Raw genomic sequence first — 72,089 nt, 5'->3', positions numbered from 1 at the left:
ATTTGGTTAGGGTAACTAGCAGTTTGCTAGATGAGCGGAGTGAGTTCAGATTAGCATATGGGGTTAAGAGGTTAGAAAGTACAGGTGTGTTAAGAGATTGGTAGAAAGCTCTTTGGACAAATGTAAGTTGGGAAAGAAGTAACATGTTTGTCAGTTCAAGCCAGTTCAGTTGCTGCAGATTCAGACAGTGGTGAGTTCTGAAAGGCTTCCCAGTAACAAATCTAGCTATGTTATTGTAGGTAGTAGACAGTTTGGAAAGATTGTTTTCTTGAGGTTAGTATAGATGGGAGAAGCATAGAGAAGAGTGGAAATGAGATGAGAGTGGGCAAGAGTAGCTTTGGCTGGGGAGGTTAAGAAAGTCTTAATTCTATAGAGAGCCAAGTTTCCTGTTTACACATTTAATGGTATTATTGATATGACAGTCAAAGGTAAGATTGTTGTCAATTGTGACACCTAGCAGTTTGGTAGTAGGGTCAGGTGATATAATGGTTCCATTGTTAGATAAGATAGTGAAATCTAAAGCTGGGGATCTGGTAGTAGGCTTAAAGAGTAAGAGTTTGGTTTTTTTTGCGTTTAGGAGTAGGCAACGATTTAATAACCAAGTTTCTACTTTGGAAAATACAGCTTGAGTATTAGTTTGAAGTACGGAAATGGATTTAGCAGAGCAAATTAGTGTGGAGTCATCAGCATATTGTATACAAGTAGCCTGGGGAATAGCTACTTGTAGGTCATTTATAAAGAGGGAGAAAAGAAGAGGTCCAAGAATAGAGCCTTGGGCGACCCCAAGTGAGATTGGGAGAAGAGATGAGAGTTCCTTATTCCAGAGGACGGCCTGTTTCCTGTTAGTGAGATAGGAACTAAACCAGTTGATAGCCTTAGCTTCTAAGGAAAGAGATTCGAGAATTTTTAAGAGGAGAGAGTGGTTGACCATGTCAAAGGCTTTGGACAGGTCAATAAAGAGAGCTGAAGACAGGATGTTATTATTACGATTCTTGTTAATAAAGTCTGTGAAGGAGAGGAGAGCGGTGGTTGTGCTATGAAAAGGCCTAAAGCCATGTTGACAGTTAGTAAGAATGTTGTTTTTTATTAAGTGGTTCATTAACTGATGGTGAACACATTTTTCCATGATCTTTGCAAGTGGGGATAAGAGAGCTATGGGTCTATAATTAGAATAATCATAGGAGATCCCTCCTTTATGTAAGGGTATGATGTGAGAGATTTTCCAGATATCAGGTATGGTTTCTTCATTTACAGTTCTATTAATGAGAATGGATATAGGATAGGCTATTTCAGAGGCTGCTTTTTGAAGGAATTCAGATGGCAGTTGGTCAGCTGAGGGGGAGCATGGTTTGAGTTTGTGGATACATTTCAGAATAAAGGAAGTAGAGATGGGTTGTAGCCTAAAGGTTGGTAGCTTGAAGGATGCAAGGTCAGGGATATTAGTGTTGTCACTAGAGATGAGAGGCCAAGGAATTAATAGTATCAATAAAGAATGAGTTGAAAGTATTGGCCGTATCAAGTGAATTCTTTTCAGACCGGAAGGGGATGGAGTGGTAGTGTGTCCTGGGTGATGAAGTTTATTTAGGGTTGTCCAGAATTTTTGAGGGTTATTATGATTTGCTTGCTGGAGATTACTATAATAACTCCTTTTATCAGAGAAGATAGCTTTTGGTAATGTTTCTTAGGTGCCTAAAGTCTGATGGTCTATTGGAGATTTGCTAGTTCGCCATTTTGTCCAAGATTTGTTTCTAAGTAACATTTTTTGTCTTGTATCTTTAGATAGCCAAGGGGCAGGTTTAGATTTAATTCGGATGGAGCATTTTGGAGCATGATTATCTAGAATTGTTAGGAATGTGGTATTGAAGTATAGGACAGCTTCTTCAAGAGGAAGTGTCTTTAGTGGGTTCCAGTTACAGGCATTTAGTTCACTTTTAAATTGAATAGGGTTGAATCGTTTAAGATCGCGTAGGGTCCTATAGATGGGAGTATTGTTATTTTGACTTATAATATAGGTTAGTTTGTGATCACTAAAGTCATCGGGTAAAGTTCCAGATTGATATTTTAGTAGAGGTTTGTTAACAAGAATCCAATCAAGAATACTTTCTTTGTTGTTAGGTTTGTTTGTCCTAGTAGAGGTGTCTATTGTCTGTGTAAAGCCATGGAGGTTAATATGAGAGGCTGGGTTGTTAGTGTTTAACGAGGACCAGTCAAGGTTAAGGTCTCCAAGTATTATGGTTTCTTGTGGGTAGGTGGAGGTGGCCCAACTGAGGATATTTTCTATGGTAGTAGAGTTATTTCCAGGAGGTAGATAAATACAGATAATATAGATAGATTTTTAGGGTTTAGTTGAAGCTTTGAGATAAGAAGTTCAGTCTTGGTAATGTCCAGGTTCTCATTGGGTACTAATGTTACATTTAGTTCAGTTTTGAATAATATTGCCACTCCTCCTCCTTTTTAGTTTAGTCTTAAGATGTTGTAACCTGGAGGAATAATTTCATTATCTGTAGTAAAGGGTTTTAACCAGGTTTCAGTTAAACAGAGAATATCAAAGGAGTGGTGTTCAAGAAGGGAGTGGAGATGGGTGATTTTGTTATTGACACTTATATTAAGGTGCCCTATGAGTAGAGTATTTGCACTGGAGGTTGGTATTAGTAGGGAAGAGTTTAGTGTAACAGGTATAGCATCAGATGTAGAGGCTAAGGGCCCTGGGTTTGGGTGAATGTCCCCATCTGCCAAGATGGAGTGGTTATATTCGAGGTAAGCTTTGTTAGAGAAGTTCAGTAAGTATTTTAGTTTCCTAAGCAAGAGATTCTGGATTTTAATATGAGACAGCCTATGATATCTGGCTAGAAGGTAGCTAGGGGTAGATGTAATATTTACATGAGTAAAGTTTAGGCTTTGAAATCAAAGGCTGTATGTTTGGGAGAGTAGATAAGGTGGTAGTTAAGGTGTGATTCATAACAGGTCAGGAAGTAGGGTAGTGTGAGAGCAAGAGAAGTACTCAGTAGAAGTGTTAGCTTTAACAGAGTAGTTTCTGTTACAGAGGTCTTAGAAGAAGTTTTGTAAGCTTTGATGGACATGTTGAGGAGAGAAAGAAAGGAAGAAGCAAAGGAATTAGACTCAGATTATAGAATAAGTAAGACAGGTTAGATGAATAAGTTAGAGTAAGTATTTATCTTTGGGTGGGGAGGGAAGATAGGAGGGTAAGAGCGGAAGGTGTAGTTGGTAGGGAGGTGCTAGTACGGTAGGAGGTCTGGATAGGTGTAGATGTAGAGGGGGTGTGGTGTGTGAGGTATAAGGCTAAGTGGGGTGGGTGGGATAAGGGGGTAGGGAGGAGAGGGCCGGGCAGAAACAGTTAGAGAAGAGAGTGAGTCAATCAGCTTAGCAGGAAGCTGAACAGTACTGTTTCATATGCTATGTAGTTTAAGTAGTAAGTTAGGGAGAGTTAGGTAGAGGAAGATGGAAAGGAGAAGGCAAAAAACAAGAATATAACAGGCTCAAGGTATGTGTAGGATGTATACAGTTTGCAGTGGGAACCTGAGAGGGGTAATAGAAAGTAAGTAAGCAGGAATATTAAGATACAGTCATTTGGTGAATTAAAATGTAGGAAAAAGAGAGAAAGGAGTGCAACAGCCAGGGAAGTAGTGTAGAGACAGTGAGAGAACAGGAGAGGCTAGGCAAGCAGGACGTCACAGCTATAGTAAAGCTAGCGGATGAGGGGGACTTCAGGTCAACCAGGGGCAGGAGGGAGAAGCAATAATAGATGAAAGGGGAACTGTTAAACATAAGCATCTCAGAGATGACCAGTCTGATAAATAATTAACACAGTCTTTAACATTGTTATTAATCTGGCACATGCTTTTTTTTTAAATGCTATCAATACTGTTGTCACTGGCATATTGCTTTGTAAGAGAATTACATGTTGAAAGCTTAGATGCAAAAAGTCATTGGGTATAACAGGTGCTAATTTAAGTTTTCATCAAAACCACTATGAAGGAAATGGATCTTTCTTTTTTTTTTAATAATTGGTGGGAAGGAAATATTTATTTGAGTGTGAAAACCACCATTTGTTCGGTATAAAGGGAAAATACTTAGTTGCTAGTAAAAGTAAATGCAACAAGTGTGCTGCCGAGGAAAACCTAACTGGAAAAAAGAGTTAAAGACAGTAGATTCATTATGACAACTTACTAGAGATTGTTTTGAAAAATAATTTTCTGACATTCGACAGTGTTGTTTACCATTAATTCACAGGTTTGCCATGGGGTCTTCCTGTGGTGGTTTATTTACGAATATTGTGATGATACAGTGGAAGAAGAACCATTTACTTACATCCCAGTTCTTTACCTAATGCAAATTTTATACACGGTTCTTGGATGACATCTTTATTTTATGGGATGGAAGAGAAGATTTAATTCCTTCATTCATCCAGTTCATCAATGATTCCATTCCATTCCTTAAATTTACGTATAATTGTAACAGTGAACACATCTCATACCTTGATGCATGGCTTACTAAAGATGACTAAAATGCTATGTTTATCTCTAAAATATATTGAAAGAAAACATACTCTAATACTTTTTTTTTTTTCATTTTGACAGCTCTTACACTATCACAGGGGACAGTTCATGCATGCTGCCAGGATGGTTTTGAGAGGAATACTTCTGGAACAAAAACTTAACTTTAAAATCCATGTTCCTTAAAAGCAGTTATCCAACTCCTTTATATTATATTTTCTAATGCAATGTATGAGGTGATAAATAAAAAACAAATCTGTTTTTCTCCATTTTTACTTCAAAAAAGTGACTCTCATCTCATACTACAAACCAGTCCCTCCAACTCGGGGGGGTAACTGGTGGGGTATCTAATGCAGGTAATGATGTATATTGCTCTTTTATTACTGTTCACCAAAGACAGTCTGTTAATAAAACATATTCTTGAGAAGAATTGGACTATCTTATCAGAGAAGCATCCCTTAAGAGAAAAGCATTGACATCTAGAAATAAAGTCCAAGCTATAAACCAATTTGCTCTTCCTGTCTTAACTTACAGTTTTGGAGTGATTAACTGGCCCCAAAAGCTGTTGAATAGATTAGACAGGAAAAGAAGAAGGATGCTTCATGCTCATCAAATGATTTATAAAAATCAGTGCATACCAAAACTATATATTCCCCATTCTGAAGGAGGTATGGCCTCCTCTAAATTGACTACATGTGTAGATCTACAACAGTGGGACTGCATACATATCTGCTGACCTCAAAAGACACAAACACAGTGAAAGTTTTGAAACATGAGGAGAATAAGTCTAAGATGATTTCCCTGCTTAGTTTAGCAGAAGCATATCGGCATCAAGCGGGAATGGAAATCAAACCAGAAGCAGATAAAAATCAGGTAGCAACTGAATGTACCAAAAAAATAAAAAAAATGAATATAAGGTGAAGGATCAGATGAGAAGGCAAGAAATGTGGAAAATGCATAAATATAGTTGCAAGTATAGGAAACTCTTAGAACAACCTCATCTTGATAAGGATCGGATGCAGGAATTGTTAAGGAAAGGTGAATTTAAACCAAAAGATAAAAAGTTAATATTGACAGCCCAAGACAGTGGACTACATACACATTGGTTTACAAAGCCCATTGAACATGTAGGAGAAACAGACAAATGCAGGTTTTGTAAAACAGAATTGGAAACAGTTGCACATCTTGTTGTTGGTTGTGATATACTAATGGCAGAAGGAGTGTATACTGAAAGGCATAATAATGTAGCAAGATTGTTGTATTGGGGGTTGTGCAAACATTATAATATTGAAATAGTTGAAAAACACTGGAAACATGAACCATAAAGCATCATAGAAAATGATGAAGTTAATATCACATGGAATCATCCACTACCGGCAGTTCACAAAATAGATGCAAGAAAACCAGATATAGTAATCCGTAAAAAGAAGACAAAAGTAGCAAAATTAGCACTGATTATTGAAATCGTTACACCCAGTGACTACAGCATCTTATGTACAGAGAGACACAAAGTCATAAAGTACCAGGATTTGCAGGCAGAAATGGGGGCAATGTGGAAGAAAGATACCCAGACAGTTCCAGTAGTAGTAGGAGCAACAGGTCTTATAAAAAATAATTTACAATCATATTTAGACATATTACTAATACATGTAACTCCATACGAACTGCAGGAGGGGTCATTATGGGGAACATTGTGGGTGCTGTGAAGAACACTTCTGGCTGGCATCAAAGAATGAAACCATATTAATTTCATGAACTTTAATCATACTTTGACTTAGGAATAGGGTCTATTCCCATTATGGTATTAGAAAACCAAAAGACTTGGAGAAATTAAAAAAGGAGAGAAAACATTGGTGAGAAATCCAGGATTACATACTGCAGGGAAGCTAATCTAAAGGCCTTGTTTGAGAAAGAACTGAAACAGACTACTACAAAGGGAATGAAAACATGTGGGGGTTGCAACTATTGTAAGTTTATTACTATCACATAACAACTACAGTTCAACCAGTATTTAATTAACATCAACAGCCTATATACTTGCAGCTCTACAGGGATGGTTATACTGTGCCACCTGTAGTCCATGCCCTTGTTCTATATCGGAAAAAATGAGAGAAAACTCCATGAGAGAATTTATGAACACAGATATGATATCAGAAAAAAGAAATTGATAAGTGCATTAGCTAATCATATCCATGAAAATCCTGCACATGATTTTAAATGTTATATTGTTGAACAAATCCATTCACAAGATAGGCATGGCCCATGGCAACTCCATCTTGAACATTGTGAGTTATACTGGCAGCTTAAGTTAAATTCTAATAAGTGGTGTGGCTATTTTTATGTAATAACTTCTTAAATTACTGCAGTTTTATACATAATTCATACATAATTTTAACATCTTATATTTTAATACAAAGTTGACTACTTGTTCAACTTGGTTTTATGGGGTCTATATTAGATCATCGAAATGGCAGAATTTCGAATGATCTAATATCGAACAAAATATTGTGAATGCTGAAAACAGCGAAGCTGCACAAAACCGAATTCTTTCCTAGGGAAAGAATTCGGTTGGCTGTTGTGGCTTCACTGTTTTCAGCGATGCGGTGGAAATTTACAAGTTGTGTTAAGGTAAGTGTGTGATTGTGCGGACATTCGGGTTAGGGCGCAGGTTGAGTGAGTTAGGGTTAGGGCACGGGTCAGGTAAGTGTGCGATTGTGACAGAATTTGGGGTTGGGGCAGGTTAAGTGAGTTAGGGTTAGGGCGCGGGTGAGGTGAGTGTGCGATAGTGACAAACCTTAGGGTTAGGGTCTGGGTTAAGGTAAGTTGATAGATAGTAGTGTATGTGCAGTGTAGTGTAGGGTTAGATGTAACTTTTAAATGTATGTGTGTGGATTGCTGCTTTTTAGTGTGCTTGTGGTATGTGTGTGTTTCTCGGAACAGCAATTTTTTCCCTGGGAAAAAAATTCGCTGTTTTGAGGTTTCGATATTTTTAGGGTTCGGGTTTTGCAGTTTGACATTATGGCATTCGATAATGAGCCATTTCGATGATCTGATATAGACCCATTTTATGCTTTAGTACTTGGTTTTGTTTTATATCTTAGTGCTTGTTGATTCATCATTTAACATAAGTTACTTTAAAAAATGAGCTGGCTTTGGAATTCATGCTGGGAGCTTGGCTAGCACATGACTGTTTTCAGTAACTCTGACTGGTTTTAGGTTTAAATAAAGGAACCAGGGAATGTTTGTATGTTTATCTGATGAGGTTTCCAATAGGGAAACAAAAGCACTTATGTGTATATCTTTTATATTCATCTTATTCAATAAACAATTGAACCTTGTCTGGAGGAGTTGAAGAGTAGTCAATCACACTGCAATTTCTGAGTTGGTTTGTGCTCTCTTGTTTGTGTTAGCTAAAACGTACATTTTTCATCCAGAAAAAAGGAGGTCATTGTCCCACTGTACTCATCCCTCATTAGACACATTATAGAATACAACACCCCATTTGGTATGTACCTCTCAAGACATCTGCAACAACTGGAAAGGCTGCAGAAATACCTCACTAAAAGACTCACAGGCCTAAAGCAGATGCCCTATGCTGACCACCTTAAAAAACTCCAGCTATACTCTGCTGCATATTGTCTACTTAGAGGCGATCTCTGCTTAACATACAAGGCCATGTCAAACCCAGAGCTGTTGGACATGCTACACTTAAAGAAATCCCAATCCCTCAGAGCCACACGCTACAGGGATCTAAACCCTGTCATCACAATAAACAAAACATGCTGGAGGGATATGTTCCTGACCCAGAGACTACCCAGACTCTGGAATAGACTGCCCATACATGTCAAGCAGAGCACCTCATTGGCCCTCTTCAAAGGGAACCTTGATGATTGGATGGGAGAAAGAAAATTCACCCCGGGGATCACATCAGTTGCCCTGCTAGACAGGGTCCAGGGAAATAAATAGTATGGGAAGAAATAGCCAGGGAATTGTTATGGCTAGGCTTGTATAGGCCCTAGGGCCGATAGCCTAGTACCAACCTATGAACCTATGAAATTTTTACGTAACTTTATGATTAATGTGTCTTGTCATCTGCAACTTTTTAAACTTTTTCTTGCTTCTTGGCTGTGTGACATCACACCAGAAACGTGAACATTTATGGAGAGGTTGAAGTACATTGCTGTTAACTGGATAAGGTTTATTATGTTCTGGAGGAACACCACTGAATGTTGTAGATTTTCTGAAATGGTGCTAGTCTGTTGATGTTCTTTGAGGCTTTTTCTGAAGCAGTGTTTTCAGTGAACACTGGTGCTCTGCAATTTGCCTAACAGCTGCAATTATTGTATGTCATCTGCTCTGGCTGTTTTTGTATGAAGTTTATATCTGGAATATCAGTGGTGTCTTACTGAAAGGTCTGCTCTGTAAGGAGTAACTGTAATGTTGTCGGCAGTGGCCTTATTCTTTATGGAGTTCACAATCTCCCATCTGGAAAAACACTGGTGTGCTGCTGAAAAGTCTGCTATGAAACACTGCTGACGTAGTTACTGATAGACTGGAAAAAAGTGTTGCTGTCAGAGATTGCGTTGACTTGTCCATGAAGTCCGTTTTGCAGAATACATGTAGTCTGACTGCTGATAAGGTTGCTATGGGGTTTTGGGACTTATTCTAAATATTGTCCCCCCCCTCCATCGATGGTAGGTTCACCATTGAAAGAACAGATAAGGCTGTAGTATGCTGGAATGAACTGGAAACAACTGAACTGAGACTGGAATGAATGTCTTTATCTGTTAATTACCCAAACTTGTGCTGAGCAGGCGTCCGTCTTTCCTTTATGGGCCAAGTCTTTTGTACTTTTCACAATGAATTCTGCAGATGCTCTAGTTCGGTTAAAAATGCTTTATTAGATGTTAACAATATCCAAATACTGTCTCCAATAACAGTGCTGATAAACAATAACAGTCTGTAGAAATTCTGGAATGCTGGATAACAGTAACAGTGCTGACAAATATTCAAAGTTTCTGCACATATATTCTGATTCTCTTGAATAATATAAACGGCAAGTGTCTGTACTACAAACACCTTTTGCATATCAGTCCAAAAGCTAACTTAACTGACTCAACTGCTCAACTGACTGTATCTGAAGTATTTCCTAATAATACCAAAACTCTGTAATGTTTTACATGCCTCTTTAGCCTTGATTTTCAAGCCTTGTTTTGCATGAGCCTCACAGTACCTTTCTATTCTTTATCTAGCATCCCATTGCAAGTACACATATATTTCCCTTGAGAAAGGAACTTTATGTAGCTTTATTTCTGCACATCCCATGCTTAGCCAGCAAGACTATATTTTTCTTTCTACTGAATTGTCTTTTCCTGAAACTGAATGCATACATGAAAACAAAAGACTGACTATATTTTCAGGCCTACTATTCTACCTTAATGCACTATAGTGAATTCACCAAGAATAAAGTAAAAACCCTCAGTCTGACAGAGAGAGAAAGACATGAAGAGGACCATTAGGTAGCAGAAATGATGAAGAAAGGTCAGATAACATGGATCAAAACAAAACCAAGGAAAATATAAGCATGGCAAATAACAGGGAAACATTGCATTTTAAAGAGCTCAATAAGTCCATTGTGAGTCAATCACCCAAGGGCATGTCTAAAATTTTAGACTGGGGGAATAAGTATATACTTATTACTGGTGATCCCACGTTGAGAGGAAAGTAAAGTGAAAGATGGGATATGTGTATTGTTTGAAAATGAAAAATGTATGAAAAAGTAATAATAGAAACAAGATTTGGTTATATGAATGTTAAAGTACACTGGACTTTGGAAAGGATGTTAAAGAAATTGTATATTTAAGCAATGACTTAACTTTCCAGCTACTTTCACAGACATCTTTCTCGCCTCTTCTCTGAAGGTATAAGACAAAAGAAAACAATCAATTTTTCCAGCTTTTTAAGGAGATATTGCTTGATAAATGGGATAGGCTATATTAAAACATGGGATCTTAGATAAGAAGAAACTGTTTGAGCATAATAGTGTTCATGTAATCCACAGAGGAAACAAAACTGGTTGGTCATTTACTCTCAAAAGACGTGAAGGCTTTTTTGGAGGGAGACTATAACATATGCGGAAGAACACATTGAAATTATATATGTGCAAAATGGGTCCACTTCATATGACTGAAAGCTCAAAATACTGAAAACTCATTTGACTGAATTTCAGAATACTGAAAGCTTACAATGCTGAATTGTAAAATGCAAAATGAGTGTTTACAGTACTTTAAGGTAAGTAAAGGGCATATGCCCTTTTCGGTTTACTATCATAATATCAACGAACAAAATATTTTGTGACTAAATCAGTGAACCAAAACCATGGAAAAAAAGCCACAAATTACAATGTCAAATCAGCTGAACGAATTCAGCTGATTCAACACTAAAATCAAACACATCAGGTGATATCTGTGTAGGAGCATAAAAACACTAAACTCCTACATCTAACATCACATTTTTGCAGGGGGCTGAGGAAAGGGATGAATTTCCCAAACTGCACTTTACCATGAACTCTGACAGTACTTTCAGTTCATATCAGTGAATGCACAGTGCATTCGCTGATATGAACTTTCCACACAGAGATGTTCAGCAAGATGGGCACTCGAAAATCCAACTTTCAAGTGTTCCATCTGCGGACAATCTTGTTCACAATTTTCATCCTAAACCACCCTTTTCCTCACTATAGTGTGATCCTGGAGTTAGTATATATAGTTTGGAGGGTGTGGGGGCGCAGTCCCCCACCTAGTTTGGTTTTATATCATCTGGTGGCTGTTAATAAGGTAAGTAAGTAGTTTTTAATTTTGGAAATAGTTGTTGGTATTGTAAGTGTGCATTTTTTTCTTTTATAGTTTTCATCTGGTGAGATGAATTGTTGGTGATATTTGAGTTGTTTATTTGGTATTGTGAATCTAGGTTTTGTGAATGTTAATGTTATTTGTAATGAAATGTTTGGTATTCGTGGATCTTTGCATTTTTTGTTATGTTAAGCAATTCACAGGTGAGGGGAAACATGTCATGTCTATGGCTTAACATTTTGTATTTTGCAATTCAGCATTATAAGCTTTCAGTATTCTGAAATTCAGTCAAATGAGTTTTCAGTATTTTGAACATTCGGGATTGTGGACTCAGTCAAATGAATTTCAGCATTTTGAGCTTTCAGTCATGTGAAGTGGACATGTGCAAAACGCATAATTTAAACAACAAACTAGTAGATCCCACTGAGGTTGTCTCAGGAGGTGAATGATGTAATCTTGATTACATAAACTTGGTTTAGTCAGCCCAGACTTCCACTTGTATTGTTAAACTACACTGGTGTGCATAGCTTTAGAAATAATAAACTGAGTGATAGGACACCAGTTCATATTAAAAAAACACATTTTAAGCAGTGGAATGTCCATTAATGAAAAGTGGTGAAATGATTGATCTCAAAGTCAGAGTGCACACAAAACAATATCTAAACATTATACTTTTTTAATAAAACCCCATCACAGGACAAACATTAACACAAAACAGTGTATAAACATGGTACTTTTTGTATAAATGCCCATCACAGGACAAAACAGACTTGTAGAACTTTCTAGATGACTTAGCTTTAGCATTTAATAAATATCCCAGTATATTCACAGGTGACCTTAAACTCCCTGGAATTTGCTGGAAATTTTAAGAACAAGTAATAGGAAGGTTAGGAAACTGCTGGCTCTAGCTAATGAAAAAAAATACATTTGAACTTTTAAAACAGCAAGAGCAACACAATATTATATGTGACATGGGTCAAAAAAGAAGTAAGGAAGACTGAGAGATTATTATTAGGATTGGGAAGGTCAGCAAGAGACAACACAATATTATATGTGATATGGGTCAAAAAAGAACTAAGGAAGACTGAGAGATTAGTATGAGGATTGGGAAGTTCTGCAAGAGACAACACAATATTATATGTGAAATGGGTCAAAAAAGAAGTAAGGAAGACTGAGAGATTAGTATGAGGATTGGGAAGTTCAGCAAGAGACAACACAATATTATATGTGATATGGGTCAAAAAAGAAGTAAGGAAGACTGAGAGATTATTATTAGGATTGGGAAGCTCAGCAAGAGACAACACAATATTATATGTGATATGGGTCAAAAAAGAAGTAAGGAAGACTGAGAGATTATTATGAGGATTGGGAAGCTCAGCAAGAGACAACACAATATTATATGTGATATGGGTCAAAAAAGAAATAAGGAAGACTGAGAGATTATTATGAGGATTGGGAAGTTCAGCAAGAGACAACACAATACTATATGTGATATGGGTTAAAAAAGAAGTAAGGAAGACTGAGAGATTATTATTAGGATTGGGAAGTTCAGACCACAGCAAATTAGAATAGGAAATCCTGCTTCATAAATCTAAACAACAGAGAGGAATGATCCAAAATAAAAATATGTATACAGTAGAGAGTGAATTATCTGAACTAATTGGGACCTAGGGTAGTTTGGATAATTAGACTGTTTGGATAATCAAACATGTAATTGAACTGGATGCAAAACTTCTAAAATCTTTTTTTTTTTATCTGTAAGCAGGAATATACTTTTCAACCATTCAGTGATTCCAATGAACAATAAAGAACATTTTTCACATACGAGCTGTCTACAATCTCAAAATACATGCTCAAGCAAATAAGTATAAAGTTTACATATTCAGATTTTATGATTTTTCCTACCCAAAAACTTTGGACGGGTGGTTCTGATAACTGACGTTTCGGATAATCAAATTTTGGATAATCGACTCTCTACTGTAAGTCAAATTACTAACAAACTACATTAATGCTGGACAACTAGGAGTAGAAAATCAGGACACTTCCAAAACTTGGTAAATTTTATGAATGTACTGACCATGTCATAGAAAGAAAGCTTCATTTCATAAAAAATTAAAAAGGAAAGTAATCAACTAATCTTCTGGACTAAAAAGTTCACTGTTATGGCAACTGGAAGAAGCATCTATAATGAGCAAATACCCTCAAAAGGGTAACTTCATCAGATACCATAGATTAAGGTCATGTTTTAGGAAGGTTCTTAGGAAAGCACAAAGCAAATATGAATGCACATTTGTCAAGCATACCTCTCAACCTCTTAGAGTAAGAAATCTGGACAAGCCATAAAAAAGTGGTACAAATCTGGACAATTTTGAAATATTGCTCTTACAAACTTAGAAAGTTGATAGAATAACAGGTTTTGCATTAGCATGAAATTTCTGAAGGGTATGAAGTCTAAAACGCAAATGTGTGTCATTATTTTCTAAGTTCAGTCTTTAATAAATTGCCACTAATTTACCAGAAAGCCACAATTTTATGAAAATTGGACCAAAAATATAAGACAAAAATCTGGACAGTCTGTGAAAATCTATACAGTTGAGAGGTATATATCTCTACTATGTGCCCAGAATAAGAATGCTTTCTATGAACACATTAGGGCACACATTAAACAAAATCCAGGGACGCCTAATATACTGTCAGATAATGATCAATGTGTGGAAGAAGATACCATGGTTAGCACTCTTTGTAGTTTGTTTTTCTTTAGCCATTGTATGGGGTCATGTGAAATATCATCAGTGATAACCAAAAGTCCTCAAATGGCTGCCCAATCATTTCAGACAAAGAAGTAAAAGAGGCACTACAGAAAATCAGAGCAGTCTCAGCACCAGGCTCATATAACCTGAATGGGTTATTTTTTAGGAGAATTAGAGATAACATAGCTCTACCTCTGACATTTCTGCATAACTAGTACCTTATGAAGGGTATATTCTAGAAGGTCAGAAGGAGGCCATTATTGTGCCAACCTTAAAAATGCTAAGGTAACATCAGTTGAGTATTACTGACCAATTATCCTGAATAAGGCATATAGGCATATGTAATAGTTTTATTTGGAAAATGTTTTGAGGGAGGTCTTTTGAACAATAATATTATACAGCATGGATTCTGAGTTGATACAGCATACATGACAAATCTTCTGTGATTCTAACACAATTTGACTGATGTATCATAACAAGGACTAAATGATGACATCATTCTCTTTGGTCTGTTAAAACCATTTGACTCAGTCCCATATAACTCAATTATGAATCAGTAGGAACTGTAAGTGCTCTGAGAATACTGCTGGTGTGTGTATGCATTGAATTTCTTAATTTTAAGTTTGTATATGGCCACGATTTATTGATTTTTGCTCTTATTCTATTACACTTTGTTTTACTTAGAAAATATTTTTTGCCTTAAACTTTTTTTTTTTTTGAAGAGTTAAAAGTTCTTGGGTAGTGTCAGTTAGAAAAAAATCCTTTTCCATTCACTTATTGTGAAGGAATTAAACCTTATTTAGTTGTGGAAAGAGCTGAGAAGTACAATTTCTTATTTTGGGCAAACAGAACAGGAAACAGTTTAATCATTGTGAGCACAAAGTGCTTTGCTATTACTACTGAAGGTATGTAACTGTACTGGATTTTTCTATCCACCCAGCTAGTCCCTGTTGTGCTTTTAAACTTGGTGGCTTTTGAGATGCCCGTCCTTACTGAAAATTGTGTTTTGGAAGTTCCTCTCAATCTCATCTCATCTACTGATAGTATTGGGCACTAGAAGATCAAAATATAACATATCTGGGACAAGATTACTGATCACTGAATAGCTATCTCGGGAATTAGCTTGGGGTTAGTGCTTCTGATTTTGCTCCTGGTGAGGGTATGACACTGGTACATTAGTTCCTAGCCTTCCAAGAGATTACCAATCACTGGAAAGCCTCAGACTTGCTTCATAGGATCCAGCCTGGGATTAATGTAGCTAACATGTTCCTGGTGACAGAAGGAGAAGAGGGACATTGATTGCTGATGGTCTCTGACTGGGCAGTGTATATGGGATGATTGCTGATTGCCTCTGACTGGGCAGTGTATATGGGATGATTGCTGATTGCCTCTAACTGGGCAGTGTATATGGGATGATTGCTGATTGCCTCTGACTGGACAGTGTATATGGGAGTTCTCTGATTGGTCTGGTTGTAGTTTTGTTGAGAACCCCTTGGAGTATTTGTAGCTTTCCTTTCTGGAATGTTGTGCTGTGCTGCTGTACCTGCTAATCAAAGTATCTAACAAGAGAAGGCTATAGCAAATATACTAAACTCAGCAACATCTAGTACAGCGCTACTTCACAGGAAGCAGCTTGGGATTAGTGCTGCTGTTATCCATCTGGTGAGAGAAGGAGCAAAGGATCTTTGATTCCCAGCTGTGTGGTGCTGTAGTGTGAACATTACTAATACCCAGATAGTAGCCAGTTGGTGAATCACTACCATTCATCATTCTTGGCAGACCTTTTTTCTACTATGTACTGCTAAATTAGCTACCATCTAACCAAACTTGAGAGTATCAAACTAAATACTTAATCCCAACATCTTCAGGTTCTGCAACATCAGTCTCCCTCTACCTTTGAGTACTGTGACAGACTCTAGTCCTCTAATCTCTAGCAATATGGCTCAGCAGTCTGCTTTCACTGCAGCTGTGGCCAGTCAGATCATGTTAGGTGTTCTAAGGCAGCAAAGCTAAAGTCTTATTCTTACCAACTGCTCACTGCATTTACAAGCTGATAGTACAACCCGTGGAAGATACTAACATTTAACAAACCTAGAGGCAATCTGCTCACATCAACCCAGTATAGAGGCAAGCATCATAACTCCACAACACCACATCAATCATAACAGACCATAAGGTCCATAACTTACTCTAAGGTTGTAAGGAAACATTTGCTAAAATGTCTTAAAACACACACTAAATGATCCCACCCTCCACTACACAAGGCAACACCTGCTCTTCCTACACACTCACATATTGCAAATCCCCACTGCTCACCCAGGAGTCACCAGGAAAGCAGATCTAAGCCCATAATGACCATTAAGTCTGTTTCTGCACCGGGAAATGTTTTGGTCATAGGTGACTCTATAGTTAAGCATACAGCTTCCACACTCACCAGGCTGGGCAAGAATCAGATGACTGTAAGCTGTTTGACTAGCAACAGGATCCATGATGTCACAAGAGCCCTTAAACTAGGCAAATATGACTATGGCCTAGGAAGAACCCATGAGGAAGTAAATGACCCAAGGCCCTGTACCCAGAGGGACATGCAGAGAGACGTAATGAAAGTTACTATGCATGTGTTAGTGGCAGGAAAGAAACTAGTCTTGAGAAATATCTTAATTTCTACAAAGATGCTTAGATATCAAGAAAAGACAAAATAATTTGCTTTAAAAATTTCCTAAGTAGTTGAAGTCATTTTCAGGGGATCTAGTATGTGTCAGTTTGGAATGAGATATAATTCCTGCTTCACCAGAGATGGCTTACAGCTCTCATATTGGCTAAAGCCTTTGCTGCCACCCATATTATCTTTTTAGGTAGAGTCTCTTGTTGGGCATTCATACATACAACACTCAAACTTCAATTCAGACAGCACCACCATAGTGACAGTACTCAGTGCTAAGACAGAAAGGTGCCTGAATGTGAGGTGCTCTCTGTGAAGTCACTGAGGCATGATTTCAGTCCACAGACACTACTCCCTCTGTATCAGGGTTTAGTGCATTTCATTCCCTCAGGGCTTTTCATAACATTGGGGAGTATCTGTATTTGTCAGAAATACCATCGCTTCATGTCAAATTACCTATCACCTTAACCTGAAGCTCCTGGAGATCCAAATCACCATTAACAAATCCAATTGTTAATTCATTGCTAGCTACAGATTCCTATCAATGTTTCATGGAAATTACCTTAACAGCATTAAGGAGTTACATATCAAAACAAGCATCTTCTTGCTATGGAATTGTAATTACCCAAGTACTAACTGCCACACTTACACCTCTAGAAACAGATATGTTCAGTATTACCTAAACTTTGTTAATGTCAATGCATGCAAGCAAATTATAAAACTACCCACTACAGACTGTAATACCCTTGATCTGGTCCTTACCAACCTAGCCCCTACGTGTATTCCACCCTGCATCTCCTTATCCATAGTAAATCTGATCATAACTCAGCCATCTTCTCAGTCAGGCCTAATGGTACCACCCCACCACCAAATGAGACCATCTTTAGGGACTTCACCAGGGCAAACCCACTTCAGCTTGTAGAAGACCAATGCAAAATTCAGTAATCCCATATTAATAATTGTATAATAAAAGCAGGAAAATGTTAAAAAGTTGTTAGAAGTCCCAATCTCTTATCACAGGATCACAATGAAAAATGCTAGCAAGGAATGTAAGAGTACTATTAGAAAATGTAAAACAGTGTATGAGCTTAAGGCCCCTACAGACAGTAAAGGAAACTACAAATCTTTCTTCAGTTATGAAAGGAAATTAGGGAATGATGTCCAACAATCACTGATGTCATGTACAATTAAATCACATGTCCAGCAATCACTGATGTCATGTACAATTAAATCACATGTCCAACAATCACTGATGTCATGTACAATGATATCACATGTCCAGCAACCACTGATGTCATGTGCAATAATATCACATGTCCAGCAATCACTGATGTCATGTGCAATGATATCATATGTCCAACAATCACTGTCATGTACAATGATATCACATGTCCAACAATCACTGATGTCATGTGCAATAATATCACATGTCCAACAATCACTGATGTCATGTACAATGATATCACATGTTCAACAGTCATGTATGTCATGTACAATGATATCACATGTCCAACAATCACTGATGTCATGTACAATGATATCACATGTACAACAATCACTGATGTCATGTGCAGTGATATCACATGTCCAACAATCACTGATGTCATGTACAATGATATCACATGTCCAACAATCAATGATGTAATGTACAATGATATCACATGTCCAACAATCACGGATGTCATGTACAATGACATCACATATTTTAGTCAAAAAATCAGTTTTGTTACTGAGGATCACTTGTCTGCGATGAATAAAGTTTGTTGCTTTGGAACACTACCTGTGTTTCAGGATTTTTGGAAATTATTGTGACTGAGTTCATCAATGAAGTTTTAAGACCACATTTTCTCTGTTTTTTATTAACTTAAATAATCTAAATCACAATCAGTTTGGTTTTGTGACAGTCCTGTCTCCTAAACCAAGTAAGCTTCTTTGAAAAGGTTACAGAAGATTACAGAAGCTTTGAACAATGATGGTTGGTTATTTTGATCGAAGCAAGGCTTTTGACACTATCTCCCTTGCTGGTATAGTTAAAAAATTAGGCAAACTTGATGTAAACCCCTGTGTTATCTGCTTCAATTAAATTTGGCAGTCCAACAGATCCCAGGTTATGACTAATGCAAGTACCCTCTCTGACCATAAAATTGTAACTAGTGGGGTGCCACAGGGATCACTGCTGGGCCCTCTTCTGAATGGTATTTATTTTGCAGACATCGAGTTCAGTATCACAGGAGTACAGCTGAAATTTATTGATTTACTGATGATGACTACAAGCTAGGCATTGATATCCTCTCATCCACTGATACTAAACATATCCTGCAAGACTTGGAATATATACAAACTTGGTATACTGAAAATGGTCTCAAGTTAAATGCAAAAAAGTGTAGCATAGTAGCATTCGGTAAAAAAGCTGTTTCCATCACACTCCTCTTCAGACAGACACAGTCACAGCAGACCTGAGTACTTACACATGGGCATCTATCTCTCATTCAGTCATCATGATTTTACCATAGTCTAGAAATCCTATCTGGCCCACTTAACTTCCAAGGGAATGTCTTCAAGACAGAAACAAGTCATCTTGCTACTGTACTCTTCTGTTCTAATACCCTGCATTGAATAGAATGACCCTTTTGGTATGTATAAATCAAAGCATATTGCTCAACTAGAAAAGCCTCTAATATACCTTACCAAGAAAATCAAAGGCCTTCATTCTTTAACTATCCCAGTAGATTAGTACAACTGTCATTATACTCAGTACCCTACAAGCTGCTCCAAGGTAACCTGTAAGTAGACTCCAGGCTGTACCAAGGTGAAATGAGTCTTGTGTTTCAAGGGATGAAAGACCCAATCCTATACGACCTATTTCTTTGCAAAACCAGTGTTCTACAAACACCCACGCTATGAGTCTAAATATAGACCAAAAAAAAAAAAAAACAAGATTCACTGGAGAGATAAGTTCTTAACTCAATGTATTTCCATCCTGTGGAACAAGTTACTATTACAGGTCAAACAAACTGGTTCTTTGACTACCTGTAATGCTAGTTTTGATGACTGGATGGGATATGCACAAAGATTGGCACGTGCAGCCCTGCTCAGTTTAAGAGGCAAGTAATATCAAGTGCTTGAAAAGAGAGGCATAGACTGTTAAGAGTGTCTTGCTAAGGATGCTAATACTACAGCTTCTCATTTAGAGGGGCATGCCTGCAGAATATCCTTCTCATTAGAGATCAGCCATGTGACTAGTATTACACTTTCTAAGGATTTAGTAGATAAACTAGCAGGCAACGAGACATTTGATCAAAGATGTTAGCAGCAGGCTCCTAACTAGCCTTACGTGAGGCTGTGTGGTCCTGTGCACCCCACGATACATTGAAACATTGAATTGCTTAAGCAGCAGCCATGAATTAATGTTCAATGTTTAATGGGAACTGTTGATAATGTACTTGTGAATGTATTGTAGATTTAAGCCATAAGTGATGACAGGAACTAGGTAATATCCTATGATGGAGAGGTGTAACACTGAGGGTAAAGCCAAAAATAGGTGTTTAACATCAAAATGCTTTTAAACAGGCCATTACTCTGTTAACTTCTGTGTGTATTGCCATTATGCATTGTTATTATTTTAATCCTAATATTTGAAATTAGTTTTAATTGAAGTTTGGTTATTCTGTTTTGTGGCTGGGATTCAGCGATACAGCAGAAAAATGAGGGACAAATGGCTCATTATCAGTAAACTAGAGGTTTTTTTTTGATTAAGTGACATGCTCATTGTCACACAGTAGGCAGATGGGGGGGTGGAAGGAATCAAACCCAGTACCATGGACTACAGGAAGCATTTTTTAAAGAAATGTAATACAATAAGATAATATGAATTAATTAGCATGCTTTGAAACTCATGTATCCCACCCTGTTTCTGAGTAATCAAGCTCTACATATGGTTCTCATTTCTGCCAATATTAAATAGCATGCATTTTCTTAAAAAAATGAAGAAAAAGAAAGGTTGCCACTGATTCTCTTTGAAGGAAAATTAGGGATATCCTCAAAAATCAAGAACAAATTAAAAGCATGTTTGTCACTGAGCATTCAAAAAGGCATAAAATTAGTGTATGTATGTACCTCTCAACTGTAGAGTTGTGGACAATGTCCAGATTTTTGCCTCATATTATACTTTTAAAGCAAATCCTTGAGGACTGAAGTCAATAAATAATGACAGGCATGAGAGTTTCATTTATCATATTCTTGAGAAAATGTTAGATGCAAAACCTGTTGCTCTATTAACTGTCTTAAGTTCGTAAGAGCAATATTTAAAATGGGCCCCTGCTTTTGGGCCTTTGTCTCCCGATTATTTTTGTCTTCGTCCAGCAATATTGCATTAAGAGGTTGAGGGGCACGTGCACGCCTGACTTCTATACATAATTAGAGAAGCTTCGTATTCTTTATAAAATGCTTGGCGATACAAATCCACCTTTCCATCAAGTGTCTGGGTTGTTAATACGATGACTGCTTGCCCTGCCGAAGCACAGCAGCTCATGTCGTTCTAATCGGAGCGCATTGCCTTCCCACTGGCCCCCTGGATGGCTTTTGGCCTTGTCCCTGGGGTGTCACCTCACGCACGGAGATATGCGAATAAAAGTGCACGCAGGCACTAGCACTTTCTGGGAACAGTAATTATTAGAAACAGGAGTACTAGCAGTGGTGTTGCCATGCTTCCTTCTCCTCTTCCTGTTTAGAAAAATGTTGATGGCACAAAATGTTTAAGTGCACAAAATATACAAACAATTTACCTTGTACAGTAGAAAGCAAACACGGCTAGATATCTTACAAATTTAGATTAACAGCACCCTGACACTTTAACAGACTGTCCAGAAAGCCCCTGCGAAAGATTCAGCACTTATACAGCAATAAACAATACGTAAGCCCCCACTTCACCTACTCCAATACCTCTCAACTGTCCAGATCTTTGCAGAATGGCTAGATTTTTGTCTCATATTTTTGTTTTATTCCTCATAAAATGTGTGGGTTGCTGGTAAATCACTAAGGATTGAAGTCACTAAATAATGACATACATTTGAGTTTCAGGGTTTATATCCTTCAGAAAATCCATGCTCGCAGAAATAATAGCGTTCAAGCAATCTTCTGCGTTTATAAGAGCAATATTTAATAGCTGTCCCTATTTTAAGCCCCTTGCCCCCATTATTTTACGCTTTGTCTAGATGTATTGCTTTAAGAGGTTGACGGGTATGCGCTTCCCAATTCAAGCAGTTTAAAAAGAGAAAAAAATTAGGATGGTATCCTGGTTTGGGAAGGGGTGTTTTTGTCCATGCACAGACTGTACAATTTACATATACCAAGTAATAACTGCAAACAAAACATGCTAGTGCATTTTTTCTGTCCTACTTCCACATTTCAAAGCATTGGCACAACCTCTACATCCCACGTCTCGCTTCTATAATCACTTGAAAAAAACTAATTTCTGTTAACACTATAGGTATCCAATTGTTTCCAAATGTACCTGTAAAGGCCAAAATTACAAAGGTGCTTTTGTTTTACCCCTGCAAACTCATAGAACAGGTGTGTTCGCGAATTTATTGTAACGCTTGCGTAAGTGGTAACTATTATTCCAACCCATAGGAGACATGAAGACATTTGCTAAATTATACCTACAACAAATTTGCATAACATAAAACTGGGTTTTCTTTCCTTTTCTTCATAATGTTCTTAGTGTATTTATCAAGCGTTTTGGTAAAATAACGTAGACCACTAGCTGACTTTATAGGTAAAACCTTTCAGACCTGCAGCGTTCTATTAAAATAACCATTTTAAATAAATGTGTTAAGTTATAAAGGAATCTGCAATTTTTCTGATTATCAAACAATCAGTGTACAAATGTTTGACTGTCATTTTATAGTATATTACACATTGCGGGTTTGTATTATGTAACAAGTCCAACCAAGGCAAAACTCGGACTTGTATGAGTAACGCAGGGTATGAATACATACACTGAGAATGGAAAATATGGTCTTAATATAATTGCGTTTCTGTATGCGCATTTCTGTACGATTAATAAGAAATGAAAACAAACCACTAACCTTATACTGTACCATGTATCAGTGTCTAAATGTAAATACAGTCTGCGCGCCTGTGTGTGCGTGTGTGTACGCGTGTGTGAGTTGGGGCTAATTTGCTTTTACGGTGGCATTGCAAAACTTTGTTCAACATCTCTTTGAGTTTGCCTGACAGCATGCTTCAGTGAATGATACACATGATACTACCTCCGTGGAAAACAAATTAATAATGTTCGCCAGCCGACTGGTCTATAGCATTTCCAGATGAAAAAAAAGACGCGTTTTCGAAATGCTTATAAGAAATAATTAGTCTCTTCAAAATATATAAAGATGTACAGTATCTGTTATGAAGATCTTGCTGTTTTATATTATTTTGTGTAAACGTAATTACCCCGGTATTACCTTATTATAATATCCACACATAACATTACTAATTTGCGAAGGATGTAAACACTGTGTAATCTAAAGTAATAGCAACCAATAAATATTAAGTTATATCATATCCCTATGGTATTACAAATACGATTCAGTAATCCTTGACCTGTCTGTGCTATTTAAAGTATACCAAAGCTTATAGATATAAACTATTGGTTGTGTTATTTTCCTTCTTAATACCTCTCTTCATCAGTATTACTTCTTAGGTATAATTATATTTCTTTCTCAGAATCATTCATCTTTTGCTTATTCAAGCCACACTTTGGTACATAAACCTGATGCGTATCCCATCATAACGCTCAACCTTCTATCTCCAAAATGTGGAACAAACGGGTAAAATGTGCAACACTTAATGTTATATAAATAAGACATTCCTTGAGGAATTAGTATGATTTAATAGTATTTACCATACCTTCCTCATAAGATGAACCTGGACGACTGGATGGGAAACAGAAAATATACCTCTGGGATCCCATCTGTGTCCCTACTAGACAGGGAAAACAGGTGCTGACTTTGTGGGAGCATGGGTGAAATTCTTAACTAGACTTATAAGGGCATCCGGGCCAATAGCCTAGTATCATCATATGAACCTATAATGAGGTACACTTGACTTGAAAGTTGGGAGGATACTTACTTCCATCTTTCCATGCCTTTCAAGTGTAACCAAGGAAATTGGTATGGTAACGACTGCCACGCTTTTTAGGACAGTCTATACTTACCAGCTGTATCCTGCAAAATCAGACGTGCATACGGATTTAGATGAAAATATTTTTTAACTTTCTAAATGTTTCAAAAATGTGATACAACATTAGGAATATAATTAAAATGATGTAAACAATAGCAATATCTAAAATCATATAACACAGTTTTGATAATGAAGTGAAAACAAGCTGCATGCACTCTTTCATGATGTGATTTGTCCTATACGGAAGAGTGAAATATACGTCGGTGTGTGTCTGTGTACGTGTATATGGAGCAATTAATTTAAACATACAGTTTTGACTGAGTAATAAAATAAATCTGTTCATAGGCTGAGGTGTTGCCATGCATCCAGGACCTTCTGTAAACCCTGCTACTGTTTTCCTGTTCAGAAGTAACTTCACCATCGTTTTTTTTTTCTTTTTTTATACTTGTTTGGTGTTTTTTGCAGTTGCTCTTTCATTGCGAGTGTCAGCCAAATGAAGATAAAATGGTCAAATACAAAAACTGATTTATAGCTGACGAGCGTATATCTGGTAGAACAAATGTCTTAACGGCATTAAATACTGCATTACATAGATTTCAGACGTTCTCTGTTCCTTAATGAATAATTAAAACAAGACCAGACTAATATTATAGCCAGATAACACGTTACACATAACCATAAACGTTTAGGCTGTAATAAATCAGTCGCAGGCTTTCATTTCTGCTTAATTTTCTCAGCTGACGAAAATCCTAAACTATTAAATTATTAAATAAATAAAAAATTAAGTCATCTCAATTTACACAAGTCCCTGGCATTTCATATTAGACATATCACGGCTTGTACGCAGTGAGTCTTTTTTTTAAGAAAGCCAGCTTCATTATGCAAAAACATTTTTAGTAATGACTGGGAAAAAAGGGAAACACAGAAAATCGTAATCGCAACATGTAATTTTTTTTTTGGTAAATGACACAACATTTTCTCACCATTGAACTCAGAACATCTTTAACTAATTGAAAATGGTTAGTTTTCTAACTATGAGAATAGAAATGCCTAATAACAGTATTGTTTAATGTAGAAAAGTACCATGGATATATAGCTTCTGTTATAAATAAAATCTAAACAAACACTTCCAGTGAGGTACAGTAAAAACCCTCAAATGAAGCTTTAACCATTTCCTATTCATTCTTTTGGCTATGTAATACGCAAGAAATGAGACTCTACACATAACAGTTGGCACTAAAAGTCTCTTAAACTCAAGAACTTCTCATATTCGTGCCCGCCTTCCGCACAGTCATACACACGCATAGACGCACGCCCGCACATCCCCGTTTGTCTTCCCTAAGTGTATCTATATGAGAATTTCATGCCAGTACAGATATTTTCGAGGCAGGAATTTTTGTGTCCTTTCTTATGTGTATATTCGAAGACCAAATGGTACTGGTTATCGTTAGAAAATAATTACATACCTCAGTACTGCAGACTGATTTTCCTTAATTAAGAACTAAGCTACCAGTAATAACTTCATACAATATTAATTCTTATATTTTCGACAGTGTGCCACCGATTTTGACCCCCTCTGTCTTATTTTGTGCACTACGGTAACAGTGCACCTAGGTTAGGTTAACAGAGGATACCGTTTGTCCCGTTGTACGAAGAAGGACAGTCCTTATTCTAGTGACTGTATCCTGCAGGGAAGACGAAAAAATGACAAATGTCACTAATAGTTGCACAAAATAATTATTTTGCATCTGAAACACTTTTATACGGAATAATAAAAACTACCAAAAGTCTACTTCTACTAGAGATATATTTTATTTTAACAAAAATTAAGTTCAAGGCTTCGCACTGGTAGTCACTTAACTTGTCCTGCAAAATCTCACATTTCTGTTAAAAATTAAAACGTGGCAGTCCTAGCTAGTAGATGTCACTTGCCCCTCTTTTAACAGGGATAGTCCAAATTTTGGCAGCTGCGCTCTGCGACACGTCAGGAAAACGGGAAATGACATGAAAAGTTTGGGGATTTTTTTCTGTATGTATTGCAAAAACGTTTCACTATTATATATGAATTTCATATGGTGCAAAGTAATAGAAACAGCAATTGCTCTCCAACAGCGATTCTTCATTTTGATAATTACATAAAAATATAACTCCCGCATTTGTTGAAAGTATGATTTTTCAACTGTCTATATTTTTCTGCCTCATATATTTGGTCTGTTGTTTGTAAAGTGCGTGTGTGTGTGTGTGTTTTCTGGCAAATCGTTGAGAATTGAAGTCACTAAATACGTGAAACACGTTTGAGTTTCAGATTTCATATCCTTCAGAAAATACATACTGACGCAAATCCTGTTATTCTAGCAACTTTTATGTTTATACGAACAGTCTGTAAAATCTGACCCTGATTTTTGCCCCCCCCCCCCCCACACACACACACACACACATACACACACACACACAAACATGCACATTATTTTTGGCTTTGTCCAGATTTGTTGTGCTAAGAAGTTAAGATGCATGGATCATGTGAGCTTAGCACGCGTGTGTGTGTCGACGACTTTTGAGATCCTAACAATTTAGTAATTTATTTATGATTCGTCTTGCTTACTCTTCTCCGGACTTGCAGTTGCATTCCACTGTCTAGATATTCCAGCTTTTGCTTCATTCAGTGCAATTTCCTACAAATTTTCTGACAAGAAAATAATCATAACTTTTATTTTAGAATACTATATTTTTATTTACCAAGTAGCAGCTCTAGTCACACCTTTTATTTTCTAAGTGCTTAGTTTTTATTTACCGGACATTTAGCTGGGGCACACCCTTTTTTTCGAGGAAAGTTTGGCTGTTTCATTTTTAATAAAATTACAAGCAGTTTTAAAGTTAAAACAGTTACACCACCAATTGACACAGTTTCCTGAATGCGACTGGGTTTGAATCACCATGTATGCAGTCGCACCAGAAGGTATCGCGTCCAGCAGGAGGGCACCAACTGTGTATGACACACCTCTGGAGTGCTGTGATCAAGGAACAGCAAGGTGATTTCTGTCCTTAGATTTTTGCCCTGTCCTTCTAATTTACTGACTTTTGTCGGATTTTCAATATCCGAATACCTTCATTCTGAAAAAAAGAAAGTGAAGGTGCTCCTCTTTGGGGCCCATTGCTATGCTTTTGAAGGCCAACGATATGATTTTAAAGCTCAGAAGATGAGAAGTATGGTCTACGAAAGAAGCACTTAATTATAGATCAGCTATTTGCCTCAGAGAAGAGGTCACTGCTGGAAAAAGTGAAGATAATATGTAAGAGCCATGGTCTGAGACTAGTAATACTCTTGCACTAACTTCATATATGCGCGAACACAGACAGGCTTCATTAAGATTTTTTTTTGCATTCCACAGCATTTGATGAAATTCCCCAAAATGTGATTCCCTTACCTTCCTGCTTGTTCTGCACCTTTAATACTTTGATGCCAGAGCTCAAGCAACTGTTACTGTTCAAGTTGTGGCTGCAATGAAGGGACCCAAGCGTCAGTCAGACCCTGTTTTCGTAAAACTGTAACTGAATAACATATAATTTATGTTTCATGTTTGATAACGTGTGTGTGCGTCTGTGTGTGATGGGAAATTAAGCAAATAAGTCCAAAATACTCAGTCTGCAACTTAAGTATAAAATGAATCATCACTTAACTGCTTGGTTTATGCTACACCCCCACCCACACAAACGTAGGCAGAAATACTCTCTACATAAATATTGTTTGTTTCATGAACTAAAGGACAAGAAAAACAGTTTGGACCATCGCATCAAGTGACGTTTGATAACACTACCCCCCCCCCCCCCAATTCCCTTCTATCTGTCCCTTACCTCCAGTTTCAGCTAATCTATAGCTTGTTTGAAACTGTTTTATTATTTCAAAGGTTTGAATTGTTCTTCAGCATGTACATTCTGATTCCCACATCGTCCTTCTAATTGTTAGTTTCATTCCAAAACTTTACAGTTTCCCAAATCCCAACTCATTTCCCCAGTCCGTAAATCTCTGTGCTCAGTATACAAGCGGACCCCTGTCATAACCTCCCCTTGACCCACATTCTGTCTTTATCTTTCCTTATTTTGCACCGGATGTCGCGTATTAATGTTTTTTTGCTCTCCAGTTTTCCTACTATATTCCATTTTCACATTTATTTTCTTTAGGATTATTTTCTGGACTACTCCTTTTCTTTTAGTTTTCCCACTATTTATTTATCTTATTGTTATTGACCTACCACACTGCGTACTCCTTTGAAACATTTTGTTTTTGCAATCAGTGTGCCCCATTTATCACATGCAAATAGTTCTCAGCATAGAGGTATCACCTGTCCCTCTTTGCGACGGACAGTCCCTATTTGGGCAGTTGTGTCCTGCGAAAAAAATTAAAAAATGGCCTGAGATTTTAAGAGAAAAAAAATATTTTTCCCAAGTTTTCTTTAATAGTTGCATACAAGTTATTATGTATCTGAAACACCTATATGTTATATGAAATAGCATAATCAACTCAAATGCTATAAGCATAACATTTTATATTGGCAAAAAAGTGAAGTTCTGTCCATTGCACTGGCTATGGGTATGTTTTGTCCTGAAAAATCTCATGTTTCTACAAAAAATGTCTCACTTTGGGCACTTGAAAAGGTGGAAACTTATCTCAGCCTATTGCCCCCAGAATCAAGGGCTAACCAGGGACCCTTAGAATAATACTCCAGAAGCTGGCAGAATAAGAGATAATCAAGTATACTTTTTGAAATATTAGTATAATTAACTTGAAAAGTTGACAATTTTCTGAAATAAAGTAATTCCATAACACTAATTATTTGCATTATTTATTATGTGTAATTCACTACAATTTCTCCCAAAATCACCAGTTTTAGAGGGATTAGGACCTACAGACCACAAATTTGAGCCCAAGTCTGGGATAATTAAGAGATATGACACACATGCACACACTAGCACCATTTTTCTAGTGTCAGTTATGCCTCAATGTATTTATTCACTCTTTTAACAGCACATTTGTTTCATTCCCGCTTCTTTGTCATTCCCTTATCATATTAACAACCTTTATCCAGACTCCACAGTCCCTTCTTTTTCTTCTCAACTCTTGATTCAAATAAGTATTTCGTCTTGTCTGGTTTCATTATCCTTTTGTCTGTCATTTGAGTTATATGTGTTCTATTAGCATATCCTATACCTGTATCTTCTGTTTTACCAACAACTATCCGCATTACCTTTTTCAAGCTTTGTTTTTGTGCTGCTGCTGTTTGCATTCCAACTTTCCGATGACATCTCTCTGAATGATTTATGCATGATTTCTCTAATCTCTTTTCTTGCTCATTCGATATACCAATTACCACTGCATTTTTCATCCCTATTGTCTATCTTCCATTATTATTTTTCCACTGGTTTCCCATTTTGCAGTAAATATTATCCATTTAATCGGTATCCATTTCCCTATTTGTTTTCTGCCAAGGTCCTGCAGTCACAGCTGAGAATATAATGTTTGTCCAAAGTCTTGAGCCATTCTGTTGCTGTTGCACCCCATTCAGCCACATGCAAAGGGTATTGTTTCCTTTCAAGTTCCACTGGACATTCAGCTACTCCAGACCCAGTGATTTCAAGTTTGTGGTATTTTCTTGAAGGACAGAATCCCTGAATCACAAAACACTAACCAAAACACATGAAAAGACATTAAAAGAAGTTCTATATAGGGGAAAAGCTGCAGTATGTAGATGATGTGACACTACAATCAGACTCTGAACAGGAGCTTCAGCAAATTACAGGAGACAAATTTAAAACTTAAGACATATGAGATAAAACTGAGTACAAAGAGAAGACAGTGGTCGTGGCAGCAAATAAGGGAAATCAGAAGAATATGAAAACTGATACAGAAAGGAAAATAGTGTAGACAGGTTAACAGTTTCAAGTATCTGGAAGGAGTGACAGAGAAGGGAAGTCTGAATGACGAGGGCAGCACTAGAATCATAGGTTCTGCTGTATCAGAGATAGCATCTGACAGAAGAATGCCAAAGAAAGTGAAAGTTAAGGTGTTCTAAATGGTGCTGTGACCAGTGCTTTTGTATGGTACAGAAACCGTGGTAGCAAAGGGACAGCAGCTGAGGAAGCTTGAGATGATGGAGATGAAGTGCCTGAGATGGCCGAGATGTGCAATATGATGCTCACTGTGTGGAGCAGGCATAGAAATTGCAACATCAGAGCAGAAGCCAAAGTAGCCATAACTACAGCAAAGATCACAGGTGTAGGGAAGCAGTAAATTATCTGATAAAGCCACTTTAGGAGATAGAGAAAGAAGGCAAAAGAAGAGGAAGAGATATTCAGCCATGAGATGAATGGATTGAATATGAAAGGACCTGCAAGAGTTGAGCAGGACTGTCAAAGAAAGTAGGAGGGTTTTTCTGAATGAGAGAGGTGGTGATGGTTAACATGACACCCAGGCCCCAAATAAAAACTGCCTCACAGCACCTCATTCTCCAGTGTAATTCTTGGCTAAGGCACCTTCTGTGCAGATTTTGCATCTCCTTCCTATATTTTGGGTTGCCTTGCTTTTGTGGGGTGATCTGGTTCCTTCTCCCATTCCAAACACAAGCTGTAAATGAAATGACAGTCCTCTTAATTCACCACAGGTGTGTGCTCGTATCCTGTGATATTTTGCAGTACCATACATAATTAGTTCCTCTGTCTTGCCCCAACTTTAGACCAGCATAGGCTGCTGCTGCACTGCTATCCTGAGTTGGATAAATGGATATCAGAGAATGAATAAAGATGCAAATATAGCATTGCTACTGCTCAGTAAACTATTCTACCTATGAAGAAGTTTGCTTCTTGTCCTGCTATCTAAACTAGCAAATCTTAATCTATCTTCTTCCTCCCTTGCCTCGTTCTCCAGTTACTTATCCTGTAGACAGCAATCCGTCAAATGGCTCTCCTCCTCTTCCCCAATTATACTTGTCCCAGCTATAGTACCACAAGGTTCCATCCTGGGTCCTCTCCTGTTCAATGTCTTTACCAGTGATCTGTACACATCTTGTAAACAATCCTCCCTCATCCAATATGCTGATGACTCAACTCTCATCTCCATCTCTGACAATATCTTTGAACCCCATACTCTAACTGAAGAAGCCTTCCTTTCCACAGAACAGTGGTTATCCAATAACCTTCTTATCCTAAACCCTAAAAAGACCAAACTCGTACTCTTTCTGCCCAAATCTCTCACTCACTACAAATCCACCTTTTGTATTACATCCTCTAACAACACTACAATCCTACCCGAAGATCACACAAAACTCATGAGCGTTATCATTGATGATGAACTCAAATTTAACCTTCACATGTTCCAATGTCTAAAAAAGACACACCAGAAACTTGGCTTACTGTATCGCAACAAAAGATTTCTATCCGCTAATGCCAGACTCTCCCTTGCACAAGCTCTACTCCTCCACTCCTTTCTATATGCTGCCCCAGTGCTTACCAACATCCAAACTACAACCTTGAACAAACTCTGACAAACTTACCATAAGATAACTAGATTTATCACAAACTCTCCATACAATTATCATCACTGTCTTGCCCTAAACTCTCTCCAGTGGCTTGAATTCCCCAACTACTACTGCTATCTCAACTTCAAGTGTTACACATTATTCTCCATAAACCTTCTTCATGTCCTGCTCTCTCTTCCTTCATATCTATCTATACTAAACCTCGGACTCTGTGTACCTCTAATCAGCAACTACTGGACATCTACCAACCCCCCCAAAAAAAAACAGTAGGTAAACTACTATATAAATACACAGATGCCCATGCTTGGAACAAACTTCCATTTGATATACATTCCATCATCCACCCAGCATACTTCAAAGAAAAACTCAAACTTCATTTTCCTAACTCCAAAAATTGCACCTGCCATACCCCAACTTAACCTCCCCTCTCCTCTCTTACATACCTTCACCAATCCCTCCCCTTTCACTCAAGTATGCCATCAGGCCAGTACTTACTAAACTCTATTCAAACCATTACTACTGAAAAAAAAAAACAATGTATATATGTATATATACATTGTTACTCTGTAAAAACATGATATGTACAGCCCTTGTGCATTCATTACTGCTTTGTATATGTAACTTTTTGTCTAACTGATTTTTTGTCATACTTTTGAGTTAAATGTTTTAATTTCTGTAGACTGTTTCTGTATTGGAGCTTTTATCCTCAGGTCTGTAAGGAAAATGGGCCACAAGCCCAGCTGGACCAACCCGGTTAAGAAATGTCAATAAGTAAATAAATAAATACATAAATAAAGAAAGAATCTGCAAATGGGATATTATTCCAGGTTCTCTCTCTTGGACACTGCTGGATCAGAAATTATTTTGCCTCACATGTTCAGTCTCTATTCATAATTGTCATGGGCTCCACAAACTTCACTGTGATAAGAATGGTGCATTTATGGTTCTCTAAGCCCTTCGTATCTGGACAGGACTCCCTTATATCTACTTCTGTGCGCTAAATCTGCTGGACAGTGAACCTCTAAGGTTCACTAGAGGTCTCAGTGTATCTGACCCTATTTGCTCTACTACATCTGTGAAATACCTAACTGCCACATTTTATCTATCTATTTATCTATCTATCTATCTATCTATCTATCTATCTATCTATCTATCTATCTATCTATCTATCTCCCCCTTTTGACTGGGTTGGTCCCATTAGGCTAGTGGTCTCTTTATAACAAAGGCTTAAAGTAGTAGTTATGCTGACTATGGGATGTTTGGCCGGGATACTGGGACATTGGGGAACATCTCCTACTCTGTGCATGTCTCCTGTTTTCTAGCACAATGGCAGCTGGCAGGAGTGGCACATGTGTCAGTATGGAGCAAAAGAAAAGGAAAGTGACTCTGAGAGATGTGGATTCTGAGACACTATCTCTGCAGAGGTTGTTCAGAGTAGGGAAGATACTTGATGTAATGGAGTTAGTTACACAAGGAGAGGAGAGGAGATCAGCAGTACCACCCTGCATTCAAGAGAGTTGCAGATGGAGTACCACATTAAATAATCCAAGAAGAAGAACCATCTGGAGGTTTAGTTCCTTCCTGGCTTGAGAAAATGGAGCAGTGCAAGAAGCTGGTGAAGATGGATAGGTGAGTGAGTTGGGACTGGGAGAAAGATAAAGACAAAGGAGATATTATGCCAGAAAGAAAGACATACAGTGGTGTAGTAGCAAAAATAGCAGCAGTGGAAAAAAGCAAAAGAGATGGAGAAAAATGTAAAACAAGAAATGAGATATATGGTAAAATAAAACTGAAACTGAATAAACACTAGATAGATATGATATATGGGATAATGTCATTTCACCACTTGGAAATGCCCCAGATATGACAGCCTTTACACTACCAGGCAAATATATTTTTTATGATGCAATTTTTTGAAACTGAATGGAATACAAACATTCTTAAAGGCTTGGTTTACCCATGTAAATAGTTACGTGTATGGTGTAGCAGAGAAAGAGACCACACTCTTAAAAACTCTGTACCAGAGAAAATGCTATAACTGAAAAAAAAGTCTTTTGGATGGACTTTGGGGAAAAAGAAGGAAAGAAAAAGGTTTTAAATGTACATGAACATAGTTTGCATGAAAATTAAGTATGTAATCAGAATGTCTTCTTCTTCTTCTTTTTCTTCTTCATTCGGCTTTTCCTGGTTAGGGGTCGCCACAACAGATCACCTGTCCGCTCATGATTGGCAGTGTTGAGTTGCCAGCCTGGCACCCAACCTTCCACAGAAGGAACACACATGCACGCAATCACGCCTAGGGCCAATTTAGAGTGTCCAATTCACCTAGAGGATGTCTTTGGGAGGAAAACGAAGCACCTGGAGGAAACCCACGCAACCACAGGGAGGACATGCAGACTCCGCATAGAAGGTACCCTAGCCAAGGATAGAACCAGAGAACCTCTTGATGTGAGGCAGAAACGCTAACCGCTGCACCACCGTGACTGCCCATTATGTAATGATAATGTAGTAAAAGAAAATGAAATTAATGATGAAACCACAGAAGAAGAAGATGTATGAGAAAGGGGTCAATAAAGAGAAAAGAAGGGAGGGAAAGAGGAAAAAGTGGACAAGATTTGAAGATTGCTCTTTTGCAAACTAGATATATAAGACATAGCAAATTAAAGAGCGTGATGAAGAGGATAATATAAGATGGTAACTGGTAAAAGGAAGAAACTCAATTGGGGAAAAGGGTTAAAGATAGAAAAATAAAGTTTGAAAGAAAGAACAAAAGCAATGGATAGTCTATTTATAGCATTCATTAATGTAAATGTTATTGTAAATGATGCAAAACATTTAATGGCTTATCAGTGGTGTACAATGAAAGGCTTATGTGATTTATTTATTGAATACAAGATTTAAAAATAAGAAAATGAAGCAGCTAGAAATCTTATGGGACAAAACATACTGTGTAATTTTGTGGTTGAATAATGATCAGCAATAGCTGTATTATTTAAGCAGAATTGTATTGAGGTGTTAATCATGTGACTGTAAAATCAGGGCAATTGCCAATAGTGGACATTACGAATAAAGTACAGCAATTAGAATCACACTAATACACACATAAACAGATGTCAAAAAAGAATATTTATGTGAGCAAATGAAATTGTCATTACAGTGAATATGGATATAATTGTTAAATGAGACTTTTATTGTAATATTAAAAACAACAATAACAGGTAAAAGATGTTAAGAAAACAAAGGGAGTAATTAAAGCTGAAAAGCTGATAACAGGAAAAGAGTTTAGTTTTACTTATGTACAAATAAATGAAAATCAAAAATAGATTATGCAATGCTCTCTGAAACTTTAAGAGAAAAACAAAAAGGAAAAGTGAGAGCATAATTTTTTGACCATGATGACATTTCAGCTATAACCGGATCTAATATGATTAAACAAGGGAAAGGATTACAGAAACTGAATAGATTATATGTAGAAGTAAACAGTTTGAAGTAGAGGCAGATGTGTTGTGGTAGGATCATAAAACTGTAAGGTTTATGTATAAAACTTTAAGAGAATGATGAACAATATATGAAGAAAGGTATAATAAATTATATATTGAAATGGAAAGAAATTACATAAAGGATAAAAAAGAGAAATACATGATGATATCCGAAAAATATGGATATGATGGAAATAAATAATAAGAATTATTAAAAAGATAGAAATTAAACAAAGAAAATAAAAACAGACTGCAAGGATTATTAAGGAGACTGCAGTATTTATTTCAAAGAACTAAGGAAGAGGTTTCTCCATTCTTAGCAAAAATAAATGTGAAAAGGCAGAACCTGGTGTTAGAAGAGGTATTCGCACAATAAGGTGATATACTCAGAAATCAGGAAGAAATAGAACAAGAAGCAATTAGATACTTAACAAAAATATGGGGAAAGTAGGACATGTAAGAAAAATGCCTAGTATTGAGAAAATTAATTTCAGTAGGAGAAAGTGACTGTATGCTAACAAAAGGAGAGGAGAGATTGGCACTCGTACCCAATAGGCCAAATTATAAATTTTATACAAAACAAGGGAAAAGAATAAAAGGAAATGTTGCTGAAAATATTACACACTTAGAATGAAAACTGGATTATGGGTGAGAGAGTGTCTGTTGATAAGGAAGAAAATATAGATAATTTAAATAATTTGAGGTCAATTATATTAATGAACATTGACTATAACATTTTCATGAGAATTTTGAAGAGAATATTGGACAAAGCAGCAGTTTGCATTAATAAAAATGCAGTTTTGAAAAATGTGCAAATGAAGGCTTGAAATAAAGGATATATATATATATATATATATATATATATATATATATATATATATATATATATATATATAGTGTGTGTGTGTATGCCATTACTAATGTACTATGCATATGAAACAATAATCATGGCCAAAACATAGGATGGTTAGAAAGATTTATAAAAAATGGAAATTTGGCTAGGCTGTATTGCCTTGACAGTTAATCAAGAAAAAAGCAAGGTATTTGGGGAAGTTGTTAGTAAGAGTTTTTAATAAAAGAGAATTTTAAGTATCAGGTAGTATGTTTTGAAATTATTTGAGAGTAAAATAGCAATGGCTGGAATTACTGGAAAAAATACAAGGAGCAAGCAAAATATTGACTATATTTAGACTGAGCCTTAGAAAAAAATGTATATTTGTCAAATACTGTAATTCCAGGAAATATGAAATATTTTAGGGTATTTTGGAAAAAATGAAAAGTTCTAAAAGGCAGATAAAAAAAGAGAGTGAAAAGTAATAGAATGGAGAAGGTAGTTAGGTTACAAAAATAGGAAGTAAACATGTATGAGACTGAACAAAAAAGATGTGTTTGGCATGAAAAAAAATTAGAACATTATTATACTAACCCATGGATATAACTGAAGCAGAAGTTAAACATGTTATTAAAAAGAGAAAGCAAATGTTTATCTACTAGCATGAATGTGTTAGATTTCATATGGTATTTAATTACAAAAAAATTGTGAAAGGTTTTCTGTTGTATAAAGCAATGAATGAAATAACACGTGACCAGGATCACAGGGAGCTGAAATCCAAAACAGCAAGCAAGAGTCATAAAGCACAGAACTAGTCCATAACAGTAGCAGTGCAGCCAGGAGTTTTGGAATTGTGTACCAACTTCCAAAATGAATTCTGCCCCTGTCACTGCATGCTTCTAGAAAGAATACTTTTCAACAACTCCTAAAACAAATCCTGAAATGACCATTAAAAATTAACCAAACATATGAAAAACAAGTCATTTAACAAAATCTATGTTCAATCAAATAAAAATATAAATATGCCAAGGAATTTTAATTTAAATTGTATCACTTCACAAGGCAGAAAGTAGATTATTTAAAAATATGTCATACATGGTGTAAACAATTGTTACTTGGGAGGCACACAAAACATCCACCAAAACATGTCAACCATTCACTATATCAAAAACCAAAAACTACACTCTGTACATCAGAAAGGGAAACAAATTTCCTTTTCTGGTTCACTACCCATAACCCGACCACATTCAGCTCAAATTTGTTGAATAGTGGTAGTGTTATGGGAAGGGCTTTGTTTAAGCTACTATGCATGTTAGGGGTAGGGGCAGGGGCATGATTGGGACTGATATGTATTATTAAGATAGGCAGGAGATCACCACATCACATCAATGGCAATGGGATATGACTTTTTTTTGTAAAATGCAAAATTTCCTTTACAGGTATATGTTGCTTACAATACAAATTGGTTTTGGATGCTAAACCTTCTTAGGTATTAGTTTCTTTCACAAAACAAGGAGATCTTTATTCATATGGAAAGAATGAAACCCCTTTTTGATTTATGTCGATCTATGAGTTAACTTATTTAACAGATTTAATGAAAGCTTCTCACAGAACACTTGACAATGATTGTTAAAAAATAACTCTGATATAAGTGTAAACTGCATGATTTTACCACTTTCAAATTTAGGGATACATAGAATATATGTCAATCTGCCTGTTTCATGGATTTAACTACAATTGATACGCATAGTTCAAGAAAACAAATTTAATTTCATACAGAACAGAATATACTTTAAGCTACACCCTTATTCTTTCATCCACACTCCTTCACCCACTGTGTGAACATGATTAATGCATGTCGCTTCATTACTGCTTTGCAGGCCTTATACTGAACTCATATTTATTGTCTCCAGATTGAAGAGACATCTGACTTTTTTCTGGTCATCCTTTCTTAACTTCCTGAAAAGGATGACACTGAATCATAGACAGAGGATAATTTTCCTAGATGACTGAGGATTAAGGCTGTGTTGATTAAAAAGACTAGTATGGATTTTCAATCTCCTTCTTGGCTAGCTCACTTTCAGAAAGCTAAGAATGTGACAAAAATGATACTGCTTCAGAGTAAACGGACAAATTCAGCATGCCAGATACAATAACTCACTCCTTGAAAGCAATTAATCTGTTACTTCAGCCTGATAGGGTAGTGCATCTTATCTATTATCCTGTATTACTTCCTACAAAAATAGGCATAACATGTAGCATATTCTTTCATAATGCAGCATTAGGACTTCTTAAAAGATTTCCTGCAGTATTGCTTTCTACTCAAGTTATGCATTTTCCATTAAGTCAATCCAGTTCCAAAAGATTTCTAAACTTGTAGGAAAGCATAAAACCCAGTACTTAACAGCAGCTGAAAATTTCCTTCCAGAATATCTTCATCAGACAGTATTTTCAATCAACAGACAACTCACAGCACTGATCAATCTTTTTGTTGGAAATTACTATGTGGCATACCTCTGAAAATCAGTCACTATGGGAACTGCACATAAATGGTCTTTGTGATGAAGGCAATAATTTACATCCACTTCATTTGCTGTGTCATATATCCAAAGTCCTGGAATATATATTTATTCCTAAATGATTCATCTTCTTTACACTGATGACCTTCTTTCTAAACCACAGCATGGTTTTAGATCAGATCATGTTAATGATCCCTTCATCCCTAAAATTACTAAATGTATTCATACTAAACCAAACAAGGATAGTGTTATAGATGTGTTTTTCCTTGATCTCTCCAAGGCTTTTAACAACACAGCTTTTATAACATGTAATAATAATTTGGGCCTTTTTCTGAACAGTGTAAAGATCCAATGTCTATTGTCTTCATAAGCTTCCTCCACTGCAATCAATAATTTAGCTATCACAGTAATTGACAATACTTCATTTTAACAGAGTTCTTTCAGCTAACTAATTAGACTCCTATTTTACAAAGAATCACATATGATATAAAAACAATGACTCCAATGAGAAAGATAAGTTACAAGCTCTTAGCGGACCAAGCCCTTCATAAGTAGTCTATAACAGTAGCTGGAGCCCTCTTGCTGGCTACCCACCTTTTTTCTTCTGACATCTACACAAAAATAAATGTGGCAAGACTGCAGCCACTATGTCATGCATATACAGATATGCATTTGGTCTACAATCTTGAGTTCATGACTGTAAAGTACTGAACTTCACTAACTGGTTAGCACTATGATCCTACCTTTTCCCGGTGTTGCATTTCTGCTGGTCACAGGCTACAGAAGTGACTTCATTCACTTAAATGGTCTGCGTTAAACAATGTCATAGCTTAGTATAAGCAACATACCAGAATCATAATCCATCTAGCAAAAGGAACACTACCCATCACAATACATGAGACACAAACATATTAACCCTACATGCTGTCAATAAACATACAATACTATATTTCACTCTTCATATTACTGCCACTGTTATTCCCGTATCTCCTGTGACTACAGTAATTTATTCCTAACTGCATTACTATAATCATTATTTCTGGGGCCTGATTTCTTTAACAAAGTGACTTATCAGCTAATAAAAAGCAGTATCAGAAAGTCCAAAGAGTTTCTGAAAAGATAACACTAAGATCATTAATATAAAATGTCCTGCATTAGAGAAATGAATTTGTCAGTTAATCATATTTTCATATTTATGTTCATATTTTTGAAAACTATACTTCCTAGGCAAAAGTGTTGTTACAACATTTTGTTAAATAGGCATAAGGTTTCTCGTAACAACAAGAAATTCCTCTGTGAATAAGTTTATTGAGATATTTACAGAAGTATGAAAACATATGCTTAACTGTATAATTAGCAATAAAATAACACTGAATATCTCTAAAGATTTGCAACTTAAAGTACAAATATCAAGCATAGATTTCTTCTAGAACATCTAAGGATGGGGTGTTCATTATTAACTGTCAAGTGAGTGAACTTTAAAATCTCATTTTCAGCATTCTGAGGTAGACTAATTTTGTACCGATAAGGGAGAAAAATCAGTAATTCATATTCTAATCTTGGAATTAGCACATTAATAGCAATTGCATTTCTGGTTTCTAAAGTTAGTATATTTGAAATTTTTCAAGCAACTTTAAGTTGTTGTAAAACCTTAGTTGATAAAATTTTAGAATGGATTTGGAGTTATACTGCCATGTCAAGTAATACTAAATGTTGTGTTATGTCATGGAATGTAGGGAATTATCAATGGAATTTCTGATGGAAAGATATTTTACTTAGCTATCTATTTAGTTGTACCAAAGATCACAGACACCGATTACTGATAATTTATACAAAAAGTGTTTAACATTGCATCAGTTCCATATTGATTCAAATGCTTTTGTATTGTTGACTGAGGCTGGTAAATGACTGGTGTTCCCTTACAAGAACAATGTCGTCAGCATATAATGTGATATTTGAGTGAGGAAGAAGGGTGGCCATGGTAGTGCAGCAATTAGTGTTGTTGTCTCACAGCAAGAGGTTCTCCAGTTCGATTCTTGGCTGGGGTGTCTTCTGTGTGGAGTCTGCATGTCCTTCCTGCAGTCACATACATTTCCCCTGGGTGCTCCAGTTTCCTCCCACATTCCAAAGATGTGCAACTGGTGGATTGGACACTCTAAATTGGCTGTAGGTGAGAGTGTGTGTGCGAGTGAGTGGTACAAATGAACTACTATGGCAGGGCTAACCACCTGGTGGTGTAAACCTTGGCTTGAGATGACTGTCACTGCTGAAGTGACACCCTGACCCCATGTGCAAAATGGGAAAAGGGGGTGTGGATGGATGGATTTGAGTGAGGAAGATTCCAAGAAAGATAACTGCTATAAAATTAAAATAGTAAAGGTCCTAAAGTGGCCCCTTGTAAAACTTCTGTTTAAAAAAAAAAAAATCCAGTATCCAAAAGTGAGTTCTGTCCCAATACTGTAAAGGCTCTATTTGAGAGAGTGTTTTTAAACCATGTAACTATTTCATTTGAGCAACCAAAATTAGTGTGGTTTGGCAAGCAAAAGAGCATGATCAACTATTTCAAAGGTTTTTTTCAGAATCAGAAAAAATATCTGCTTTTAATAATCCCTTGTTCATGTGTGTGTATGTTTAGTTGATTAATGTAAACAATGCAGCTAGTGTGCTGTCTTGGTTAAAAGCTGTGTTGTTTGTCAGATAGTAGATCACATTTTGAGCAAACTCAAGAGTTTAAACATATATGATTTTCTCAAGTATGTTTGCCAAGGTGCAAATATTAGCTATAGGTCTGTACTTAGTGGAAGTTTGGGAGTAGGAACAATAAGAGCATGCTTAAAATGTTGCAGTTCAGCCTAAATAGTTAGAGAAATATTGACGATAAATGTTAAGGTTTCAGAGAAAAGAGTGCAACCTACGCCCAGGGCCTTAGGGAGAGATAGCAGAAATGAGGGTTGTATTTATAGTCTACATTCTGTAAAGATTCTTCCATTATTTTCTGTTAATTTTTCTCAGTAAATATCTGGGTACTGAACAGGTTTGTGTACATTTATTTCTAGATTTTTGAGAATGGACTAGTGTAGATTATATTTAATGTAATTGGCATGGAAGCTACACAAAGCTTTATAGTGTTAAGAAATGTCATTGTTTAATTTGGGATCATAGTGAAATGTCTGCTCTTGTAATGTCACGTACCAGCACATCTAAAAAAATCACAACACAAAATACTGGGAAAGAATTATTACAAAACATTGCTCTTCTCTCCTTTACATTTATTTTGCAGGGGGAGAAGCACCCACACCCCCAGACCTTATCTAAACCAAGTCTGAGATTGACATATTTCAGAGAAAGGGGAATATTCAGAGAAATGACCATCTTGGACTTATATATGGAAGTCCATTTTGGCCACTCAGTCTCAGCATTACAGGGCTCACTAAAATGGCTCCTGACATTTGAAATGGTTACCATTTTATTTACTAGCTGCCTCTTTTTAGGGATGTTTTCTCAATATTAATAGATTGTATGGAATTGTAGAAGGTCTTGGGATTTCACGAATGTTTGCCTTGAAGATTTCTATAGTACTACTCTTGGGCAAAATTTGTTTTCATTCAAATGGTATGATTTAGATGTTGAATTTTTCAAATATAGTACTGTCTTTAGATTCATTTTCCATTTCTGCCGTGTGCTGTCCTTTCCTGTCATGAGAACTTTTATCTCTGCATTTAACCGTAGCACAGATACAGTTAAGTCTTCTTGTTTCATTTTGACATTAATATATCTCGAACAGAATCAATGTATTATGTGGCTGATGTAGAGGATGGGCTGTTGCAGGACTCCATGTTTACCAATCTATTACTTGTAGTTTAGTTAGTAATAAGGATTCAAAGTGCGTATGCACTGAGTGTGTTAGAATTGTTAATATGTGTTAAATTCCTACATTATAAATTAAAAAGAGGCTAAATTAAAACAACTTCTTTGTTAAAGTATGGAAAATCACCATGCTGACATTCTTCTAGGGAAAGGATTTGTGTTCTTTTCCTATCAAAGTTAATAAGTGTGCTTGTGATTGACAGTCATTCTCAAGGATTGTTTCACCCAGTGTTTGACTTATTTAGGGCCTACAAACAACTTATAATCAACTCCCTAATGAAATGTTGGCACTTGTAATGCTGTGTGCCAACACACCAAAAAAAAAAGAAGATGAAAATACAGTGGAATAGTGAATATCAAACATCACTCTTCTCTTTTAAATTTTTTTTTGCAAGGGAGGCAAGGCCCTCATACTCCCAAACGTGTATATATATATATATATATATATATATATATATATATATATATATCAGCTGTGAGATTGCCATTCCTTGCAGAAAAGGGAATATTCCAAGTAATGCTCATCTCAGACATCATATATGTAAGTCTGCTTTTTTGTCCATTCAGTCTCCATATTACAGAACTCACTAAAGACCTGATATATCAAATGGTTACCCGTATAATTTTGTGGTATTTGATAAAAGTTTGACAAAACCAAGAAATTGTGGTATCTCAGATCTACTTACATAATTAGCTCTAGTTAACAGGCTTATAAATTAGTAATTTTCATTACAGAAGTCAATAAAGCATTAAGAGGAGCAGTCTGGTTAGTATATATTATAAATGTGCTGAACAAAGTTGTGCATCCATCAAGAGTTAAACCAAATGTAATTAAAGGTCAACTTAAAAGGATAGATATGCTCACTCATGATGACTGCTTTTTTGAAAGAGAGTGAAGTTCTTTGTCATAAATTTATTAGTAGAGGTTATCCTACGTGGATTGTGAAAAATAAATATGATGAGGCAGTTAAAGTAAGAAAGGATGGAGTGAGAAGTGTTATGAAAGAAACCAAAAGTAATGTATTTAACATTTATGCAAATAACTAGTAATTTAGATGAACAGATGATTAGAACTGTAATTGTTGATAACTGGAAAATTCTAAGTAGCTTCCCCTGACATTAAAAAAATGTTGTTGGGGATAAGCCCATATTTGTTTATAAAAAGGTCAAGATTTTTAAGAATTATTTTCAATCAAAATTGAGTTTGCCCCCAAGCAAACATAATAGGTTGTGAATGTGTAAATGTTTCAACTGTAACTTTTGCAGTTATGTGCTTATTGATACTAGTGAGGTAAAAGTAAGGAACATGAGTATTACAGTCAAGGGCAGATATTCTTGTAAATCGAAATTTATAGTGTATCTTGTTTTATGTGTTTGTTGTGAAGCATTTTATGTTGGCAGAACCACAAGAGAATTGAATTAGATAATTTATGAACATCAGTATGCCACTGATGTTAAAGATAAGAGAAATTCTCTTTGTAAACACTTCAAAGTAATTGTTCAGGGAATTTTAAAGCTATTGCTTTGGACCAAGTACTTAATTATGAAAATTCTTTTGATGCTGAAGAAAAGCTTGATTTGGAAAGAGTACTTGTGGCATCTTAGATTGGATGCTTGCCATCCCCCTGGGCTGAATGATAAAGAAAATGTTAAGGTCTATTTAAAGAGGAAAACTCTTAGGCACTAATTAAGCTAGTCATGTGACTTTTTTATTGTTTTCTAAGGGTGTATTTTTTAATGGCTGCATTCAGTCTGAAGAAGTCTTGTAGAAGGACTGATGTAGTGCTTACTGAATGTTGTAATAAAGTTTTTATTGCTTTTTTGAGAAGTTTTTTGTTATTAAAGTTGTGAAAACCCTCAATGTATTAGCAATTGCATGGATGAAAGAGAGATGGTGGATGATGTTTTCTGATGAGAGCTGGGACATATATGATATCTGTACTGTTATAGACAATCTTACTTGAAATACAAAAGATTAACAATCATAGAATAAAAAGCAGATGGAGATAATATAAGAAATCTATAGAATATACTTTATACAGAAGTAAGAATTAGCTCTTTCTGTTCATTATTTGAACAGGAAATTTCAAAATGGAGGGGTTGAAATGATAAATGTGTCTTTGGAAATAAGAGACATTATATTTTTTTCTTATATGTAAAAATTGTTGAAAATGTCGGGGCATATTTATTAATATTTCTTTGCTTGTTAGTCTGTTGCTTATCCTTCCTTTGCTTTTTGTGAGTTGTGTTATAACTGTAGTAAGAAAAAACTAATACAGATCATAAGAATGAACAAATTCAAAACACAAACAACAAACTGGGGGAATTTATGGTCAAAGGGTCCGGGAAAGATAATAAAGTTGTCAGAACACTGGATGATTATGTCAATGTGATCTCAGCAATCCAGCACAAGTACAATATGGAGAAAGGTCAGGTTGTTAATCTGAAAGCAAAGCTAATAATGTATAGATCTGTGTAAACTAAGGAAAAGTCAGGACCAGGCGAAAGAACATATTCATGATTGGAATGTCAGAGAAGGAGGAATGGAAGACTAAATATGCATGCATATTTTATCAGAATTAAAAAAAAAACATTATTTTGGGGGGGGGTGCTGGGCCATTAGTCACAGCTAGCAACCTTAGAACATCTGGGGTCAAATTGACACTAGGTATTAGAAGGACCAACTCTTACCTGTGCTCTTGACATAAGAAATGGTTTATAAAATAAGGAGAAATCGGAGTATTTTTTTATACTGGCTTTTCAGTTCAGATGTGAAAAAATACATTCAGTTCATGACAGTCATGCATGAACACTAAGTAAAGAAGTTGAAGTACAGAATTATATATACAGCTCATTTCAAAATATTCTTCCCACAGAGGAGAAAAAAATGTTTGTGTATGTGCAGAAAGTCTTGAACTGTGTACATGTTGTGACACTGCCAGCCCAGCTATCTGGAATTTTGTAAATAATCATATGTCATTTGTGAATATTAATATGATTCATATGCTTGTCTTACAAATGTAAGAGAACGATATGTTATGTATATATTAAACTACTAATGCAGAAGTGTGTGTTGAACAGTATGTTATGTACTGAGCTTTAAGAATGTAAAAACAGTGTACCCTCCTGGAAAAGAACAGAAATGTATATAAACTATATACCTGTGCAAATGTATGTCTTAATAGTAGAAGCTGCAACATAAAGAGTTAACTTCAATACTTCAAGAAAATAAGTTGAAAAGTAAAGTGTTTTATAATTATGTTATCTCTCAGTAAGCAGACACAATGTCTGGAGCTAGAGGTTTTCCTATTGTCTTGAAACAGAAATAATTACTAGGTTTCAAATGTAAAACTGTTTAATTGTTTTACGACTTCCATTTTTGAGAAAACATCCAAGAGATACATATTTTTCACAGAGAAATGTTAAATTTTGTTACGTTTCTGTTAGGCTAGGAACAGAAGGCAGATGACAAAGAGTGATGTCATCCAGGCTAACTCAAAAATAATATGTGATATTAATTTATGAACTCTCTCTCACAGAGGAAGACAGGGCATTTTGTATCTTGCCTTGGTCCTAGAAATATCCATCATCTGTATTTGCCTTGCTCTGTAAGTATGTTATTTAGGGCATAGTACCATTTAGATATAGACAGGAATATAGTAAAGATTAGTTTAGATGCTTTCTGTATTTATTTGAGACTGTCATGCAATGTTGTTTTAAAATATTTCGTGTGATTCTGGACTCTGGAGTTACTGTGTTGATTGAGTATTGTCTTGTTCTTTTATTATTTATTATTAAATATATTTAAACCTATCTTTGTGGCTGGTTTGTTTAGAGATATTTAAGCTCTTAGAGGCCTTGCATATGTATTTGGTGACACTGTGCAGGCCACTCCTAAATAGCCTTGGTCTTGGTCACACTTACCATTTGAATAATAGTAACATTGCACAGTAGGATTGGTCATCCTTTGTAAGGGCCTTTATAGTAGCTGAGATCTTAACCCTATAGCTGTGCCAGTGGGGAGTCTTATTGGGGATATGGACAAAGAGGGAGAATCCAGCCCCCAGACTGACTATGATCTCTGTGTGCTCTTAAGGGAAATTGCACTTTACTGTGTGTGTACTTGTCATCCTCCCAGTGTGTACATCCCTCACTGTTGCCAGTGGTGAGGATTGAGGCTCCTTGATTACTGGGCCAGTGCAGCGACATCAAATGTGTATTTGAAATTGAAACATTGAAATGTGATGTTATCTGGAAGCCTGGGGAATGTGATCTTAAGTTAAAGTACATCAGAGATGATGGGAAGAATTTGCAAAGGTGACAGAGAGATATCAATATAATCAATGGAGTAAATCCAGCCTCCACTTATCAAACAGAGACTGGCAAATACAAAAGATAGTATTAAGAGAGTTCAAGTGCCCTTGGAAACAATAAACTGCTGTTTTTTTCAACCTGAGATTAAATACAGAATATCCATGAATATTGTTTTACTTTCAGGAAGTTTCATTGGTCATAAAGTTTAATCAGTTGCTTTTTATTAGATTTTAAAAGATTATCTACCTGCAAATTGTTGAATATATTGCATGAAAACTGATATGTGCTGTGCTTCTGGTGTACTCTAGTCTAATAGTTATTTATCATATCATGGTCTAAGCAATGTGCATGGAACATATGAAGAAATAACTTATGCTTCTATTTTCTATGTCCTACAGCCTTCACCTGAGTCTACACTTATGACTATAAAGTTACGTATATCCTTTTGAAAGGCAGCTCTGGTACACTGACAGTATGGCATTTATTAAGCAATATGAATGTAACAGAACAATACATATGTGTTTATTTCACAGTGTTGCAATACTATTTTATATACAGCAAGTTGAAAGAAGCAAATAATGCAAAAAGGATATAACTTCCACTTTTCATGACACTGCAGTATCACATAACAGTGCTATATCTTTAGAGTAGAAAAATGATGTATAAGATGGTTGGAGTGTGATGTGGAAGAGAAAAAAAAGAAAAGAATATCCAGGTATTATGAAGACCTCATACAAGGTATACTCAAATGGGTTAGTTAGAAACAGAATATAAGTGCATGTTGAATCTGTGCTAGAATGCTCTGGTAGTCTTGTGTGGCCATCTGAGTTTGTTCACCCTCAGTGATATAAGAGGTACAAGGGGCAGAGAGATGCATGCGTGTGGTGGTGTGGTTACTCAGTAACAGACATGCATGGTTTCACATTCCTGTTATAAAGAACCTTTTGAATCAAAAGTATTGATGAATGTTGTCAAAATGTGTAGTGCAATGGATCCTATCCAAGGCATCTGACAGGGTTCCTGTAAGTGGACCATTTGGTAAATGGGAACAGTGAATGATGCAGAGGGATAGCTGTTCTGAAGCCTATAAGTGCATGAACTGAGGTCTTTATCTGTCTACATAATAAGTTTTTCTTTGGATAACATGGTTTTGTGCAAATGCTGAATGATTGGAGAGGTATGCCCCCTGCAGCATGCAGGAAGCTGAGGAGCAGCAGAAGGAGGTGAAGTCAGATGATTTTCACTTTCAGCAACTGGATAAACATGAGGTGGCACATTTACACTGATGCTGGATCTCCTCCCCACATTTGCATCTATTAGAATTGTAATATGTTTAGGCAACCATCATCATAAGACAAAGGCCAAGGCTGAAAAAGGTGGTGGGTTACCATGCGACTTGAGAGCTAGTCAATGTACTAGTGGTTTGGGGCATCAGTTAAAAGGTACCTCATGTAAATAACATGAGAAATTATAAATAATTTCTTGAGTATTTTCTGCAGTTTGGACCCTATAGAGACTGGGGCAGAGTAGCGTACACTAAAATTGACAGCATTGTTGCTGATTAAGAGGCTTCTCTCAAGAGCACATGCAGGAGCCAAGGTGCTATGTGAATTAAAAACACTGGTGTTTATGCCTATCCTTAGACCTACAGAAAGTGTTATCTTTTTTTTTTTAGAGGAATTCTACCAAGAATTTAGAAGTATTAAAATTATATATGATGGTGTATGATAAGGATTTAAAGACAGGTTCTTACTAAAATATCAAAATTCATCAAAATGACATTTCAATATAGCAAAACAAATCAAAACAGTGAAAAAAATTAAAACAGTGTTTTACAGAGGGCAAGCCCCTATGCACTGCCCACACCCCCACACATTCACTAATTATATATTTGAGATCGCACAACAATGAGGAATAAGAGAAAAACTCCTAAACCCACTATTATTGATCTTGCACCAACTACCAAAAATGAACCTAAATCCTACACTCACGAAAGTGGATACACTCACAGAAACATACATTCACACAAATTCATTCATTTACACACACGCACACACTTATATAAACACATACAAAACACATAAAACACATTCAAACACACATGCAAACAATCAGTTTTAATGTTGTTCTACATACATCAACCAAACAAGCGCAGTGTAATGCAGCACAATGTTACAAGTGAACAAATCAGCCACAGCAAAATGAATCGCATCCTAAAGGTATGATGGGTGTAGGAAGTGTTATATGGTTTCAGTTCATTCAAAGCTACAGGCTGTTTGCAGAGGGTTATGATGTGGGGCACTAATATGACATATTATATAATTTGATATTAGGCAAGGATTAGGTTATCAGCACAATATCAAGTTTCTTTGGACTAAACAGACGTCATTCTCAGAGTATGTAAAGTAAAAGGAATGGAATTCACATGTAGCTTCACTGTAACAACAAAGATCTGACACAGGTCTACCATTTACTGAAGACACCACTATGGTTTTATGAATAATAGTTGGGAGGCAACAAACCAAAGGGAATGTAATGTCTGCCAGTTGTTGCTGGTATTTGAGAATAACAACAGAGGCAAATATATTTATTTTTATGTATTTATTTGACATTTGGTGACCAGGAAAGTCTGACTGGGTCAGAAACACATTTTCAGTGGAGGCCCAGGGAGAAAAGCTCCATTAAAGAAAATAATAACAATATAAGTATAAACCATAACAACATAAAATATGAAAGTAACATTAACATAGAAATAACAAGAAGAGCAAGGCAATAGACTGTATGTACATAGTGGACAGTTAAGGTGTATACGTACATTAATATAAGAGAAATATTATGAGCATTACTAATAAACTGGTATTTTACAAAGAACATCAGAAGTTCTCACAGTATGGTTAACAGAGAGCAGGTATATGGGTGAAGCTAGTAAGCTGTAAACCAACATTTCTGTCGGAGAGACTTATAAATAATTCTAGCATGTAGTTATCATACAAACTGAAAATTGTTTTTGTAGAATTTCTTTACTGAGAAGGTTCTATAGGATAAGACAGATAGTGCATTTATAGTGAGAGACAATAGTTAACTATGATGGAGTCAGCACGTTTAACAGTAGACAGAGAGTAGTGAACGACAGGAAAGGTTAGAGTCAAAGATAACAGTGTTAAGTTGAAAAGGAAGTGTAAAACAGTAAAATGTAGGATTTCACAAGGGAGAAAAGTGGTGTACAAAAGGGAAGTATTTGTTGGCAATGTTGAAATTTAGAAGTGGAGGTGCGGACTGCAAGGAAAGGAGATGATAGAAAGAGTGGCAGTGAGAGCAGGTATCTTTAGGTAAGTTAGTCTGGATGAAGGCTGAAGCACAGAAGGGGGGTAAGGAATGAGGACTGGAGTTAGTCAAGGTGAGGATGGGTGTAAGTAAGTGGAGGGAGGCTAAGGAAGGCAGACTAGGGAAGAGTGGAGTGTTTGTATAAGAGGGGAAGAAGAGGAGTATTTGTAGAGAAAGGTGTTAACTACAGTTACAGGTATGAGAATAGAGGCCTGAGGGGAGAAACAGGGTGAAGTGTGAATGAAGTAGGAGAGGTGGGAAAGGGGGGTATTATATTTGAGATAATGTGGATGCAAAGAGATCTGAGGGGGAGAGTGGGAGAAGGGTAGTGGAAATAGTAAAGGGAAAATATAAAAGGTAGAGAAAAAGAGTGTGTAAGGGGAAAAATGGAGGTGGTAACTAGTTGGTTTTGGAACAAGGGCAGATACAAAAGGTAATTTTTTAGTGTGAGTTTGAATTTCCTGAGGTTAGCTACAACTCTGATATTCACAGGTAAGGCATTCCATACTTTAGCAACAGTATAGGAATATGCACACTGTCCAGCTCTTTTGTTTGGTCTGTATACATCTATTAGTTGCTTATCTTCAGAACGGAGAGCCCAGGTAGGTATGCAGGTTTGGAGAATTGACTATAAGGCAGGACAGCTTTCAGGTTTGTATATCATTTTGTGTACAACTGGTAGTTGCAGATAGTCTAGATGATGTGGGAGTTCGAGCCAGTTAAGTGTAGTAAGAGCTGTGCAGTAGTGTGTGTGGTAAGATGCACCTCTAGCAAATTTAGCAATTTTATTATAGCAGGACTCAAGGTTATTTTTTAGAGACATCTGAAGGTTGGTTAGAATGGGGGCACCATATAATAGAGAGGGGAGTACATAGGTTGTGACTAGTGTTGTATTTATGGCTGTATCAATGAAGGTTTTGTGCCGATAGAGCGCCCCTAATTTGAAGTGCATTTTCTTGACAGCATTGTGTATGTGTTGGTCAAATGTAAGTTTATTGTCTATTGTATTTCCTTATAATGTAGCATTTGTTACAATTTCAATTTCTGCATTGTTCAGCGAGTATATCTTAAAGTCAGATGAGAATGTCTTAGGTGTGAAAAGGAGGAGTTTTGTTTTATTGGGGTTGATTAATAGTTGTGGCCTGTTGAGCCAAGATTCAATGGAGGAGAAGACAGTTTGGGTTATTTGCTGAAGGTGTGATGTGCTATTTGAGGAGGATTGATGGTAGAATCATCGACATATTGGATTAAGGAGCTTTGATGGGAGGCAGTGTATAGATTATTAATGAAGATATTGAAGAGGAGGGGTCCAAGAATGGACCCTTGTGGCACTCTTGTTTTGTTAGTTGGGAATTACAATATTCAGCCTTACCATTTTACACATTGTTGTCTGTCTGATAGATAGCTGGTAAACCATTGTTTGAAGGTAGAGAAGAACATTGCTGTAAAAGTTTGGGGTGTGAGACCATGTTGAAGGCCTTTGAAAGATCTAGAACTATTACTGAGGTTACTTGGCCAGAGTCTCTAGCTTTGTTGATTGTATCCATAAAGGAGATTAGTGCAGTGGTTGTACTATGTGCTGGCCTAAATCCATGTTTGGTGGGTGTAAGTAGATTGTTGTGGATAAGGTGATTAAGTAGTTGCTTATGCACACATTTTTCTAACAGTTTGGATAGAGAAAATAGGACACCAATGGTTTGATAATTAGTTAGTTCATTAGATTTCCCTGCTTGGTGTAGTGGGGTTATGATACATTTCTTCTGAAGGGTTGGGACATGGGATTATATGATGGATCGACTAATTAGAATATTGACAGGGTGCGCAATTGCATGTGTAGCAAGTTTCAAGTATTTGGAAGGGAGGTTGTCAGAGGAAGGAGAACATGGTTTTAGTTTGAGTAGAAGTTTACGTATATAGCTTGTAAGTGCAGGTTGTAGAGAGAGGAAAGGAATTTGAATATCTATAGTAGAAATATTTTGGGGAAGGAAGGAAAGAAGTTGTATGTTTGGAGGATGTTTGAGAGGGAGGTGTGTTAAGATTTTTGTGGAGTTTGAATTTGTGGTATTACTAGAATCAATAACTAAGGGTTGGGAGGGTGGCCTAATGGTTAAGGTGTTTGCCTTACAAACACAAGGTACAGGGTTTGACTCTCACAGGGGATAATTGGCTAGGCTTAAAATGGCTCACAGAGGCAGTTAGCCTAGTACTAACCTATAAACCTATAATTTAAGCATACTTTCTATAAAGTGGATGTTAAACATATCCGCTATTTGGGATCATCTAAGGGTAAAGTTTTTAGTAGGGACCAGTTTAAGGATTTTAATATACTATTAAAAAGTTGTTGATTAAAGTTCAATAAGTTTTTTTTTTTTTTTTTTTGGTAATTGGGAGGTTGTCTTGCAAGTACATGCAGGCAGGTGGTTATTTAAAATGTTTGGGAAAGTACTGGGTCAGAATACTTATAGGGATCTGATACCAAGATCCAGTCCAGGATAGATCCTGGGTTGCTGTTTTTCTGTATTCTAGTAGGTGCTGTAATGAGTTGTGTATATCCATACAGATTTATACTATTAGCTGGGAAGTCAGAGATTAAGTTCTGCCAGTTGACATTGACATCACCCATGAAGATTTTTTTAATTTGATATATTTTGTGACATCCAAGAAATGATGTCTTCATGTTGTGGCCATGGGGAATGCATAATACTGCAATAAATAGTTGTTTGGTTTTGTTACTTTTTAAAGAGGCTATACGAATTTCAGCGTTACAGAATGTGGGTAGGAGCTTGGAGAAAGGAAGTATTGTGTATGAGTTGAGATAAATTAAGGCTACCCCTCCAACTTTTTCTTCCATTCTATAAGCTCTTAATATGTTAAATCCTGGTGGGAGGAGTTCAGTGTCTTGGATGTGTGGCTTTAACCACGTTTCTGTAACTGCAAGTTTGTCTGGGGAGTGCTGTGATGACCATGCATGGAATTATATTATTTTGTTACAAATACTTCATCTTTAGAGTGACTAGCAGTAGATTTTTTGGGGAGAAGAGATGGAAATATAAGTTGGGCCAGGACTGAGGTGGATGTCCCCCCAGTGGGATAACTTAGAGTAGTGGGAGTGGGAGAAGTAGAGGCTAAGGCAAGTAGGTTTTATAATATGTTTTAGTTTTGAGGAAAAAAATAATTTAGGTTTAAGAGAGGTTTGTTGAACTGTATATTTAATTGTAGGATATGTGACTCAGGCTGGCTGATATGTTACAGAAAGTTATCTGTTTGTTTTGCAAAGACTGCATTAAATGTTGCTGATTTTTTCTATTAAAATGATTTTTCAGATTTGACTGAAGTGGAATGTGTAAGAAGTAAGAGAGGCAGAGTAATGGATATGATGAGAACTATGGCAGGTTTAAGGTGTGCCATGTTGAAAACTACATAGTAAAAATGAGGGATAAGGAGAAGAAAAGAGTGGTGGGAGAGGGAGTTAGAATGAGGGGGGTATGTAGTAGAGAGTGAAACAGAATCAAGGCTAAGGGGTAGAGCATTATAAGATATCTAGTTGAGGTTTAGTGTGCTTGGGTAGTGTGTTTTAAGGGGTGGAGAGGTGTAAGCAGCTGATTGGAGATTGTATGTGATTGGATAGGGTACAATAAGGGGAGGTTAATATTAAACTATAAATGTAATTGAAGCAGGGGTGGGTGAGAATGGGGGTAGAGTAAGGGAGCAGAGTGAGCACGAGCAGAGTGAGCCCGAGCAGAACGAGGGTGAATGGAGCAGGTTAGACGTGGTTGGAGAGGTTTGCAAAAAACAATCAGTAAATTAAAGGCAGCTCAAGCAGAAGTTGACTGTTGTGAAAAACATAGGAAAATAAGGAAAAGGTAAAATAGTCACAGGCTATGAAGTTTACAGCGGCCAGTTAGATGCAATTGGTAGAGTAAGGCAAACTGTTATTTGGATCACTGGTAGGAGCGAGAAAAATCTCAGAAGAATAGGTAGAAGTATTACAGAGACTAAGTAGATATGCCGGGGCTGAAAGTATGTAACTGTTATGCAGCTGAAACAGAAAACAGTTAAGGCTAAAATATATAGTGGATTAATAAGTTAAGTACCTGACTACTTAAAGTATGGGCAGGGCGTTAGAGAGACCTAGCAAGACATATAACACTGAAAAATAACCAAAATGAATGCTGTATAGCATAGAAAAAAGGTTAGAGGTGTGCAGGATAAGAAAAAAGATCAGGGAGGAGAGAGGCATCAGCGAGTTCTGCTGATGTATGAGGAGCCGTTTGTAAAGTTCGATATCTAATACAGTGCAATAGTTATGAATAGAACATACATTAAATAGCTCGCATGTTTGGGAGACAATGGAATCCTGTAACTTAGTGAGGTTCCTTTGCTTCTGTATGAAAGTTACCAAGATTAATTCTGCTAGGTCTGCAGGTTATGAGCGCAGGGCAATTGAAAGGCGATTGTACCTATAAAAAGGAGGGGAGAAGGATGAGGTTATCTAGATGAAAAAGACTGCAGATATCATGTAACTAGGTTGCATGTATGAGGACAAGAGATGGCATCAGTGGTAGTATGGCAAAGGAGTATACATTGGAAAATAGTGAATTGAGGGGGAAAGGATTCTGTGAACAAGAAAGGGGCTACTATAGGATAAGTGGTTAATAGAGAAAGACGAAAAGGGGGTGAGTTCAATAACAAAAATTAGTATAGTTAGAGGGTAGCTTGATCAAAAATGATTAACCATCATTCAGTAACATGATAGAGCTACAATGTCTGTGTCTGTGTGCTGAACAGTAGGAATGTGCGTAAAGACAGTGAACACTGTCAGAGATAATGTGAGATATACATTGATTTGTTTAATTTACATATAGAAAGGAAACTGATGTTATAAGTAAACTATGAGACATGCACTCCTGTATTGTGCCCTTAATAGAGCTCTTCAAAAGCAAAGAGGTCTTTTGGTCAGTAGGTTAGATAATTAAGGAAAATAAGACATGGAAATGTATTACTGTGATGAAGAGGGAAACAAATCTTACCCTGTATGATAAAATATTAAAATGATGTAGCTACTAAATTCTGATATGGCATTGGAATAAATGAAAGTGTATACGTATGTAAAGCTCTTGTGATGGCAATGAGTGAATTGTGTGTGGTTTTGAATGTTGTTTAATGAACTTTATCTGCGATATACTGAATGGACGTCAAATGTGAAAAAGCTACAGAGTGAAAAGACTGTTTTTGTCAGTAATACTTTTCTTTTGTCAGAAACTAAGTTTGGTAAGTATTCATCTGTGATTTTATGTAAATATATATATATATATATATATATATATATATATATATATATATATATATATATCTATGGGTCCCGTACTGTTCCCCGAACGGACGTTTCACCAAAACTGAAACGGCCAGGCATACTTTCGCGAAAGTGCTTTTCACCAAAAAAGTATGCTGAAAAGTAAGGGAAATTGTGGGGGAATGGCTGTTGCTGAGATCACAGTACTGTGAGAATAAGGAAATATTCCCTTTTCCCCACTGTAGTGCGATCTCGGAGTGAGAATATAAAAGTAGGGGCATGGGGGGCACAGGGGGGCTTGCCCTTCTGCGTAAACAGTTGTGTGTTTTTTTGTTTTTGTTTTTTTACTTTTTTGAGGAACTTCAGCAAAAGTGCTATTTCGGTAAAAAGCACTTTCACAAAAGTGTGTTCGTAGATTTGGTTTCGGACTATTGAACTTTCGTTCAATAGTACTAGACCCATATATATATATATATATATATATATATATATATATATATATATATAGTATATGTAATGTTAATGTTTGATGAGATGAATCTGTAAAAGACACCAGTGAATGAAGATGAATATTTTGATGAAGGTTGAAATCACTGTTTATGATAAAGTTGTAGGTACCAGGCTTAACATCACTACACTAGTGATCAACAGTCAAAATGTAAATCACTAATATGTGTAATTCTGGGGTTTCTTCAACAAACAGAAAGATTTGGCAGTCTTTTGGTCTTTTCTTTTTTCCTTGAGAAGGTGCAATCTCAGAATTGGTAGCAGGGGGTTCCCTGCAAAAAAATGCTGTTTGTGATTTCTTTATCCTGACTATGGTTCACAATTATTGAGTGATTCCACATGCTGTGATCAATTTTCTGAGAGTCAATCTCATTTTCATTGGGACTTCATTATGGAAAGTTGAACATATGGCAAGATTATGACATTCTAGTCATTTCTATTTTCTTGGTGATGTCTAAGCTGTAAATGTAATGTACAATTGGATTGCATGAGTACATAAGTGTGTATCATTAAGAAGATGTAATGATATATGTTTCAATTAAAAAAGATTAATAAATCAACATGATTAAGGATTTTGAAGACTTTATTTTCATACTTGACAAAAAAGGAATTAAGACCACGTGAAAACCACTCTAAGGAAAAAAGAATTGTCTAAATAAAAAAAAAAATCAACATGGAAAGAAAAAGTATAAAGGAAGAAAGAAGAACTTGTGTGGCATGTGATAGGTATTCACAAAAAAACATATATTTACAAATAACTAAAGAGCATTCTACATGCTTTACATGACAGGGTACTTCTGCTTTGATAGCTCATAAAGCAGACATTCCCAATCCAGTCTGTAATGTACCCAGAGATGCTTCAGATGTTTCACTTATTGAAAATTTAAATTGCATCAGCATTAGTAGATATGAACAATGCTGTCAAACTAATTTTACAAGTGCAGAAATTGTCATAATCTAATCATGACTACATTACAGGATTAAGTATTAGACAACAGTTTTAAGGAAGATGATTTCTCTTTCTTGGCCATCTATGAGCACTGCTTTCATGTCTTAGTCAATTACTGATGTTATGTGTTTTTTTTTTTGTCAATGTATATTTTAACGTTGCCCAGAAAGCTACACCAGCCCAACATCAACTGACATCAGTCTATAGCACCAACGAATGTCTTCCTACTTCTTGTACTGATACAAAGAATCTTGGATTCTGCAGATGAAAGTTATTGAAGGGGAAAAGGAAAAAGTCTACCCCAAAGTCCATAAAAATGATTTTTATATGGGACAAACTGAGCCTCCTTGGGTTAGAACCATACGGATACACCCACACATATACTATGCTCTGGAGGGAATTCTTCTGTGACAGTTAACTACATAGGAGAATTTTTAAAGTGGCTAACATTCTCTCAGCTGAAATGAACTATGCCTTTTCTGTTCCAAACCTTTCATTGTGTATTGATGATAAATTATCAACAACACAAAACTGTAAGAAAGGCTTTGCAGAACTCCACCTGAAAAGTATGATTTACATAACAGCTTCACTGATGCAGTCTCTGCTGATTACTATAAATTATGAAAAGTCATGCCTGCCTTATACCAAGTCGGTAACCTTCCTTGCAGACATTATAGACTCTGCTCTAGTAAAATTCTTAGTCCAGTAGAAGAAACAGACAGAAGTCTTTGATGACTGTTTGGCCTGTGTGGGATACCATTACAACAAGGTGTTACTTTTAGACTATGGGGTACATGTCATCATGTATTCACCTAGTTCCTTATGCAGCACTCCAAATGGAAATGTCACTGTATGTGGGCTATCAGGAAGATGTGGATTCCCTAAAAACTGACTGCACTCTAACAGTCAGTCAAAAAGGAGTTTCACTGGCAGAAACATCCAGGCAACCATTCAAAGGAAAATATTTAGTCCATAGTGCATTGACTCAGCAGATAAAAGCAGACTCTTCAAATTTTACATGGGGAACACATTTGAGCACTCTCTCAGTACTAAGCAACTGGAGACATCAAGAAAGGTCTCTGCATGATAATCTGAAAGAAAATACAGCTGTACAGAAAATTTTGACATTCTTTTCAGGACATCTTTTACCTAGTCACCTTCAATTCAGCATGGGAAATACTAAAGTAATCAACAAACAAGAACATGTCAGAACGTTTCATCTTTACAAAGAAACACCATCAGCTTGAAAAAAACTGGCTAATCACCACTACTTCCTGCTGACCATAATACATCTTGAAGGACAGAACTATTTTTAGAGCCCCTAAACAGACTGGTAAGTCTGACATACAAATAGCAACTAGTCCCTGTGATATGTCACTTAGTAATATAAAACTGGAACATGCCAGATATGAACCTGTTTCACACCTGGATAATCATCTTCAGATCTTTATTCATCACAATACAGCATGACAGCCAAATACACTTGTTTTCCTTCTTGTGAACTTAAAAACCTACTGTATACCTTTCCACCAATCCTAACAATTCAGAAAGTCCTCCTCATGACTAAGCAAAAGGAAGTAAAACTCATTTCACTAGTTTCATTTTGCCATAGATAGCCACAGTTTCCCAGTTGTTGCAGATAAATGTTCTTCCACCGTGGCCTCTGATTTTAGACTAGAATCTGCTAACTCAGCAACAGGACTAAATGCCTTACCCTAATCTCAAATCTCCATATCTTTTAGCTTGGCGGATATTATTTGAATTCCACTCTGTGACTGATTTTCCATGAAAATATTAAGTATTTTGAATGAAACTAAAAGCCCAACTACCAGAAAAGCTTATCTTCAAAATGGAAGACACTTGTGTCTCGGACATCTAAATGTTTAGATCCTGTTCACTAGCCAGTACCAAAGATGCTAGATTACTTTGACTCTTTAACTACAACCTAGTTTATCCATCTGTAAAAGTATGCAGTTCTACACTTTTACTTGTGTTCTCAGATTACAGTTTGGGTTAGAGAAAAATCTTCAGTTAAAAAGATATCTTCGGCCTTCAGTTTACTTAAATTTACTCCAAAGTTATTTTTCCTGTGATGTCAATTTTCATGCAGTTTACTATCCAAAAAACAATCAATACTATCCAGCTTTTTTTTATATTTTCTCTCCTGCAGATTATGAAATTCCCACATTTTCCTGTTTGAATCTTGTATTGTTTCAAAAAGGAATGTCTCAGCCTGCATGATATAAAGTACACAGCACACTTGTGTTTGCCTTCACTGTTAGTCACTGTCACAGATGTTCTCAGAAGCACATTGCAAATGTGCACTGCTGCCTGAGGTAATAATCAATACCTGCCACACCCAAATAGGCATTACACTTTATGGTTGTATAGCAGAGTAATGAACATTGTTTCCCTCAATTCCACTCTCTGCACTATCAGCTCAGTTGCATGTAGTATTATCTTACCAACATCCACTGAAGTTTGGCTTGTACTATTGTGCATTCATACACATGCGGGCATATGCACCCAGACTCAGTGGATTTCAGGGCAGGTTAATAATACCTTTCTAGTGCCACCGCCTCTTCATCCATCTATGTTATCTCACTACCACCAGCCAAACCAGTTTGGCAATCCAAGGTCACAATTATGAATACTCTTAGAATAAGCTAACATTATCATGGTACCTGTGGCAAAATCAGCCTTATTTCAAAGAACAGATACCTATAGTTATATTTCACCACTTCTATTCAATTGCCCTTGTACATTTCAATTATAAGCCAACCAGAAACTTTTAAAATTTAATAATAAAATTACCTGCCATAGAAGTAAGCAAAGCACAAGCAGCTAAATATACAGAGTTTATAATTCCTTGCACAGGGAAATTCAAATATAATTGCTGAAAGCAATTATCTTCATAAAAGATTATGACTATATTCTAGTGGGTCCTACACCTATTGTTATCTTAAAGGGTGACTGCCTATCGCTAACATGCATATTTTTAAATTTACTCAGTGGGTGAAGTAGCACAGGCAAAACTATAAACATTTGAGTTCATTGTGTCCCTAGGAAACAGGGTTTCATGTTTTGTTTTTCTTGTATTGTCCATACAAAACCTTATTCAAGGTTCATTCAATGCTCCTAATCTTGTCCAAAGCTCCTACAACACATACGAGACAAATGAGATTGACTGATGTATTGTTCTAACAGTAGCCATGATATATGCTGATAATCTGAAGGGGTGTCCTAGTGTAAATCCACTTTGGTATGTATTTATCTAATGTTGAATCCATTGACAAGCTTCCACCTTTTGAAATGAGTCTAACTCTCCTGTTAGATCAGCATTTTAAATATCTGCCTTAAAGTGTATTGGTCATATTCTGAAGCATCATTGTTGTGCAATTAATTTCATCCCCAGTTACATTCCTCATGTTAAAACTGCAAGTGATTTCACAAACAAAATGAAGATCACAAGTGATGTATAGTTATTTAATTTGCACTGTTTACTAAGTATTTCTCTGTAATCACGCCCACAAAATGATGGGACTGCAGGCAATGGGGAATTATTTAAACTCAACTGCAAAGCATTCTAAGTAAGTAAAAACAACTTAGTTCTTAACATTACACCTTATTACATTGTTTTTATAATGCTCAATATAAGGTCTTATACCTGCAGGACCTAGTTTATAACTTGTGGTTGTAAGAAGTATGTAACTTATACTGATGCGTGTAACATGGAAATGCAGAAGCCTATATATTAAATTAAGTACTGGAGCATTGTGGGTTCAGTATTTCATGATGTCATGATGGGGATTTTCAATTCCAATAAATTTTTCAGGGAGCTCTTCATGTCAACAAAATAAAATGCAAACAATAATCCATTTTTGTATCAAAAACTGTATAACTTGGTAATGTATATAGTAAGGAGGATATACCCAGCTGCATGGGTTATTACTCACACTTGCTTCAATACATAGCCAACATACTTTAAAACTTTCTTTGCATAAAAATTTCCAATCTTTTATTACAATATTGCTCACATTACAAGTAACAGTTCATAAAACAGTAGCCCTGTGTGTAGATGAGTGCATGGAGGTGGGTGAGTAGGTGGGTATTTCTGTGACTGAAAACAGTTTCTGTCTCAGTACCTTTGCCACATCTCTTTTGCAAAATTATTACAATTATCTTAATTCTGTACAAATTTTCCACCGAGACTACTCTAAGTTTTATACTGTGGGACTGTGCCTTGTTGGGTCAATCAGTTGGTAAGACGAACATATAACAGCTAAAGTAAAACTCTTTTTGCAAAATTTTAGTTGTTAAAGAAAATATGAAGAACAGGATGAGTTATGATACAACTCTACATAAACAAACAGGTAAATACTCTCATTTTGTGTTAACAGTAAAAAATGCAGTATGGGAAACTACAAGCAACTTTTGTCTGCATTACCAGCTCTGTGAAATGGCAGTTTCAGTCACAGAGGAATAAGCAAAACTGTTAGACCTGTCTGGCAACTTTGACACAAACAAGAATGTAGAGCGCCTGGAAACTGACTTGGACTACAACTCTGAATCCTTAGCAACCCCCTACATTTGTTTACATTGGATTTTAGGTTTTAAACGTGCCATGAAATGTTTTAGTGACTTACAATTAATACCAAAGTTAATCAGTGAAAAATTAAAACTGGTGCTATTTCCAGAGACAATCTAAGAGTCTCATTTGTTCACAACACTTTAATTATAACTATCTGCAGGAAGAAAAACACATTGTTTGTCCCTCCAGGCTTTCTTACATCATGGAAACACAACTGCAGTTGCAGCAACAACTCTGCTTGTTTAAAAGACAAAATCATATCACTATGACAAACCGACAGCAACTGTTTCCACTCATAAGAAAGTAAAATATGTTAAGAAACATTTAAAGCAATGTTGATGTAATGCCAATGCACTGGCCCAGCAATCAAGGAGCCTCAATCCTCACAACTAACACCAGTGAGGGGCATCCATATAGGGAAAGGATAATAAATACACACAAGGTAAAGTACAATTTCACTTAAGAGCAGACAGAGATCACAGTCAGTCTGGGGCTGTCTTTCCCTTTCTCTCCAGGTCCCCAATAAGACTCCCTACTGGCACAGCTACATTGTCCCAGATCTCAGCCTAGTGGGCAAGCTAAAACATCCAGCACCCTCTCTGTCCAACCAGTGCTTCATGTCCCTACGCAAGTAGCTCACACACACACACACACACACACACACACACACACACACACACACACACACATACTTACTTTGAAATAAGAGTTTATACAACCACACAGTCACTGCTGGGGAAGGCTAGCACAGGTTCTCCAGCTGTGCCCCTTTTCTGCACAGACTAAAAGGTAGTACCGCTGCCACCACCCATTAATATTATCAGCTATTCAAAGGCCCTTAAAATGGTGTCCAATTATTACTGTGCAATATTATTATCCAAATGGTAAGTGTGACTGAACAGACAAGGCTTGTTAGAGTGACTTGGTACAGTATCACTATATACATGCAATGTACTCTTAGAGCTTAAATTATCTCTACACAAAACAGCCACAGTTGGAAGGTTTAAAAATATTTAATAATAAATAATAAAAACACAAGACAATACTTCTTAATACACAGTGCTAGTCAAGAGTTCAGAGATCCCAGAAAAATACTTAAAATAATACCGTAGAAAAGTTCTGACATCAAACACAGATAAACACTTACTCTAATCTTCCTAATTCCTAGCTACTTCTAAGAGAAAACACAGTTCTAAAATAAACTTACATAAAGCAGGGGAGTGCTGGTGATGTTGGATGTTCTCAAGACAAAATGCTCTGAACTCTCTGATTCTCTCTCTTTAAATTGATAACACAGAGCTGCTTCACATGACATCATTCTTTACACTTCTCTGGTGTTCCCAGGCTAACAGAGACTACATTTACATTCTTTACACCTAGTCAGAAACCAGAGCAATAAAGGACATTTATACATGCAAATTCTAGCCATTAACTCTGGTCTTAAAACAATAGGCAGGATGCCTCCATCTAGACATATCGGCTCCGAATTTTGACATCAAAGACAGTCATAAAATGCTTGACTTAGCTTTCTTACAGCAGAGTGCACTGTTGTTACATTTTTGCAGTTCAATATCCAATGCAGTCTTTTCACATTTATGAGAACATGCTTGTTGCTTACATTAATATTTACAAATGACAGAATTATCTAGAGAATTCTATTTGGCTAGGCTGGCAGCCTTCACCTATCTTCACAGTTAATGCTTTAGTATAACAAGGAATATCTGTCTATCTTTATAGATAAATAAGTTTCCATATATGGGAAGCACAGTGGTGCAACAGATAGCATTTTCGCCTCTCATCAAGATGTTCTTCATTTGTTCGAGATTGGTTCAGATCTACCTGCCTTTACTAAAATAGCAAATCACTATCCATACTTTGTCAAACACCTTACTTTGACCATTGATGCAACACAGGATGTTAACTCATGTACCACATTTATATAATCAGTTCAGCATATTGTACATAATTTTTCATCTTTAATAATTTTGTATCATTGCCATTGAACCACATTCATAAAACCAGTACAGTACATTGTAAATCCTTTTACACCACTCCCATCATATCTGCATCAAAGTTGCATATTTAATAAATCAAACTTAAATCAAAGGTACATATTTAATAAAAACATAGAGGCATCGGGTGGATTACATGGCCGCAGCCATGTATTTATTGCCAATTACTGCCAATGATCTTTTTCTGACCTATCCTGTCCCTACCTGTTCCTCACCTCCCCCCTCCTCCTCTGAAACCTGAGTCCAAGCTGACCTGCCTCGGAGAAATGATGGCTTGCTACGACCTGGCTTGTCAGCTGTTGTTTGATTCTCAGCTGGGGTGCCTTCTGTCCAGAGTCTGCATATCCTCCCTATGATTAGTTTCCTCCAGGTGCTCTAGTTTCCTCCCACATTCCAAAAACATGCAGTAGGTGGACTTGACACTCTGAATGGCCACAGGTGTGAGTGTGTGTGCAAGTGTATTGTGTGGCATGCCTTCAGTGCTGAGTCTGCATGTCCTCACTGTGTTCACATTGGTTTCTTATGGATGCTCCAGTTTCCTCCCACATTCCAAAGACATTCATTAGGTGGGCAGCACTCTCTTAACTGGCCATAGGTGTGAGTGTGACTGCCAGTGTGTTGTATGGCAAAACAACCATGGCAGGGCTAGCCAGTCAGTAGTGTAAACCATAGCTCTCAACTGTACAGATATTTGCAGAATGTCCACATTTTGGCCTCATATTTTGGTCCATTTTTCATAAAATTGTGGTTTTCTGGCAAATTAGTGGTGAATCATTGCAGATTGAAATTTGAAAATAATGACAGGACATTTGAGTTTTAGACTTAATATCCTTCAGAAAAATCATACTAATGCAAAACCTGTTGTTCTATACACACTATATATATATATATAGACACACACATATATGTGGTGCTCTTTATTTGAACGACAATGTCAAATCCATATAATCTACAATTTACATCATCAAACGTTCTGACTGAGACAACTGTATAGTGGGGATTGGGGCTGCCATTTCAAGATTGTTTTTCATTACCTGTCTGTGTGGATGACAAAATAAAAACATAAGTGCATAAACCATAGTCTTCCTTCTTTTATAAGTTCTGGTCGTGTTCTAGGCAAACTTTGACTGTAAATGCAAATGCTATATGTAACTACTAAAAAATAAAAAATGAGGAGAGATGAACGCAAAAGAAAGAAAAAAATTAAGAAAAAATATTTCGAATAGATCTGATATAATCTACCACATTTCAAAGGCCCATATTATTCATAACGTCTATATCTACCCAATCTTAGCTGTAGGAGCCCTGATCTCAAGCCTGTTATTCCAAACTACTAAAACCATATATGTCCATTAAAGGCGTATTGTGTGAGCTACATTTTCAAGCTGAGCAAGTTATAAAAAGTGCCAGGCACTGGAAATTGGAAATGCACTGTGGTGATAATAGGGGTAGGGGTGCTTCACTAGTTATCAGAGCAACTGTACCTTCTTATGAAGTGTTCTGTTACAAATAAATAAACACATGTTTTTCATTCACTTACTTATCTGTTTGCTTATCTGTTTGTTTGCTTACTTATTTATCTGTTAGTTTGTATGTTTTACTGAATTTATGTCCGTTATTGTCGCTTCACAGTATGACGTTGTCCCGTTCGATTCTCAGCTAAAGCGTCTTCTGTGGGGATACATGCGTGAATGGGCGTACCTTCGTTGAAGGCTGTGCGTCAGAGCTGGCAACTCGGTACGTAAAAATCTACTGTCAATCATTAGCGGACCGGAGTTCCGCTGTGGCGACCCCTAACCGGGAAAGCCGAAAGAAGAAAGAAATAAGGACACCCGTTTGGACAATGGCAGCTTTCAATTTTTCAGCAGACCACAGTTGTTTTCTTTTAAGCCATGACATGTAATATGAAGAGCGTCTGCATTGGTAATGGCTAGCCGCCAGGCTTTAGGTGATGGTCATTGTTGATATAGCCCTATGTACAAAATCGGGAAAAGGATGGTTTGTGCCAAATTGCCGATGCTCTCCTTAGCCATATTCTAAACTGTCCAGATTTTCACAGAATGACCAGATTTTACCCTCATATGTTTGGTTTGCTCCTTATAAAATGTATGTTTTTCTGAATCTTTGTTGCAAATCAGTGAGAAATTAATTCACTAAACAGTGACGGGCATTTGAGTTTCAGACTTCATAGCTTTCAGAAAATGCATAGTAACACAAGAGCTTTATTCTAGCGACTTTCTAAGTTTATAAGGGCAATATTTAAAATTTCCCCTAGTCTAGGGGCTTTGTCCTCCCATTAGTTTTGACTTTGTCCAGATTTTTGTACTAAGAGGTTGAGAGGTATGTTCTTAACGTATATCATGGATCAAAAGAAAATAGCTTCCGCTATACAAACCTCTCAACCTCTTAGAGCAAGAAATCTAGACAAAGCCATAAATAATGAGGGGCAAAGGGCCAAAAATAGAACTTTTTTTTAAATATTGCTCTTACAAACTTTACGTTAATAAAATAGCGGGTTTTGAGGGTATGAAGTCTAAAACTCAAATGTCTGTCATTATTTTCTGACTTCATTCTTCAATGACTTACCAGAATAAAACACAATTTTATGAAAAACAGACCAAAAACTTCAGGCAACAATCTTGTCATTCTGCGAAAATCTATACAGTTGAGAGTCATGCAAATCGGAAAGTGTCACTGTGTTCAGGGTGATTTCATAATTGACATAATTTGGAAAAGAAAGAAAGAATAATATTTCTATTTCTAACAGAAAGTGTGGTTATTCCAAACATACGAGCTTGTGCTCTGTTGGAGATTTCCGAAACCTTCGATTGGACGTTTTCTAATGTAGACACGTCTTTGTAATACAGAGAATAAAAATAACAAGGACAAAGTGATAATATACCGTGAAGTAAAGTTATATATACTGATAGATATACTACGATGAGAATAGCAATAACTTGCAACTCTATTAAACGCTTTATTTATCCACTGTGAAATTATAAATAAAAGTTCATTGGCCTTTTTTATGTATTTGTTCATTTATTTATTCTGTATTTGTTTTTATTTATTTGTTCTACATGCACATAATCGAAAAGCAGCCCTTATTCGTTCTTATCGCAGTTAATGCTGTTTTTTTATTATTGTTATATTTTTGCATATTATTTTACTGACTGTGTGAACCACATAATAGATACATCAATATAGAAGCAGCAAAAATAAATATTAATGTGAACTCAAAGCCAGCTATTTCCCTTTATTTTTAACAATTTCGGTTATCGTCATCGTGTCTAGCAAAAGTTGCCAGTTTTCCCGCATCTCCGCGAATTACGGTTGTTACTCCAAGCTCCTTTATTTAAAGTTACTGAAGCTGTGATAAACTAAGATGTATATGGGATAAAGTAATAGACAACATTAACTGAACCCTAAGAGGGAAGCCTACTTATTGTTAGTACTGCGCTGTGGTTGTTAAAAAAGCAGTGGAATGTGACAAGGCTGCATACTTTGTAGGCATGTTTAGTAATTGTGTTATTGCTACTAACATTTCAAATCGTGTACGTTTGGGAAAGAACTTAAACAAAATGGGCAGAGCACGTAATATTCCAAGGTAAAAGAGTATTGTAGGGAAATTTTTAGAACTATTGGTTTGAAAGAATAGGACTACTGCAGTTGCATGTTTATTATATGATGCTGTTAGAACTATCTTATAACCTGAAAATGTTTATGTAAAGCTGTAAAACACCTCACAAATTACGTACACTCACACACACACACACACATATATATATATATATATATATATATATATATATATATATATATATATATATGTGTGTATGTATGTATGTATGTATACATACACACACACACATGTATATGTGAGAGAGAGAAATATTCTTTAGAAATTCCTGCATACAACTTAACTGTTTAGCTTTTCATTGGTCTGCTCCTAATAAAAGTTGGAGCTTTCCTTCAAATCATTAAGGACTGAAGTCACTATACATCTCTACCTCTTAGCGCAAAAAAAATTGCACAAAATCAAAAATAAAAGGGGGGGGGGCAAAGACCCAAAATCAGGGACAGATTTTAAATATCGTTGTTATAAACTTAGAACATTCATACAATAAGAGGTTTTGCGTTCGCATGCAGTTTCTAAAGGGTATGAAGTCTGAAAATCAAATATATGTTATTACTTAGTGGTTTCAGTCCTCATTGAGTTGCCAGAAAACTACAAATTTTACATAAAACAGAACAAAAAATATGAGACAAATATCTGGATATTCTGCGAAAATCTGGTTAGTCGAGAGTTGTGGAAATCACTAAATGACAGACAATTGAGTTTCAGAGTTCTGAAAATGTATGCTAATACAAATTCAGCAACTGCGTTCATAAGCATAATATTTAATATTTGTCCCTGATTTCGCACCCCCACTCATACCGTTTTTGGATATGTGAAGAATTCTTGCTCTAAGAGATTGAGAGGTATGCGTTCCTGTTTGCAAAGTGCCCATCCGTGTTCCATTGGTCTCCATCCCACACCTGTCAACTTCTGGAGCATCCACCTTCAAAAATCATAACAAGGGGCATGAAGTGGAGAACTTACTTATTTTTCAGAAAATACAGTCCCTATGCCATATACTTAGAGATATTATTTGTACCGGCTTTAGTTATTTCGTAACGTGCCTAAGATTAAATACCCTTAAAAAGGTGTAATATTATGAGGAAAAAAGCGCTCCCGGGTCGTCCTTAAAATGGTTAGTTGTGTCCAGTGGATTTAACCGTTCAATAAATAGGTGAAAGAAAGACTAGAGGAGGAGCATGATAGTCTGACAGCCAAATTTAGACTGACGTGCCTAAATTATAGCAATAGAGAGGTATGTCTCCAGCACACATATGATCTTTGGGTAATTTACTTTATTTAAAAATAAAGATACAAAGAGGGGCTAGCACAGAAGTACATGTACTCAGGGGTGTAGCAAGCAAATTCCATTTTCTCCTCACAAGTTCTTAGTGCTACCCCATCCCACCGCCATCCCCGACACCTATAACTTAGAAATGGACACATCTTGCAAAATGCCCCCACCCGCAGCACTTAAAAACAGTCAGCTATGCCCCTTAATTTAAGCATGATAGATTTAAGGGGCATAGCTGACTGTTTTTAAGTGCTGCGGGTGGGGGCATTTTGCAAGATGTGTCCATTTCTAAGTTATAGGCCTTAAACTATTACAAATATCATTTTTAGATTAGCGATATTGCACTTGTTGTTAAAGGTATTCAGTTAGACAGTTGTAGACATAATATGTCCTAAGAAAACATGTTGATATGATGCTCAGAAGAAAATATACTCAGTTGAGTATATAGAGTAAATATGGCCGGCTACACCTGTGAATGTACTGTCAGCATTTCCATGTCTTCTGTGCAGTTTCATAGGCAGTTACTACTAATGATACCTGCATTTAGCATTACACCGAGTTATTCTGACAGCGAAAGAAGAAAATGTTGGGTGACAATGTAAAGAAGAAAATGGGTAATTTAAATACACTCACACATTTGATCTCACCCCCACCCCCATTACTGAAGAGGCAGTCTCTCGCGCGTTCTTTCAATCTCTCTCTCTCTCTCTCTCTCAGACACACACACGCGTGATACTGTGAAAATAACTATAACTGTCCAAAACTATTAAATTGTGATGAAGATTTAACAAGTTGCAAGAACCGTATGTCTACGATTAGACCTACTCTTCTACCTAACGGGGAGTGTGATTACTGTTTCTCCGATGTGTAACTATAATTGATATAATACAAGACTTGCTGTGCCACGTATTTTTAAATGTACAAACTGTAGGGTATAGGAAATGAACACTGGAACAAACAGAATTCCCCGGTTTTACCAGTCTCGATTCATTAAAATGAGTGTCTAAACGTTATTATCCAATTTTGCTATCCAGTACTGCATTCCATTATATTCCTTTATGGTTCTGTTACCCTTCTAATTAAAATATATGTGTGGGTGTGTGTGTGTGTGTGTGTGTGTGTGTGTGTGTACTTCTTTGTCGCCTCACAGTTAGACGTTGCCCGTTCGATTCTCAGTTAGAGCGTCTTCTGTGTGGCGACATGCGTGAACGGGCGTTCCTTCGCTGAAGGTTGTGCGTTAGGCCTGGCAAGCCAGCACGTAAAACTCTACTGCCAATCATTAGCGGACCGGAGTTCCGCTGTGGCGACCCCTAACCGGGAAAAGCCGGAAGACACAAACAAACAAATATATACTTCTTTACAATTTTCTGAATTTAAAAACCTCCACAAGCATAAAGTTACTTGCAGATCTATCCAGGTTTTTTTTAATTTTCAAATGCGCCCACTTCCGAGACTTTAGGGACCCGTTGGTCCTGGATCTCTTGAATCTTTACTAATCAAATAAGCCAACAAGCAACAAAAACGGGTATCTAAATTTTCATCAGCAGATATTGTTGTTGCTGTAATTCATTGTGCATCCCTGAACACGGATATGGTCCCAGAAAGGATGCTAATGACCTGGGTCACAGCCTGCCTTTGGCCTGACTGGCTCATTGATTATAAATGGTCCAGCTGTACATGAAAGAAGCTTTAAGTAAATATTTAATGAGGCTGGTTTACTTTCGAAGGGAACAGACCAGAGTCTGTGTTCACTCAACCCGCCCCCTACCCAATAATGGTAAACCAGGCTGCATCCAGAGTAAGAAACTTACTTGTGTTGCCGGAAGTACTCCTAAAATAGATAGATAGACTAGTGGACTACACAACTGTGTTTCCATTCTCGCACAACTTGAAATTCCAGCCAAAGGGAAGACAATGGAGGAAGCAGGGCAGGCTGAGAGCCTGAGAAGTCATGGCACGGAATGTGTTACTTCTGGCCACAATGTATTGTGTCCCGTATAGTGGAACAGCTACACAGAGAGCTCACGAAGTGGCAGCAATAGCAACAGTTAGAGCAACACCATGTAGTGGGGAATAGTTTAATTCAAGAATTAATATGTGCCTAAATGTTCATTTAAAATCCTGATATCATATCGCTACTATCCTCTGAATGCAACCGTATAACCATCGTTCTTGTTTCAAGTCTACTTTACTGTTATGTGCAATGATCATCTCTAGAAGGGAGGGCCGATAAATTCATTTTAGCCAATCCCAGGCCCGTGATGTACAGTCAGGCCCAAGAGCAGCACAGGAGCCCCTGGGGTCAACCCTTCCCCCTCCTAGCAATGACGTTTCTGTTTTCTATCTGAGTTACTGAAGCTCAGAAGAACGGCAAGGCTACAGCTATTGCAAACATTTGCTGAAGTCAGCCCTGGACCCCATCCCTATGCAGGAACACCGAGTAGAGTGTCAGTGGACTGGCCAGCTTATCTCGCAGTTTTTATCATCATTTTTCTAACATCACAATTTTAACTCAAGTGTCTTTCAGTTACTGCACAGAACAGCAGGCTCCACTAGCGCAAAGACTAAACTTTTCTTCTGGGGACTGAAGCATGCTGATGATGCTACCGAGCCCAATCACTTCCACCCCCTTTTCTGTTAAAGATATTTTGAATTTGGAACAGCAGCAACAACAAAGTCAGCATCAAGTATCTGATCATCATGTCCATCTGCACCAGGATTTGCAACCACAGCACTTCCACCCTTCTTCTTGTATGTTGGCGGCAGTTGCTACAGCAGAAGGTGCGAATTTCGTGGAGGGAGAGGACAGGTTGCCGACCTTTCTGAGCTCTGTGCCTAGTCCGGATCCTCACAGAGAGTTAACACTCTCACCAGAACTTTATGTGCATACAGTACTCCGGGGCACATGCGACACCAAACCAGGAGAGGAGGACTGTGTCTGCAATGAGCAAGAACAACGTAAGTACTGCTTCCTAACGAATCAAAGGTTCTTGCTTTGCCATACTTACGTGCCCGAACAACCATTTGATTCAGACCATACAACCGAGTTTTGTTGGGACACATCTAGTTCCTAAATGCATGTGCATGCCTGTGTACAGTGCAGGAGCTCACTACTTGTTATTATACAACAGTAATAATTACTTCTCGAGCTATAAGAGAAATGCAAGGCCTACTCTTGCAAAATATATATTAGCTGGGTGCAGTTCTAACATGGGACCAGGTTTCTACCGATTAATATTCATCCATACACATGCTCTCTGTGCACGTGCACAGGCCATGTAAATATAGGTATAACATGACCGTTCAACTGCATATCGCCTTCATATATATATATATATATATATATATATATATATATATATATATATATATAGCTGTTAATTTACTAAATACATTTGTACACAATGTTTCTATTTAACTCACTTTTAAGGAAATAAAGGACAACCATGCATGTAACCAGAATTTATAATATATAATACATACTTCCTTGCTGCTACCCATCACACACACACACAAACACACACTTTGATCTTTGGGACAATGCATCTTAAACCCACAATTAAAAAGGCAGTACGCGTGCTGCAATTATCATATCACAAAGATTTAATTTGAACAGTTAGTACTGTAACAACCACATAGCTACTATGACTACGTTACCTTCTTGGATGGCTCACATACGTGTTTGACAGCTTTACATTTACTAGCCAGAAGTTATTAGTCAACTGCTAATGCGTGCACTATGGCAGTTACACACAAGGGGTCTGTGAAATGAGCACTGGGACAGGTGTGCAGTGAAATAAAGTTAACCAATCGTTAAAGTGATGAGCCCACCAACCCAGTATAAATAATCCAGCCGCACGTCTTCCATTTGCACGTTTAAAATTTCATTTTAAAATGAAATTCAGAAAAGGGGAATCAACTTTCTAGGTGTAGCAGACCATGAGACCAAGTATTAGCAATTAAACAATGAAATGATAATCCTGCAAGATAAAACACACAGG

The 72,089-nt window shown here is 36.7% G+C and overlaps 1 protein-coding gene across 1 annotated transcript in view; it reads left to right on the top strand.

Annotated features, from left to right (window-relative positions):
* The first annotated feature begins 70,459 nt into the window (after window positions 1–70,459).
* The window catches only part of NKX2-3 (NK2 homeobox 3), a 4,611-nt gene continuing 2,981 nt past the window's right edge, over window positions 70,460–72,089 (top strand). The window contains exon 1 of the mRNA XM_044056725.1: window positions 70,460–71,046. Coding sequence (XP_043912660.1) covers window positions 70,680–71,046 — 367 coding nt within the window. The 5' untranslated portion in view covers window positions 70,460–70,679. The remainder of the gene's footprint in view (window positions 71,047–72,089) is intronic.

Source organism: Protopterus annectens, chromosome 14.part0, assembly GCF_019279795.1.
Source record: "Protopterus annectens isolate FY-2018-M chromosome 14.part0, PAN1.0, whole genome shotgun sequence".
NCBI lineage: Eukaryota > Metazoa > Chordata > Ceratodontiformes > Protopteridae > Protopterus > Protopterus annectens.
Note: the sequence above shows the minus strand (reverse complement) of the source record. Positions and strands in the feature narration are given on the sequence as shown.